The sequence below is a fragment of the Helianthus annuus genome, chromosome 16 (genome assembly GCF_002127325.2).
Source record: "Helianthus annuus cultivar XRQ/B chromosome 16, HanXRQr2.0-SUNRISE, whole genome shotgun sequence".
Lineage (NCBI taxonomy): Eukaryota > Viridiplantae > Streptophyta > Magnoliopsida > Asterales > Asteraceae > Helianthus > Helianthus annuus.
Window position 1 is genome coordinate 73,007,069 of NC_035448.2, and position 72,089 is coordinate 73,079,157.

General features: G+C 35.4%; 4 protein-coding genes across 4 annotated transcripts; all 4 read left to right on the forward strand.

Moving 5' to 3' along the window:
- Window positions 1-6,022: 6,022 nt before the first annotated feature.
- Window positions 6,023-7,504, forward strand: LOC118488373. Its single transcript, XM_035985843.1, has 2 exons — window positions 6,023-6,670; window positions 7,216-7,504. The coding sequence occupies exons 1-2, from the start codon at window positions 6,053-6,055 to the stop codon at window positions 7,276-7,278; spliced, it is 681 nt and encodes a 226-aa protein (XP_035841736.1). The 5' UTR covers window positions 6,023-6,052; the 3' UTR covers window positions 7,279-7,504.
- Window positions 7,505-11,287: 3,783 nt separating this feature from the next.
- LOC110883488 lies at window positions 11,288-22,209 on the forward strand. Its single transcript, XM_035985438.1, has 17 exons — window positions 11,288-11,362; window positions 11,406-11,638; window positions 13,443-13,722; window positions 13,834-14,094; window positions 14,284-14,421; window positions 14,963-15,076; window positions 15,189-15,284; window positions 15,375-15,492; window positions 16,530-16,595; window positions 17,002-17,253; window positions 17,350-17,586; window positions 17,707-17,827; window positions 17,910-18,131; window positions 18,226-19,169; window positions 19,243-19,907; window positions 20,066-20,462; window positions 20,549-22,209. Exons 1-17 carry the CDS (start codon window positions 11,288-11,290, stop codon window positions 22,207-22,209), a joined length of 5,880 nt encoding a protein of 1,959 aa, XP_035841331.1.
- An 8,978-nt stretch (window positions 22,210-31,187) lies between these two features.
- LOC110886790 (protein trichome birefringence-like 35) lies at window positions 31,188-34,739 on the forward strand. Its single transcript, XM_022134636.2, has 6 exons — window positions 31,188-31,472; window positions 31,626-31,902; window positions 32,266-32,437; window positions 32,511-32,707; window positions 32,800-32,952; window positions 34,180-34,739. Exons 1-6 carry the CDS (start codon window positions 31,262-31,264, stop codon window positions 34,508-34,510), a joined length of 1,341 nt encoding a protein of 446 aa, XP_021990328.1. The 5' UTR covers window positions 31,188-31,261; the 3' UTR covers window positions 34,511-34,739.
- Window positions 34,740-36,862: 2,123 nt separating this feature from the next.
- On the forward strand, window positions 36,863-39,153 carry LOC110883489 (protein FAR1-RELATED SEQUENCE 5-like). Its single transcript, XM_022131220.1, has 7 exons — window positions 36,863-36,968; window positions 37,087-37,221; window positions 37,310-37,405; window positions 37,514-38,303; window positions 38,413-38,671; window positions 38,784-38,957; window positions 39,103-39,153. The coding sequence occupies exons 1-7, from the start codon at window positions 36,863-36,865 to the stop codon at window positions 39,151-39,153; spliced, it is 1,611 nt and encodes a 536-aa protein (XP_021986912.1).
- The last annotated feature ends 32,936 nt before the right edge of the window (window positions 39,154-72,089 follow it).

A 72,089-nucleotide genomic window follows, 5' to 3' on the forward strand; every position in this document is an offset into this window, starting at 1 on the left:
TTTGTTCATCATCAGACATCCAAATACAAGCATCGGTAAGTATATTGCACCTCTGTTTGACATTTGTATTTTTTATTATATATAACCACAATTATAGTTATTTGGTTTTTATGTTCTATTTAACTGTGTAATTGATATTTCAAGTGGTATCGATATCATAAACAATAATCACTATTTAGAATTTTCATTATATATAACCACAATTATAGTTATTTGGTTTTATGTTCTATTTAACTGTGTAATTAATATTTCAAGTGGTATCGATATCATAAACCCTAATCACTATTTAGAATTTTGCTAAATACATGTGTTATACAAATACTGATTCAACTGATTGAAACGAAAATATATTATCTATTGTTATGAGATTTATATTTTATTAATTAACTATTTAGACAATTTTTTAATTTTCTTATTATGGTTATTTTGATGTTATACAACTCATTCTTCAACTTATTCATTAATCCTTTGTTTGTTAATTATTTTTATTGAAATATATTAGATCTGATGTCTTTTTTTTTTTGTATCCTGTTTTTTGCAGGTATTTAGTATGGGTGAACGTTCATCAAGGTATTATGTGTATATTTTTTATAGTTTCTAACAATCCCCTTATCGTGTTATATTTTCTTAACATTCTATTATGTAATTCACTTACAGAGGACCCTGGTTCTGTAGGGTAATGAATCGAGCAGACCAACTTATTCTGGTATAGGAAAAAATATTACTTTAGTTATTTGTGTTATCTGTTTTTTCTTTTTTAAAAACATAATATTATTATTCTATTGTTTAAATCAATTGAAAATATTTATAATTCATTTTCCATTTCATTATATTATTAGTCCATTCCGGATGATGCGGCCTCCAAACTATGGGGTGTTGACAAAGGCCCTACTAATGTTATGATACACATTGAAGATGGTCGTGACTTTAATGTTTTTTTAAGCGCGTCTAAAGGGAAATTATTTTTTTTTTCATGGATGGTCCAATGTTGTTGAACACTTGGGTCTATCTCAGGGATGTTTGGTAGTATTTAATCCTTTAGATCATGCTACCTTTAAGTTAACAACTTATCAGAATGGTGTTAGTCGTGGGTCTTTCTGGACATATATGCTACCTCCATCATGCAATTTTTATGTAAGACAAATGTGATTTTATTTTTCCTAATGTATTTAATTATAATTTATAAATTTATAGATACTAACCTTTTTTTTTTTCATCCTACAGCTCATCCCTGAATGTATTTTGCCCAAAATTTACGATTTTTCGTCAAATGATGTAACCTCTACTGTGATGATCGACAACCAAACGTTTAACGTTTCCATTGTAACTAATGACGGCAAAGTCGGTTTTTCCGCTGGTATGGATGTAATTATTAGTATGTTTCAGTTGGAGGTTGGTTGTTATTTCTTATTCACCAAAGGTTTTGGACATTTTTTCTATTTGAAAGTCTTTGGAAAAAACGGTGTTGAAATCACATATCCTAACTTAGATTTTCATGAGGTAAATTAAATATATGTACTTACTTCTATGTATTATACATATCAGAATGTAATTCATTTTTTATATATTAATTTGCAGATTGAGGTTGCACATATAGATGTTGATAATGAAGTTGAAGAACAAATACATGGTGGTGTTACTCGGTTTGTTCGTACGGCTGGTGAAGATTATTTTGTAAGTTTTGATATCATCTTCAAAACTGATAAAACACATAAGTTTTATGTTTTTTATTTTATTTAATGAGTATTAATATTTTTTATTAATTTTATTTAAATACAGAGAATTCCTGATCATGTTTCACGCATGGCTAAGCTTCATGAAGGGTTAAAAGATTTGACCATAAAATTTTTGCATCTGGACCCGCCACTGCAGATTACTAACGGTACCAGACGTGAAAGAAGAACCAATGGTCGTGGTTATCGATACGCTTTAACCTCTTGGAAGAAGTTCATGAAAGCCGCTCAAATTAAGGTCCGTGACCAGGTTCACTTTTCTTTTGATGAAAATGAGCAGGTCCTGACTATTGAGAGGGTTGTACCTTACGTTAACCGTAGTAATTAGATATATGACAATTATGGCATGTTTTTGGCCTTTCAAGTTTTTTGGTTATACATTGGTTTTGGACTTTAATTTCAAGTTTTTATATATCTTTCAATCTATTTCTTATATATTCAGTATAACATTGCTGATTATTGTTTACAACTAAATATGAAAAACAATATATAAACTAACTTTGCATATATGAAAAAGTATTATGAACTTAGTATTATATTTTCAGCATATTACACTAATTTGTTACATTATAAACATTTTATAAACCTTCCAGAATAGTTTTTTATTTATATAATAATTGCAGAAAGTCAGGTACGACATAGTAGGTTGCATATTATAAATGTTTTCATTATTTTCGAAATTTACTAATCATCAAAATTCCCTCGTTCCTTGCAATTTCAAATTAATAACTATTGAAATTGTTAATATGCCCCATGTGTTTTTTATCCAGTGTAATCGTTTACAAATCTATAATAAGCCAAAAAAATATACAAATTTAGTATACGTAGTTATGGCCATTATATGGATATGTTCGTCAATGTGTGATATGTCATAGTTCAATGCTGAGTTTAAAACTGCTAAAGTTGTAGAATGTTCCATAGTTTCAAATTCAATTAAGGTTATGAAGGAATTTAATATTGACAATCCGTATACTAAGTTGGTTAGTTACATTTCATTTTCTAATTTTTTTATGACATATACCATTTTTTGGACATTTAGATTGATTGACTATATTTTTAGAAAATACCTTCATATTACATATTTCCATTTTCATCGTATATTATAATTGATTGTGTTCGATATTTTAAATTTTTATACTATACAATGTTTACTTAATTAACTTTGCCTACCTATTATAATATTCTTTAAACTTTCACATTTTAATCAGTCTTATCTACTCAGCATTTTCTCTATCATTTTTCATAATCTTTGGTAAGAATACCATTGACAGTTCTATACGATATTGATTTATAATTTATTACAATGTGTTAGTATATAGTGTTTTTTTTCTAATCTTTACTTTGAATTTTATGCAGAAATGGAAGGTGCAATCACATTGTTGAATAATTTGGACCTCAATGTTGATAACTATACCATAAGAATACGCATTGTTCGTTTGTGGACAAGAGCTGATTTCAATAACGCTAGAAAAGTGTATTGTTATGATATGATAGTCATGGACAGTGAGGTAAGTGTTCATTACGTATGTTATAATTTAAGTTTATATACTGTTAATTGTCAAAGTACGTATTATTTGTCTAACATAATGTTGTTGTTTGTCAGGGAACAAAAATGCAAGCTTTTGTCTTGGCTAAAAACGCATCTGGATATCAACATCTTTTGGAAGAAAAGCGTTGTTTGACGATTAGAAATCCTTCATTGGGTGAGAATCGTCAGAAGGTCAAGTACGCTAAAGGTGGTTTGAAGATTAACCTTAATAACAACACCGTTGTTGAGGAATGCCACGAGGCTATTGGTTCTGAATGGGGTTTTGATTTTACTCCGTTTGATTCAGTTGTGGAGGATCCAACAGTTGACCAAGTTTTTTAAAAGTCCAATTGGTATGATATACAATTAAAAATATAACTAAACATAACACATTTTTTATTTTGTTGACACTATTTTTTTTATCCACAGATGTAATTGGTTTTGTGGTCAAAGTTTTCCCTTCGAGATAGACACGGAAACTAATAATGGACAAAACCAGAAGAAAGTCACCTTTATGCTTGAAGACTTGAAGTATTTATTTATTTTTCTTCACTTTTATTCTTTAATATATTTTTTATATTATGTATTCTGAACTGCTACTTTGTTTGTATTGATTTCAATAATGTTCAGCAATAAGCAGATCTTTGTGACACTTTGGGACGGTTATGCGGATCAAATAATGGAGTATGATGTTAGAGCATGTGAGATCGTTGGTACTTGTACTGGATTAGTTTAGTTGTAGTTGTATGCCTTTTGAATGTTTAGGGGTTGTTTTGTAATTATCTAGAAGTAATATTCCTGACCTAGTGTAGTTAAGATTCCAGCAAATTTATAAATTTGCTGGTTAGTCAGGATGCTAGTATAAATACCCCAAGCATTGTAACACATTCAAGCTTTTGGCTCTTGGTGGAATCAAGTGTTGTTTACATTCTTATTGAGCTTTGATCTGATTTCCAAGGTTGTTTATTGTTATATCATTCTGTTTGATTCAATACAACACTAGTTGTATTCCTCAATCCATTAGCTTCACCTTCATCTTCATTCTTGATATTTTTGACTAGTCATAGTTCAAAACACTTAATCAATAGGTGTTTTGGACTAAAAACCAACCACTGTGATCCGGATACGTTTTGGGATCTACAATTTGGTATCAGAGCCTTTGTGCTCTTGGTTGTTGTGTTCTTGTTAAGATTTTCATTGTTTTGAAGGTTTTTCAAAGTTTCAAGGTTTTTCAAATTTTTGGGCTTAAATGGATTGATTTGGTGTGTTTAATTGATAGGTTGTTGTTAATACTTGGTTAAGGAGTCATTTTGGTCATTTTGGTGCATCAAAACATGGTTTTTGGGCTGTTTTTGAATGATTAGAGGGTTTTAGTTCGTGATAAACCTCTGGTTAGCGAAGATAACTTGAATGCAGCGATGAGTTTTTGAATACAGCGAAGATAATTTTGAATAACGAAGATAATTTTGAATACAGCGAATATATATTTGACGTAGCGAACATAGCGAAGATTGTCTGAATCGCTGAGTGTTCCGTCGCATAATCAGCAAATTAGCCGACTAACGTTCGAGCAAATTTGCTGATCATCAGCGAAACAGTATCATTTGACCCATTAGCGAATTTATCGAAGGCGACTTCGAGAACCGTGCTAGCGAATCACAGCGTTCCTATCACGGTTTCCGGCAATTATAACCTAACTTCGTTTGGTGTTTGATTTGTCAGCGAAGATAAATTGTGTTCGTGCAGGATCCAACATCGTGTCAGCGAAGATAGCGAACAAGTTAGCGGAGATCATCAGTCAACATCGTTCGCCGGCGAATTAAAGATTTGTCAGCGAATTTAAGCCTGTTTCAGCACACGTTTGTCAAAAACAAAGAAAATGTCGCTAAATCAACTAAGTCCAATCGCTCAAGCGGAACTTGAAACTGGAACCAAACTCGCCCACCAAAGTTGAAAGGAGCGGAAGATTTTAGCACTTGGAAAACTCGCATTCAATCGTTCTTCGAGTACACGGATTACAATCTGTGGCTCTCTGTTACGGCCGGACCTCACGTTCCTACGGTAGTTAGAGGAGATACGGTGGTTCCTAACAACGATGCTACCCTTCACTGACGAAGACAAGGCCCTCATTCAACGTGATCGTCGTGCACACGCCGCTCTAACCATGGCTTTATCAAACGACTGCAACATGTTTGAAGAACACCGAACTGCTAATGCACTCTGGAATGCATTGATCGAGTACTATGAGGGAATGAAAACTGATCGAAAGCAGAGATATGTGCAAAGCAATACGACATGTTTTGCGGAGTCCGTGGAGAGAGCCTGTCTGATCACATTAGCCTTCCTAAACATGATGACCAAAATGAAGAAAGCTGGAAATCCTGTAACCAATCGTGCTGCAATAAAGAAATTGCTTGACTCGCTCCCAAGGAATGGAGCCTGCAGTGTATTGATCAGAAGGAATTCCTCAACAATCCTAATCCTGTTACTCTGTCAGATCTGATCAACACTCTAAGGGCATTTGAAATGGACGTAAACAAGAGAGAGATGAACACTGCTGGATATCAACCTAAAGCAACTCAACCTTCAGCAGGACTGAAGAATGTAGCGTTTCTCGCTTCAGGGGGCATTACTCCACAAGCTTCTGATCTAATTTATGCAAATGCTTCCGCAAGCGCATCTAAAGCCCCACAACTTGTTGAGAAAACGATCACTGTCGATACTCAAGCACTGAAAGTTTACCGAGAATGTGGCACTCTTCAACACTTTCCTAAGCAGCTATGAAGCCCTAATGTCTGGGGAATTGAAGAAGGAGATGTTTACTGCCGAAGACATGTATCAGGTTGATCCAGATGATATGGAAGAAATGGATCTGAAATGGCAAATGGCCATGATCACTCTGAGATTGAAGAAGTTTCAAGACAAGACAGGCAAGCGATTAGGTCTTGGAAAAGCTGGTTTTGACAAGTCTAAGCTGAGGTGCTACAACTGTAAGAATCTTGGACACTTCAAGCGTGACTGTCCGATGTTGAAAGAGGGAAACAGTGAAGCTACTCCTGCTGCTAAACAGATCACTGCCGAAGAGAACAAAAGCAACGCTTCTCCCAGCACGCCAAAGGCTTTGGTTGTTGAAGACTATGACTGGAGCGAAGAGATCACTGAAGCTAAGGAACAAGTCAACAAAGCACTGATGGCCAAAATCTCTAGTGAATCATCTGCAAAGCACTTTGAGAAGCAGACAACGGGAATCCCAACTGGAAACAATGATGCTGACCAGGGATTGAAAGGTATTCTGCCTTCAGTGGAGTCTGGTGATAAAGCTGAAAAAGATGCTGAGAAAGGAAAGGATAAAGTTCAAGCTACAGCCATGAAAGCAGATGCATCAAAAGAGAAGGCTGACAAAGACTTGGTAAATAGTATTCCACTTAGTTTCAAGGAGAAGTTATGCTCCGAAGCATGCGTTGATGTCGTGGCACATTATAAATTCCTAAATCTGGAGTTTGAAAGGCAAAAGGACAAAGCTTTAAAAATTAATAATGAGCTTAAACAAAATAAAGCTGCATATCAGAGAAAGTTGAACTCAACTTTGGCTGAAATGCAAACTCTTAAAGAATTTGTGTTTAGAAAAGATTTTATCATAAATGATCTTACTGAAAGGTTAGAAAAAGCGTTAAATGAAAAGAACAAACTCCAGATTATAATAGATAAATGGAATGTCAGTCAAAAGGCCTTTACTGACATCAAAAATTGCCAACGACCAACGTTTGTGAAAGACGGGATTGGTTATAAGGATAGGCACGGAAATGAAAAACTTTTCTTTCCGCCTCACAGCAAAAACTACGTGCCTATGCCTACTCCTCATCCCGAAAATGATCTCATAAATGAAAAGGCCTCAGTTGAACAAAATGAATTTTATGAAATGGACAACTGCTAACTGTTCTAAAAGCAATGCAGATTCCATTGAGTGTAAAGAAGATGTGTGCGATGATGATGGAGACTGCGGAGGGTCAAAAATAGGAATTGGTTATTCAGGCGACAGTTTATTCCACCGTTAACTGGTTCGTCTGGAATTGTTCTAAAAACAATGTTAAGGATGAATGTAATAGTTTAAGTAGGATGGATGACTGTAATGGCCAAGTGCCTAAAACTAAATCTGTGGATGACTGTAAGGGCCATGTGCCTACATTTGAGACCGTGATCATGAACCTTATGTGTCTGAATGTCATGGTTTGAATTATGCGTGTCGTGATGATAATGTTGCTTGTGAATCTCCTGTATTTGTGCCAGAATTAAAAAGAAATAGCTTTGGAAAATTCCTTACAAAGGAAATTCCCGAATTTATTCCTTCCAGAACAGGTATGACAGAATCAGAAAAGAAAGCTACTGAAGATCAAGATAATGTAGAATCAAGCGCCATTACCACAGAAGACGAACAGACATCAGAAAGTTCGCATTCAGAAATCTCAACTGAAGATCAAGCAACAAGTGATGAAAGCTTCGAATGTTCAAGTTGTGAAGCAAGTGAAGAACAAAATTCAAGCAAGGACAACACGTCTGAAAGCTCACTCGATTCAGACAGTGATGAAGAATTTCCCGAAGATGAAAGCAGAGTGGACAAGAAAATGAAGAAAGCAAAAAGCTCAAGATTCTCATCACATACATCATCTTCTCACACCAAAAGACCCAGACATAAAAGATGTTTTCGCTGTGGTCATTTAGGACATACAGCGAAACATTGTAAAACCAAAAAGTTTCCTAAACCAGAACATGATTTTATTACAAACGTCACGCAGCAACTAAATTATCTTAAGAAATCTGTTAAAAATCTGGTTGATTCAACTGCGTATCTTTGGAAACAAAAAGAGGTCAAAGTGGGTCAAAACCACGATAGATTTGAAATGAAACAGATTTGGGTTCCTAAATCAAACTAATCTGTATATTTGTATATTTGTATATATCAGAATAAGCTCCAGAAATGGCTTCGAATGCTCATGGAATACATCTGGCACGTCGACAGCGGATGCTCAAGACACATGACGGGGTTAAAAGAACTATTAAAGAACTTCCGCTTTATTGGGGGCTAGAAATCATGCCACCAACCTTTGTTGAGTGGGGCTAGAAGACGAGGTCTTATATGAGCAAGAAGACGGCAAGACATTTGCTCCTGAACATCCCGAGTGGTTCAGAAAAGAACGAGAAAAGCTTCCTGATCTTCATCAAGTGATAAAGGTCGTTAAATCTGAGGAAACTGAGAAAATAATTAGCTGGATGTATGATAACCTCAGGGGCATGTTTGTAGTAAAGAGACGGGGTGGTGTGATACAATATTTCGCAACAGGATTTGATCTTTTCTCGCTCCCAAGGTGGGATTTAAGAGAGCTTGGGCGTCTGAATTTGCTCAACCATGGTGACAGAGGCATCGGAAGAGACTTTGAACGTCTAATTACAAGCGAATGCGACAAGAACTTCCCGAATCATGCCCCACAGCGCCCAAGACGCCGAGTGTCCAAAACTTCTTTCGATCCAGTAACAGGCAAGGGAAAGGTGACGTGGGTTATTAACCCTGCTAAAGTAGTCACCAGAGTCAAGCTTCCGGAAGAAATCCCTGTGGCACTTAAGGATTTCAAGAAATGGTTCTACGATAGTCAAACCGGTGAAGCTGTAATAAGGTCGAACGACAATGTTGATATTCGAATACTGGATCCTATGGACGTGTTTCAGTTCGGGCTGTCTGATCTCACCATGCTGAATGCGAGTCGTATCAATGTCGGAGCTGGAAATGCAAATCTTGAAGAGGCAGCACTGTTTCAGCGAGCAGTTGAACGTGCCTGGAGATTAAAAAGGGAGATGCTCGACATGGTAGACAAAATAGAGAAGCGAAAAGAGAAAGAGCAGAAAAAGAGAGAAGCTCGAAAGAAAAAGAAACATGAGACAACAGTGGAAGGAAGTGCTACTGCAACTGCAGATCCAACCACACCGACTCTCAAGCCACACCAACACCTCCGGCCTCATCCACATATGAGGCCACTAAGGAGGACCTAAAATCAAGTGAAGCCGTTATTAATCAGGAACCTCCGGTAGCACCAACGGAGATTGTCGCACCACCAGAAACGATCGTTGTAGAAGAAAATCCAATCGAGCCAGAAAAACAAACTACAGAAGATCCAGTGGTTACAACAGAAGATCCAGTGGTCACCACGGAAGAATGAGAAGACAAGCACGCAACGATCTAGGGGGGATATTGTTAGAGCATGTGAGATCGTTGGTACTTGTACTGGATTAGTTTAGTTGTAGTTTGTATGCCTTTTGAATGTTTAGGGGTTGTTTTGTAATTATCTAGAAGTAATATTCCTGACCTAGTGTAGTTAAGATTCCAGCAAATTTATAAATTTGCTGGTTAGTCAGGATGCTAGTATAAATACCCCAAGCATTGTAACACATTCAAGCTTTTGGCTCTTGGTGGAATCAAGTGTTGTTTACATTCTTATTGAGCTTTGATCTGATTTCCAAGGTTGTTTATTGTTATATCATTCTGTTTGGATTCAATACAACACTAGTTGTATTCCTCAATCCATTAGCTTCACCTTCATCTTCATTCTTGATATTTCTTGACTAGTCATAGTTCAAACACTTAATCAATAGGTGTTTTGGACTAAAACAACCAACCACTGTGATCCGGATACGTTTTGGGATCTACATATGAGAGCAGCAATCGAGGTGAAAAAAATGTCGTCGTGATCATTCAGTTTGGGGATTCTGGGGAGGTATCGTATTATTTCAAATATATTGTGTTTTTTCTTTATGGTTACATTTTGAATAATTGTTTACATTAATTAAAATAAATGTATACATCTGTTCAGGGCATTTGTCTGTTTCAAATTTGTATACTGTCACCCGAGTCTTAATTAACAGTGATATTGATGAGGTTGCTGAGTTTAAACAAAGGTTCACTATCCTATAAGTTTTTTAAATTTCCTATGCATTTCTGTGATCTAAATTATTAAATTTTATTTTTTTACTAGATTTATCGAGAAACTTTCTCCCGAAATGTCTCCAGTTATTCTGGCCTAAGTTCTTCTGTTGTGAAGTCTGCCACTGAAGAGTTCCTTTCTGACCTCACTTTTTCCATTGGGTCGTTAAGCTCAATAGATACGTAAACGGATAACAGGATATTTTTTATATGTTTACACCATCCATTTTGTATACTTTATATATATCTTAAACACAGACGAGGTTTGTTGTCATTGTTGGCACTATCAAGAGTTTTGCACGAACAATGAGTGGTTTTACAACGCGTGCACAAACTGCAACAAAAAGGTTTCAACGTTACTGTTGTTAAAGAAAGCATGATGGTACTGATGGTTTTGAAGAGGTTCTGTCTTGGAATGCAAGACTGATATTGTAATACAAGACCGTTTCATCAATTCCACGGTAATATTATCCATGTTAAGTTTTGTTTGTCAAATAAGTAAATCTCATTTATATTTGTTTGCAGAATTAGGCTTTATATACGTGTCCAAGGTTGCACTGGTATTGTGAGTCTAACATTGTTTGAGCGTGAGGTGACAAAGCTTTTGAAGGTTAATGCTAATCAGCTTTTAGACAACAACATTGAAGTATGTAGTAAATAATTCATTTTATCATAATTGTGTTTATTTTAAAAATATTAATTATATTTTATTTTTCAACAGTTAGCAAACGAAGGAAGCTTTCCAAAGGAGCTAATTCATTACTCAATATGAAGTTTGCCTTCAAGATTGCTGTTTCTTCTTTTAACATCACCAAGAAGTCTGATGGATACTCAGTCTCCAAGATGACTGATAACCCGGTTGTTTTGTCCGAGCTTGATAAACATTTTGACACTATTCAGGTAAATTTATTCCAATTCACCTTTATACTATTATTACAATTTTCCAACAATGTTTACTACTAATTAATATCATATATGTTTTTAACTTAAAAAATTTAAAAAATCAGCCTATTGATGAGGAAGCCGTCAATGTCGAACCGTCCGATTCAAATCGTAATGGTGATTTGCCTGTTAAGGTTTAGTATCCTTTACCTTATCTATGATTCAACTTTAACTCATTATATGTTAAATGTATGTTTATAACTCATACCTATTTATTATTTTATTTTACTAGGATTCTATATCCCAAACGGGAGACGATGTAACCCCTTGCTCAAATGTGTTTAAAGTTGGCTTTACAACATCGTTTGATCAGAAGGATGCTGACTTTGATACGAGCAGCGAGCGTGACTTGAAGCGCAATTTGGATACCCTGTATGACGTGGATGATGTATCTTCGCAGTCTTCGTCGAAGTCGCGTAAAGATGGTGGTGTGGATGCAGTTCTTCTAATTCCAAAGAAAGAAAAGTAGTCACCTATAATTCGAACATTTGATTTCATCGGCTGTTTTTTCTTAAGTATTTTGCTATTTTTGTTTATTTTGACAATGGTTTTAACTGTGTGGTTGATTTTTATGAACATGGTTGTCTTATTGTTTAGGGGTTGTTTGTTTTGAATATCAATTGTTATTTTGCTAATTTATTTTTCTAATCCCACTTTTTGTTTCTTATACATATGACATCATTATTCTTTTTGGTAACTAACATTTTAATATTATATTGTTTGAGTATTGATATTTTTATTTTAAATATAAGAGCTAATATCATTTGGGTAACATAACTCATTTTAAGAACGTATCATTTAATATTTACGTATTTATTAATCAGTATTTAGAAAAATTACACAGTAATAAGATAACAACTTTTTACGTTATTTAAATAATAAAAAAAAAATAATTCGTGCTTTAAATAATGAATCTTACTTAAAATTTAGTTCCGAATATGATAATTCGTTAATATGGGACACTTAGATATCCATATTTTTTTATTATATAAAATTTTAATATTATTTGTTATTTTATGTAAATAAAACGTAAAATTTAATTATTGGTTGATATTTGAATTCAATTTAATTATACATGTAATGTAATGTATTTAAGGAATGTAGTTAATACATTATCCATTTTTAATATACAGTTACCATAAATTATTTCTAAATATATATATTAATTAGAATAAAATATATATTGTTTATACTATTATTTTTATATACATATTTTACCAACGAATTACCACAATTACTTAGCTGATTTCAACTGACCCTCTTCATTGTATGGTTAACAAATACATGGTAATAGTATTTTAACCCTTAGTGGAACATAAAAGGTTGTTGTGGTAATTTATGTTTAAATCCATTTTATTTTTGTCAGAAATCAAACTATAGGGGATGTATATGTAAATTTCATTATGGCGGTTCTAAATAAGGACTTTGTCCTTACCATACTCTACCATCAAATCATCCTTCTTATCATTCTTATCATCCCTAGGAGAACGCAAATCGCGACCGGAACGTATCATCGGATTATCGCCGGAATCATCCATCTTTTAGGTTTCCTGCAACCGAAACTAGGGCTTCTAATCTTCAGTTAAAGGTAACAACATTTATGCTCATGTGATCAGTCATAAACTTTACTTTTAATCGTTTATATATTTGATTTTAGACCACTACATTGATGTACTTCTAAAGTTAACCATTAATATTGTTGATTTTTGTAAGATTTGAGTCTTTAATTGTTTGAAAAATAGTGTTGTAGTTTAGTTTTGTTATGCTATGTTGAAAAGTTGTTTATATACCGATCCTAATTTTTTCATAAACGTTTGTTGATGAATCTGTATTTAATAATTTACTTAAAATTTGATAGATACTGGTATTAAAACTTTAAATTGCTGATGCATTAAATTTATTTATAATATTGTATGTATATTCATATAAAATTTTAAATTGTTAAGCATATAACTTTGGGTTTTTCATTATTTTAGTCGTCATTTTTTTTAGTCCAATCAGTGGTATGTATATATTTGTTAAGATAGATATATTAGTGTTTGGTAAAGTACTAGAATTTGAAAATAATTTATTGTTGCAGGTTTCAAAATGTATACTTCATTTGTAAAGTATCTTCTAAACCCATCCTCATTGAGTATAGTAAGTATTCTTTATGTAATCTATAATTCCTCTTTTAGAGTAATATAATTTATAATTTTGTTCTTTGAAACTTATAATACTAAATATAGTTAATATTAATATTAATTTATATACAAGATGTACCTATCAGCTTTGTTACTCAATTCTACGGAGAGGATTGGGCCGATAGGAAGATGCGTATATATCACTCAAGTGGGAAAATTTGGGTCGTAATGTTGAAACGATTAAAACGTATGCCAGTCTTAACTGACGGCTGGGAAACAATTGTTTCAGATCTCAAACTTCAGAAGGATTGTCTCCTGACATTTCGTCCCATGAACCATTTTGGTCTCTATCTTTCATCTTTTGTTAATGGCGTCTGTGAGCAATCTTATTTCACGATTAATCGTCATCTAAGATTGGGTTTTACGGTACGTAATCTCAATTAATTTTCCTTAAACTTTATATTTAACATGTATTTCACTTTTTATAATCTACCGTACATAGTCAACATTCAATTTGTTATGTTTCATATTATGTAGATCATTGAAGATTCATTTGTTCAACAATGTTTTGGAGACGATGTAATGGCTGGCTCATATGAAGTTAATTATAAGGGTTCTCCGTGGACGGTGTCAACAAGTAAGGTTAATTCAAACTATGTATTCTCACAAGGTTGGACTCAACTTTGCAACGATCTTGGCGTTCAGGAAGATGATTTATTGGTTTTTGAAAAACTTAATGATGTTATGTTTGATTTAACGGTGTATCGAGACGAGGTTGAGATAAGGTTGAGCAAGAAGGTTGAATCTGGTGATGATGATGATGATGATGATGATGATGATGATGATGATGATGATGATGATGATGTAATTCAGATCTCTAGGGCCGATTACGATAAAGCGCTTTTTAAGGTTCGAATCTATTAGGTATTATATTTTGTATCCATTTTTATTCTTCTTTCAATCTTTTTTTTAATATGATTTTTTCAGGACATAGAGGTAGATGATAACCAGCCCACATCTGTTAAAAGTCCATCAGGAACAGTCCCGACAAGTACACCAAAGAATGTTCATGTTAAAGAGACGTTGAAAGTAGGTGATGGTTTATATTTCACGACAACACAAGATGTAAGTTTACACTCTCTATTATATTGTTATATTAATTTATTTATTATGACAATTGCCTATTATAACTAAATTTTTTGAATTCAACCTACAATTAACCCATACGAACATTAGTACTGATAATAAACCAATGGTTGCATCTATATTATTACTTTTATAGTTTTTTTGTTTGTTTGTTTGTACAAACACATAGTTTAATCAATTTGCCTTATTAGTAATACCATGGGATAGTTTCAATCATCATAATAGTTGTATTCGAGTTGTTGGAACTTCATTATTTATTTCTTTGGGTTACAATTGAAGTATTAATTAAATAAACATGACAATGTACAATTAATTTAACAACTTTATTATGTCTGAAAAATAACCTCCAACTTGATTAGATCAATTAGAAGGTGAGTCTTGGATGTATTTTTTCCTTTTTTTTCTTAAAAATTAGTACATTTTGTATATGTAATTTGTTGCTGACAAATTTTTGCTTTAAATTTAAAAAACATATAAGATGTAAAATATTTCATGTGCTAACTCTATTATTTCACAACAGCTCAAAGGAAAGGGAAAAGGTAAACTTTCTGTCGACCGATCCGTCACAGTTGAGAATTTCAACAAACAATGCAAAGGCCGAAAACGTTATACAACATCTGATCAAACTGTCAAGGTATTAAATAATTTATGTATTTTATTTTAAGTGTACTAATATCCGTTTGTATTGTACATTATTTTCCTTATCAAAGGCAAATAAATGCTTAACTGTTGTTAAAAATGGGTAGCATCCAAAGAAGGTTTCAAGGAATGCAAACAAAGTTTCCCGTATCTGCATTGATCCAGAATATTTCGACTTTAGCCGTAAAGCTGAATATAGGCTGGTACTTTTTCTTTTATATCTGATCAACAATTAAAAATTTTATAATTGTTTATATTTGCTTATAGTTTTTTGTTATTTTCAACGCATTTAGCGGCTTCCGGTTGAGGTTGTTAATAGAGCCGGCCTGTCTGAAAGATTGCAACCTATATCTGTCCAGAACTTGAATGGTGATCTTGAAGTTTATGACACAAAGACAGAGTTAAACAGTGGTACGTTACGTTACGCTGTGGATGGATGGAGGAAATTTATGGATGATAACCAGTTGCAGTTTGGACACATGTTGCACTTCACATATGTAACTTCACAGAGGAAGATTGTGTTGAACGGTGTAACTTCAATCTAATGAAGACTGCTATAAAGTGTGTTTAAAACAGCTATGGTTTGGTTAGTTGTTTGTTAGTCTTTTGAATAGATTAACTTTTTTGGTTGTGTTTATGAACATGAAAAATTTGCGTCCTTTCCCATGGTTGACTTTATTTAGATCTTTTGTAATGATACTAATGTGACTTATTTTGTAATAGTTTTTAGATTTTGTTAGTGTTTTATATGTCTATTATAGTAAGTAGTTACAATCTTCATATTTACACAGTTCATATCTTTTATTTATTTGTAAAGATGTTATAAATCTCAATTTCCTAAAAAAAATTTTAATATAAGGTAAGCAAATTCATTTATGGAAACATATATAACAATTTAAAAACTTCTAAAATTAACGTATTACATAAATATATTTCCATATTTTTTATATTCTATCTCTATATATTATTATAGACTTCTTCCAATTTGTGATTTCTATATCCCCCTTTCATTTCTTATTGGATGATTCAATAAGAATTGATCAAAACACTCATTTTCCCTTGATTATTTCATCCTCGGTATTCAACCTTTCAACTCGGTTAGTTTGTTCAGTTTGTATTTTTATCTAATGTTATTTAATCATTTAGCATTTTATTTGAATCTGTATGTATTTTTTTTTCACAATATTTGTTTTCGCACAGTATAATTCATTTAAGTTGTGCGCTGTCATTATAATGTATCTTTATATTTATATATTTATACATATATAATACATAAATTTTATGATTTAACACTCCGTATAAAATATAGACCATTGTACACAATTAACATCTTATTGTTTTGTTAAATTGTTTATATGAATCTTTATTGATTATTGATTAAATATTACTTAACATGTGTTCCAACATACCAACTATGTAATTTAACAATTCTTTTTCTAAATTCATAGCAATGCCTAAACGACCAAAAATTGTCTCCGTATACAATGACATTGATAAAGAAAACACTCAGCATGGTAAGTTATTTAAAGTTTTACGGTTTTTTTACCTTCTTAGTTATTTGATTATATAGATAGAGATGTATATTTTTTTTATCCGCAGTTCACCGGAATGAAAACACATCCTCCGACATTGTTAACGGTATAGCACTAATTATTTCATTGTCCATTTATATTATTTTAGACCTACTTACTTAGCTCACTATTACGCTAGAATTTTTTATTAATTCTTCCATTTTTTTTGTGTCTTTTTAAAGTTCGACGAGGCAGAAGACCTTTATCAAGCATAACGAATGGTATTATTTTAAGTATATATTTTTTTAACAAAATGATAATTATTTTTTCCTTATCTACAACTAACTATTTTGATTTGTTATTGTTTGTTCATTATAATTTTTTCAATTTGTCTACGATTTTATAATAGCTGTCCTCCCAATTGTTACTCGAGACGAGGCATCTCATAGAAGAAAATTAAGAAAATTATACTTGGATAATAAGAAATCAAATGTGGGAACTACATCGTCATCCCTCAATATTGATTCCACTAATATTAATTCCACTTTCACTCCGTGTGTTACATCTGATAACATAGTCAACAGAATTGGTTTTCACAATTTTGAATCCACTCCTGAGGTGACTAATAATGTTAATCCAAGTCCTTCAAGTATTGTAACAAGTAAGTATTTCTTTATTTTAATGTTTATATATATGGGAATATGTTCTTATTGTTTTGCATCTATATTTTTAATATGCTTTTTGTCAATTGTAGCAGGTAACATTATTTGTAGTACCAGCAATCGTACAACGAGAAAAAACGATATTGGGAATAATATTTCAACTGGCATCACATCAACCACCTGCACATCATCATTGAACCGTAATTTGCAAAGGCTATCATCTGGGAAACGTAAGTTGGTATCCAAAGCACGTATTTCGTCTCCTATACCAATGATCGACTTGACCACAGATGAAACCGTAGAACGAGATCCTTATAAAGGTGTTTCTACAGGTTAGGTTTGTTAATAAGTAGTGCTACATATTGTAAAAATACTAAGTCTTAAATACGTATATCTTATTATTGTAATGAATGTTGTATATATAACTATAATAATGTTGTATGTTTGAACAGATTATTTGGATCACGGTGATCAAGTTATTACTTGTGAAGTTTGTTATGCAAAGTTATGGGACGCAGAGAAAGGAAGCGGAAGAAAAGAGGGTGGCAAAATTATGTCATATGTTATGTTGTGGTTATGCCAAAGTTGTCTTACCAGATTACAAAACCGCGACACCTTATTATAAAAGTTTATTCATGTCCAATGACAATGAAAGCAAGCACTTTTTGAAGAACATTCGACGTTACAATTCTATGTTCGCGTTTACCTCAATGGGTGGTAAGGTTGACCAAACCGTGAATACTGGTAATGCTCCTTTTTGCTATAGAATTAGTGGTGAAAATTACCATTCTATTGGTAGTCTTGTGCCACCAAACGGAGGGAAGCCTAAATTTTGTCAGTTATACATATACGATACTGAAAATGAGTTGGCAAACAGGCAATCAGTTTTTAGGTACCATTCATGAACTAATTTTATTAATAACATTTATTTTAAGTATATATTTACTTAATATTTCAATTTGATGAAACAGGTCTTCAGACAATGTTTCCTCATCATCCACTTCAGATGAAACTGATAATAAGCTGATACAACAAATCAAAGCAATGTTTGATGCCGAAAATGTGCTTGTGAAAATTTATAGGATGGTTAGAGATTGCTTCCAACAAAATCCAAATACCACTTTAAAGCTTCGCCTAATTGGCAAAAGAGAACAAGATGGTCGGACTTATAACTTACCTACTTCCTCAGAGGTTGCTGCTCTTATTGTTGGAGATATCGATAACGCACTTGAGAAAAGAGATATCGTTGTCGAGACACAAACAGGTTCATTAAAAAGAATAAGTGAATTGCATCCTTCCTATCTTGCACTTCAGTATCCTATTTTGTTCCCATATGGAGACGACGGTTACAGAATTGACATACCACATAGGGGTGTCATTGATGTTACTAACAAGAAACGTCCGAATTGTACAATGAGAGAGTTTTTTGCGTATCGTGTACAAGATCGTAGTAACCAGTTTTCATTGATTCTAAATTCCCGACGGTTATTCCAACAGTTTTTGGTTGATGCTTATACGATGATTGAGAGCGAGCGACTTAACTTTATAAGATTTCAGCAACAAGATCTCAGGTCTGATACATATGAGAATATCCGGAAACTAAGATATAACGGCATACAAGATTTGTCTAAGGTTGGAAAACGTATTTTCCTTCCATCTTCCTTTACAGGCGGGTCACGATATATGATGCAAAACTATCTTGACGCAATGGCAATTTGTAAATGGTATGGTTATCCAGACTTTTTTATAACCATTACCTGCAATACCAAATGGCCGGAGGTTCAAAGTTTTCTTAAGGACACAAATCTTAATCCGGAGGATAGGCCTGATATTTTATCTCGAATTTTTAAAATAAAGCTGGATTCAATTTGTAAAGATTTGAAAGACCGTGATTTGTTTGGAAAAGCTTCTGCTGGTATGTTTATAAATTTACTTTTTAAAAATAACCTTAATTATAATTACAAGGTTTTTTTTTTTTTTTTTTGTAGTTGTTTACACTATTGAGTTTCAGAAGCGAGGATTGCCTCATGCGCATATGTGCTTATTCATGGAGAATGATTACAAACTTCCAACTGTAGACTATGTTGATCAGTTTATTTCTGCAAAAATCCCTGATTTAAACCAAGACCCGGAACTATATACGCTTGTGAAAGACCATATGATTCACGGTCCATGTGGTAATGCTAGAATGAGCTCTCCATGTATGGTTGATAGAAAATGTTCAAAAGGTTTTCCCAAGAAATTTCAAGATCACTCAACCTTGGATTCTAACGGATTTCCCTTATACAGAAGAAGAGATGACGGTTCCTTCGTTTTAAAAAATAAAATTCAGTTAGACAACAGAAGTGTTGTACCTTATAACAAAAAGCTTTTGAAAAGATATCAGGCGCATATAAACGTTGAATGGTGCAACCAAGCGGCGTCAATAAAGTATTTGTTCAAGTATATTAATAAAGGTCCTGATAGAGCAACAGTTGCTGTGGTTCCGAGCAATAATGAAAACGAGCAAGCAGAAAATGATGAAATTAAAGAGTATTATGACTGTAGGTATATATCTGCGTGTGAAGCCTCTTGGAGGATTTTTTCTAATGAAGTTAATTATAGGAGTCCTTCTGTTATGCGTCTTCCTTTCCATCTTCCTGGACAACAAACAGTTTGTTTCGGTCCTGATAAGATATTAATCAAGTGCTAAACAAACCATCTGTGAACTCATCAATGTTTTTAGCTTGGATGCAACGTAATCAAGATCCTAACGACCATGTTGCACGTACACTAACATATGTACAGTTTCCGCGTTTTTATGTGTGGAAGCTTGACAAGCGTATATGGGTTCCGAGAATAAAAGGAAAAACAATTGGAAGAATTCATTCCGTTTCTCCTTCTACCGGTGAAGCGTACTATTTAAGAATTCTTCTTAACAAAGTTAAAGGACCAACATCGTTTGATGATATTAAAACAGTTAATGGTCGAGTGTACGATACTTTTAGAGATGTTTGCTATGCGCTTGGTTTGTTGGATGATGACTCGGAGTACATTGAGGCCATCAAAGAAGCAAATATATCAGGTAGTGCAGGTTATATTCGCAATTTATTCGCCACCATGTTACTGTCAAGCACATTATCTAGACCTGAAGTTGTCTGGGAAAGCACATGGAAGTATATGACAGATGATTTTCTGTACAGATTCTCAAAGTATCATCGTGTTTCAGGTAAAATTATAAATTTCATATTATGTTTTTGTGACAGTTACAAAAAAATTACCATTAAATTTATATGTGGTTTTGATTTATCACAGGTTTATCAATTCCTGATGAGCAACTAAAGAACTATGTTTTATGCGAAATCGAGAAGTTTTTAACTCGGAATAATTCATCGCTTCGGAGATTTTTATCAATGCCTTACCCGGATACTTCATCTTTAGATAACTTTCGCTGCCGATTGATTAACGAAGAGCTTGCTTATGACAGATCAGAGTTACAAAATGTTTATCAAGGTCAGGTGAATTTGTTAACGGATGAACAACGTGCAGTATATGAAGAAATTATGAACGCAGTTCATGGAGACAATGGAGGAGTATTTTTTGTTTACGGTTATGGCGGGACCGGTAAAACATTTTTATGGAAAACATTGTCTGCTGCAATTAGGTCAAAAGGTGAGATTGTATTAAACGTTGCATCTAGCGGAATTGCATCATTGCTGTTGGAGGGAGGAAGAACGGCTCATTCTAGGTTTCATATACCTTTGAATCTTAATGAGGATTCCGTTTGTCATATAAAACCAGACGATGATGTAGCTAAATTACTACAGCAGACCAAACTCATTATATGGGATGAAGCTCCTATGGTTCATAAACATGCATTTGAGGCTTTGGATAGAACTATGCATGACATTTTCAATATATCTAATCCATCCAGGTCTGATGTTTTATTTGGAGGAAAGGTAATTGTATTTGGTGGTGATTTTAGGCAAATACTACCTGTTGTTCCAAACGGTGGACGTCAAGAAATTGTGAATGCCTCATTATGTTCTTCTTATTTGTGGAGTAAGTGTAAGTTGTTGACGTTATCTAGAAACATGAGGTTAACTGTTGGAAGACCATCATCTGAAGTTGAAGAGATCAGTAATTTTGCAAAATGGTTGTTGGACGTTGGTGAGGGAAATATTGGTGGTTCCAATGATGGAGAAGCAATAATTGAAATACCACCTGAGCTTTTAATTGATAGCATATCTGATCCAATTTCTAGCCTGATTGATTTTGTTTATCCGTCAATTTTGGAGAATTACAATGATCGTAATTACTTTAGTACAAAAGCTATACTTGCGCCTAAGAATGAGGTTATTCACGAGATTAACGACAGATTGTTGGCAGTATTCCCTGGTGAAGAAAAAGAGTATCTTAGTTCTGACAGTCTATGCCCTACTGAAGATGGCAATGTTGATCAGCAAAAAATATACTCCCCCGACGTGCTCAATGGTCTCAAAGTGTCTGGCTTACCAAATCATAGGTTAGTGCTTAAAGTTGGTGTTCCAGTAATGTTGTTGCGAAATATTGACCAACGAAATGGTTTGTGTAACGGTACAAGGTTAAAGGTCACAAAACTTTACAGTCGTGTTATTGAAGCTGAGATAATTTCTGGTGGTAATATTGGTTCTCGGACATTCATACCTAGAATGAATTTGGTACCTTCGGACCGAAAGATTCCTTTTGCATTTCAAAGGAGGCAATTTCCAATAACTGTATGTTTTGCAATGACGATTAACAAAAGCCAGGGACAATCGCTATCTAAGGTTGGGTTGTACCTAAGACAACCAGTTTTCACACATGGTCAATTGTACGTAGCTTTATCCAGGGTTACAAGACGAGATGGAATCAAGTTACTAATACTTGACAATGATGGCAGGCCTACAAATAAAACAACCAATGTTGTATATAAAGAGATATTCAATGGATTGTGACTTTTTTATTTTTGTCATTTTTTGTTCTTCACGTTATTTGTATCATTTTTTATTATATGCGAAGAAACTTATAACGAAGTATTTACGCATTAAAGTATATTCACATTCTTATGTATTATTGAATCAATAGTTATTTCTGGTAATAATATTGGGACATGAACTTTTATTCCAAGGATCCATATTTCTCCGTCCGACAAACTAATTACTTTCAAATTATATAAAGTAACCGATTCACATATAAACAACAATAACTTATTATGTTAATATATATACATACACATATTAATCAACAACCTTTTATAGATGATACCAACATTACTTACATTCCAAAATATGGTTTTTTTTCATGATATATAACTAAATGTCTTTAAGGTTAACAACTTACTACATTTCCATAACAAAAGTAAACATAACATCATAACCACTGATTACATGTCCAAAACAAAAGTAAACATAACATAACTTGCATAATATAGTCCTCATTTCGAGTACACAAAAAACCTTCTTCATTAGCTTAAACATTTACCTTTCAACCTGCATTAACTTGATCCACGTCTGTTAAGATCAGCAGATTTCCTTTGCTTATGAATTTGAAATGCATTTTGTCACCCAGACGAAGCCCATTCTCTTTCATGAACATTGGACATCCTTCGATTGCATACCTCACATCATCTCCATTCTTTTGGCGCCTAACATTCATATCGACTGTTTTTCCCTTCATGCTCCTCACTTTTAACACATGCACTTTGTTTTTTAATCCGCCAATTCTTACAACATTAGCAGGCAATCTCTGCATGAATATGATAATTAACAATTAAACCAGCCTTATGAATGTTATAGTCTTACCGTTTATCAATTAGTGTTGAAAAAACATACCATTCTGTTACCTCCCTTTTGTGTAAATTCACAGCAACCATCTTTATCTACAGAATTCTTCCTTGCAACACGTTTTGGTGCAACATCTGATATCTTCAATTTACTGCCCGATATCTTTTTAATGTCTTTTTCCTAATTATTACAGAAACACATAATGTTTATAATAAAATATGTATTATATATTTTAATCTCTTTGAGTTAATCATAAGTAAATGTTGTTATACGTACCAACCGACTGCGTGTTCTTTTTCCAACTGTTGAAACGGTTTGCATTTCCACTTCTGTTCCGCATATCAGCACCTTACCTTCGTCTGCCTTACAATATCCCTCAATATGTTTTCCTTTTTTCTTAACCTGTTTACACAATTTCTTATTTTAGACATCAATGACCAAGAAGTAAAAAATAAATATGGCTATACATATTAAAAGTACTACTCATGTATTATTATGATTAAAATTCTTACATCTTCTTTTGGCAGTTGGTTTATCTCTTCTCTCATCACACTCTTTGTTTCCACGTTCGAGGCTTCTTCTCCACCAACGTTCTTACTCCCCTCATCTTTGTAACCACTTTCATTCTTCTATTTATCATACATTTATACTTAGTAAAATCCCAAAAGCTAATTCTAATTTATATTTATCTACATAAATGGATGCTTATTACCTCACACATAAACAGATCAACTGAATCATCGTCTTCACATAAAGTCTGTCATACAATAACATACGTAAGTAAGTCCGATTTTTTACTAAAGTCTTATAATTTAGTATAAAATACTTACAAAGTCAACGTTTTTGTAGTATGTGTGTTTAGGTATTTCCAGCACAGATTCATCATCACTTTCTTCTTTGATGTTCACATCTAACTCAACTCCTCTACGATATATCTTTATCTCAAATGTTGCGTTGTCAGTTTTCATCAACAACAGTAAATCATCCTCTTCTATTCCAAGATCATGAAATAACTTCGGACAACCTTTTGTAAAAACATAGTTATCATTTATTTTTTCCGTCTCAACTTTCCAACTATGACCTGCTGCATTTATGTTGTAACAGTCGTTCACTGGGACGTACGAGTAACATTTTGTGACATAAGCTTCTGGAAACACCTGAAAAGTAATGTAACATTTTATTGATATATATTTATGTAAATCATCTATATTTCAAGTATGACAAAATAAAAAATCATTAAGAAATAATAGTATACTTACTATTATCTTTAAAACGTTGTAACGATTGAATGTTACAAAAGATTCACCACTTATGTTTTCAACGAAGCAACTGATTTCCATACTTTTGTCCTCCATTATCCTTAATCGCAATATCGTCCTCTTTGTCAATTCAAGATCCTTTACTAAATTACTCCATCCGTCGGTTATAACAGATTCCCCACTTACACTTCTTAAAGAAACTGGCCAACTTCTACGACTTTCATGATTTATGATTATTTTTTTCCTTTGCCAATATTCTCCGTATACATTCTTAACAAAATCAATTGGCAGCACCTGCGGTTAAAGTTAGTCGTTACATAATTTGTAATACAGGTTATATATATTATTTTTTATCCTTTATACATACAAGTTTTAACGACGATGGCTCTTCTAAGATTGCAATGCATGAGGGACTCATTTTTTAAACCTGCATTATACCAACATATGGTATAAACATTTAGTGTTGAACTTCAATGGATACATATATGTTCATATCAATAAGAAAATAATATTTTAAACAGATGTTCACACACATTTTGCTGATACAATTAATATCTACAATATACATATAAACAAGACTAAAGCAACGTTTCCTGATCATTACATTTATATAGAGTATTAGAAATAAATAAACGAGTCAATTATTTTTTACCAAAAATTATCATTTTATAGTGTTCAAGATGATTTAAATATAATCTTACTTTGAATACAAATCAACAAAAAAAATTCTGGATCATAAATTTAAGATGATAATCATATCTATTCAATCATCCAAATCACACTATTAAGTAACATTTTTTCTTCATAACAATATCATCAAATCTATCAACCAAATCAAAGTAATAACCGAAATTATATACACTCAAACACATGCAATACATATACTCCTTCTTAAACACAGATAACATACAGAACTTTCGAATTAATGAAAACCTAACTCTGATTTCACGTCTAATTCTTCAATAATCGATGGAAATAAACACAATTCTTGAGTTGTTTGTAATACCGTTGATAATTTTAGTTGGTAAATGAAAGTAACCATGTTCTTACAAGTGATCGGAGTTGAAGTCGGAACTTACCTTTACCAATTTTTAGAACCGCCGGTGAACCTTTTCTTGAAGCATGTGAAGAAGGTAAGCTTATTTTCAAGAAGTTGATTTGATATATTTGCAATGATAATGATGATTGTTTTGTTAAAAGATATTATCATACATTCTTGCCGAAAATATTTATTAAAATAAAAGTAATTGGACGGTAAGTTTGGTAAGAATTTTTTACTTTTATATATTTTACTCAAAAAATTTTAATACCTATTGTCTTGTTTATTTTAGGATATAAAATTCTTATTAGATTATTAGATGTTCAATTTTTTTACAACTAATTATAAATATATTTACAACTTTAGTAATGTACAACTGATTGTTTTTTCAATTGGTCTAAACCGAATTTGAAGTTATTTGTTACGAAACTCCATGAACCATAAGTTTTAGAGTAACAAATTTTAAATATATATTGACATCCGAGAATCATATTTCTTACATACACATCATCTATCCACTTTTTTTACATTTGTAGTACGATGAATATTTTTTTTTTATATTATAACTTAAAATTGATATGATAACAACGTATTCTGTTTTCACAAAGTAAGAAACATATCATTGTTCAACACTCCAATATTCGCGGGTATTATCAATAGGCATCATTGATCATAATGTTCTGAGGTACTAACTTTACATTTATGTAGATTAAAATACATCATAATATTAGAACGAAACTGTAATAAAGAATTTACGTTTCAAAGTATAATTTATTTGTTCTTTAGCCACCCGTGTATTACACGGGTACTTAGACTAGTTAATAATATAAAAGAAATTATATTGGGTATACAATCGGGTAAACGGGCACACTTTATCGGGTAATTGGGTCGGGTAAACGGGTATATTACTAAATCCCAAACCCGTCCCAAACCCGCGAAAAAAATAAAAACTATTCCCAAACCCAATTAACCGACCCCAAACCCGTCCCAAATGTGTCGGGTTTCGGGTTTACCCATCGGGTTCGGGTTTGATTGCCATCCCTAGTTATTTTGGATGGTGGATTAGAGGTGGGTGACATGACACTGACGTGAAGGGTCATGGTAGTCATGAGGGTCAGGGGCGGACCTATTGGTGTCCGTGGGTGGGCAGGCGCACCCCTTGAAAAAAAATATTAGTGTTATATATGCATGAAATTCTCGAGCGCACCCCATGAAATTTTGCAATCGCACCCCTTGACTTTCGAAACCAACCCATAAGAAGATACCTAATTTTGATAAACTATCAAAAATCCGAAAATTTTCCGACTGGTACGTATAGACATGGTTGCAAGCATTTGGAGAAGATGATGACCTTCTATTGTAATAAACTTTTTTTTAACTAAAAGGTGTTTTTGTAATTTACCAATACATTAAAAACATAGTTTCCAAAGCAAAAAAAACTTTGGGTGTTGTGCACCGTCACTTTTCCTTTTATAAAATTGTAAAACTAATTAGTTTCTTCCTTAGATGAAAAATAAGAAGGTTTTTGTTTTCTAATTTCTTATTTAAGTTCATTTTCTTTATGATCAGAATACTTATTTTGTGACGATGTTTATTTATTTATGCTTGATTGTTAGATATAATTATTATACCCTAGTGAATTTAATAATCTATGAATTTGTAAAAAATTTATTGTAATCACTGACTTTTTAAAAAAAATACAATCTAATTAACTTTCCACTTAACTAATTAAGTTTCACTTAACCCAATTAACTATCTAACTATCTGTTAACCTTTAACCCAATAAACATACCATAACTCAAGCCTAGCCCAATCTAATAATCTAATTTGAACTAAAATATAATAACCCAACCCACCGCAATTTCGGCCACCAAACTCACGAAAACAACATCTCATCACTATTTTCGGGTGTGGTTCGATTATTTTTTTTAGTTTTCTTGTTTTATTTGGATTTTTAGGATAAATACAATTGTTAAAAAAGTTTGAAATTTTTGTTGTTTTTTTTTTTTTTTTGTTTTTTGAAACTTTAGTTGGTTGATTTTGTTGTTTTAGTTAAAGTTTAGTGTGTTTAAATGGTTAGTTAGAAGGAACCAACAATCAAAACTATGGTTTGATTTTAAAGTTGAAAAGTATGAAGTATGGCGATAATTGTTTAAGTGTTTAGTGTTGAAACTTAGTTGTATATGTTATATAGAAAAAAACTTGGTTAGAAAAGTAGTTCTAGATGTTTTGTATAGATTTTAAAAAAATGAAACCCGTAGAGCGATATTTTAAATATGTTTGTAACGGCATTTGATATGTTTTTGATAATTATATAAATTTTAGCTTGATATTCTTTTGTTTTACATGACCCGACCCGAACCTACCCGATACGACCCGATATGAACCAGATTTTATTTATATACCTAGGGGCCTAAAATCTTAAAAAATATTCCGCACCTCCATGAAAAAATTTCCGGGTCTGCCACTGATGAGAGTCATGACCACACCCAATTCCTTTAGAAACATTGGCGTACTTAGACCATGCGTAGTGGTATAACACTATAATGCCCCCACCATGGGGCGTTTTGCGCCATGTGGCGTCCTAGTCAGCAAGGGGGCATTATAGCAAAAGTGGTGTAGTGGTATAATGCCCCATAATGCCCCATTCAATCATTTTACAATCATTTCACAATTATTTTTTTTTAAATTTAAAACATAAAATAACATTCATTAATTTAAAAAAAAATTACATTACTTGAAAAAAAAAAACTAAAGAAAAAACCGAAAGTAAAAAAAAAAAGCTGAAAATAAAAAAAAAACAGAAAAATAACTGAAAAAAATAAAAAAAAACATAAAAAAAATAATATGATCTAGAGTCCATATTTTTCTTTAATTTTTTGGCGACGCATTTGCGCAAGGATCAACGCATCGCCTTGTAGATGGTCGATAGGTTTGGACAAAAACTCGATGTCCTTTTCCATTTGCCTCGCCTCTTGCATCTCGTTAAATTTTTTTGTTTCGGCCATTCGTTCCTTCATAATTTCATAACGTTGGTGGCCGAGATCTCGAATGTCTTGGAGACGACGGTTCATCTCCTCGAAATCATCCTTTAACTCGAGATCGGAAGACGACTCGAGCGTTTTTTTCCCGGCTCCCTTTCTTCTACCGGCGGGTCGGGCCAACTCTTCTTGAATGCCCTCGTCCACCGCCTCGTTTAAATCAACATTGCGGGCATCCGATGTCGGAGTTGACGGGTCAACGGAGGATGATGTTTTTGACCTTTTAGCCCGACGTCTACTACTAGACGTCATTGGGTTAACTACCGCCCACTTTGGACTTTTTCGAAGTAGCTCCCAACACTTGTAGTACGTGAAAGGGCCTTTTGTCCTCTCGAACTCCTCCAAACTCTTCGTTAAAACCCCCACGTCACCTTCACCACTCGGGCGATTATCGTAGTTACGTTGGAAGACTTCTTGAAACGCATGACACTTGTTGTTTATGTCGGTCCATTTGCTAGAAATCGAGTCTTTGTCCCGATGTTCGCCTTGACCCCACGTGCTAAAGAAGAGTGCACGAACCCTATCCCAAAAAACCGGACCCGTTTGAAAGTTTGCTACAAAAAAAAAATAATAAGTTGTTTGTTAAAAAATAAAATAACAAAGTAAGTAAAATAATATTTATATAAAATATTTACCCGTCTCTTCGTCCTCCAAAATGTCGACATACGCCCGAGTCAACGCGTATTCCTCTTCCTTCGTCCATTTGATTATATTTTTTGTACGCCTCGGTGCGTCCTTATCCTTCTTCTTATGCGACCTTTTGCCGCGTTTCGATGTTTCTTGCACCGGTTCGGGTTGCGTCTCCGGTACGACTTCCACATCGGGTTCGGCTTCGGGTTGTGACGGTTGAGACCCGCCGGCTTGACCATAGCCAAAAGTTGGAGGAACAAACGGAGGGGCGCCACTTAAGTAAGCCGCGTAACTTAAAAAGCTAGGGTCCATGTCTTGAAGGTTGAATGGGGTTTGCGGTTGGGTTGTGTTCGGGTTTGCGGGTCTAGCGGGGACACCAAAAGGAGGGCGGAAAGGATGCATGGTTGTATAAAAATAAGAAGAAAGTGGGTTTTTTTTTATAAAAGTTGGAAGAAAGTGGGAGAGTTTGTGAAGTTTTGTATAAAAAATGGTGTGAATGTGAGTTAAATATATATAGTGGGAATTATTTAAAATAAAAAAAAAATAAATAAAGAAAGTTACCGTTTGAAGCAACGGTCGAAAGATGGTGGCCCCCACAATTTTAAGCGTTATTTTTAAAACGCCGGAGCCTTTTTTTTTCGAAAATCACGCCTGATAACGCCCCCTGTAATGGGGGGTGGGGCGTTATAGGGCGTTTTCGGGCAAAAATTTTTAAAAAAAACGCCCCATTACGCATGGTCTTATGATGGGCTGCTCGTTTAGGTTTTAAATGTAAAATAAAAATCAAGTGTAAAAAGAAAGTTAATAGCGATCTCAACTCAACTAAAAAATAACATATTTTTTTATAAGAGCTAGTGCAGTTGCTTCGAAGATACTCGCTAACTCTCTCAAGACAAGAATAAGCTCTTAAACTTTACCCCAAGTTCGAATCCTCCCTAACAGTGCTTTTTCCTATTATATACAAATTGATCTTAAATACCTTTATAGGAAAACCCCCGACCACCCATCAAAGTGGTGATGGTGCTAAAACATAATACATGTTGGTTTTGAACGAGTTTTCTAGACGACTATTTTTTTTCTTTTCCCTATAATATAACAAGTGTAAGTATCACGACCTAAACACAACCAAACCCCATAACAAATTTCTTTGGGGGCTACTAAACGTACCCCCTCTTGTTACTTTTCATACCCCCTTTTCATAAAATTACATTTAAACTTATCATATTTACCCCCTATACATGTTATCATTTTTTAAAAGTATTCTTTTTGTTACAAAACAAATTCAAAAGTGTAAAAAAATTATTGTAGACGTTTTTTTTTTTCAATTTTTTTTTGTTTTTTTATATTAATTAAAAAAACATATTTTTTAAAGTGTTCACTTCGATCGAAAGTCTTAAACTGGTTTTAACTTGGTTATAACATACTCCTTACACTAATTAAATTTGAACTTATATAGATTGTTAATTTATAGTTTGATAAAATTATTTTAGTACCTATTGTATATTTGTTCACTTACATAGATGGTTTGAATGATTAATATGTGCTAGGGCTATAAACATTATTTTAAAAGAAAAACTTTATTACTCTTTAATAAATAAAAATTGTTAAATATATTATAAACACATTTAAAGTATTAAAAACTATAAAAGTAAGACCTTTAACCTTTTTTTTTAAAACGAGAGTTCAAAACTTTTTTTTATAAAAAAATGTTATTATTTAATTGTAAAGATGTTCGATAAAAAATCATAATCGAAATACTATTTGAGAAAGTGTCTTTGAAAATAATATCCAAGAACTTTTAAAAAAATATGTTTTTTTAATAAAAATTAAAAGACAATATTTTTTTTTGAAAAAAAAAATGTCTGTAATCTTTTTTTACACTTTTGAATTTGTTTTATAACAAAAAGAATATTTTTTAGAATGATAATTTGTATAGGGGTAAATATTACAAGTTTTAATGTGATTTTATGAAATGGGGGTATAAAAAGTAACAAGAGGGGGTACATTTAGCCTACCCCATTTCTTTTCCCTATAGTATAACAAGTGTAAGTAAATGAGGTTTTAAAACATTGGTTGTTACATTAAATTAAAGATCTATAATCTAAGAATAACCAGCGTCTTAAGCGTTAATTGCTGGCGAATAGTGTCGGGAATATTTGATTGAAATGGTCCAAATTTCTTTCCAAAGTCAAAATCAAAATCAAAATCAAAATAGTGAGCGGCCACAAATTACATCGCTGCTTTCTCTCTCTAGAATGATTCAGAGATGGCACAAGAAGAAGACCCAACTTCCACTCATAGCAATCGTCTTCTTCCTCTTCGTCCTCTGCACCATCTTCTACAACGAACACCGCTTTCAAGAAATCCACCGGAACGAAAACCGGAAACCAAATGATATCGCTACTCGGAATGATGTCAAGAAGACATTTTCTTCCCTCAGTCGAAGCAGTTCGAAAGCTTCTGCAGGTTTGTAATGCGTTTGTGTTCATTTTTTGTTTATAATTGCTCCCTAGGGTTTATGTTCATATCCCTTCGGTTTTAAACCGTTGTGTTAAATTAATCAGCAAGTATTTGTCTTATTGTGAGTTAGATAATAGTTTTCATCTCTAAAAATGGCAGGGACTTTGGATAGATTCAGCATCTGTAACTCTACAGTAAAGTACAATGGAAGATCTAATTTGAACACACCTTTGCTTCAATCTGATGAGCAAGAAAACACGAAAGATTCGTGCAATGTGTTTTCGGGCAGATGGGTATTTGACAACATTTCGGTTCCGCTTTATAATGAATCTGATTGTCCATACATGTCTGACCAATTGGCTTGTCACAAACATGGAAGACCTGATTTGATGTACCAAAACTGGAGATGGCAACCTCATGGCTGTGATTTAAAGAGGTAATGTTTGTTTCAAGTTTATCGATATTCATAACTCAATCAGATATATAGATCATAAGTGTCACTTGATTACGATTTAGAATCAGGCATTATAAATAAGCTAGTTTGGGTTCTATATTATGATTTAATCTCAAACGGGTCAAATAAGAAAATGTAATTGAGGAAATGAATCAAATGGGCCGACGAGGTCAAACAGATCTAAACATTACATGCATTTGTTACTTCAACATTATGCGTAAAGTTGGATGGAAAAATGTTTGTCGGTCACCCGTTGACCAGTGCGTAATATGACCCGTTTTGACCACACGGGTGTGCTATTTCACATGAAATTGAGTTTCTTAATCATGTTTGAATGAATTATAGATGGAATGCAACTGAGATGTGGGATAAATTGAGGGGAAAGAGATTGATGTTTGTAGGTGACTCGCTAAACAGAGGCCAATGGATATCAATGTTATGCTTATTAGAGTCCGTAATCCCTGCCAATAAGAAGTCAATCACACCAAATGCCCCGCTTACCATATTCCGAGCAGAGGTATTTTGATTCTTTGACTTTAAGATGGAATTCATAGTTCCAATTATCCAATGCCTGTATGTTTTCTACATAGGAATACAATGCAACAGTGGAATTTCAGTGGGCCCCACTTATAGTCGAGTCAAACTCAGATGATCCAGTCAATCACAGATTGGATGAGAGAATAATCCGTCCAGATTCTGTTCTTAGGCATGCATCTGAATGGGATCATGTTGATATATTGGTTTTTAACTCGTACTTGTGGTGGAGACAAGGCCCTGTAAAGTTGTCGTGAGTGATTCATATCCGTTATATGTATAAATTTGATATTGGTATTTCAACATATATTATGATCTATAATATCGTTTTCGTCTTTATTTTAGATGGAGTAACGAGGAAAATGGAGTATGTGAAGAAGCGGAGAGCTTAGACGCCATGGAGTTGGCCATGAATGAATGGGCAAAGTGGATAGAATCTAATGTCGATCCATTGAAGAAGAAAGTGTTTTTCGTTACAATGTCCCCTACTCATCTATGGTAAATCCATTCTTTCGTCATTGGCGATTATTCAAAAAGTATTGTAGGATGCGTAGTGGTGTTAGTTTCTAACACAACGCAAACATATAACGAAATTCGTGGGTTTGGGTTCATTCTAAACGGGTTCCGGTTAACTTTTAGGTAAATCTACGAACACGTTTGGATAATGAGTTGTTTAAGGTTAAACTGATGGGTTCATGGTTGACCCGTTTAACAAGTTAATTTCTATTATTTTTTATAGAAATATTATTAAGTCATAATTTGAACTGATTGGGCATTTTGTGACAAAATTTAAAAGACAAGAAGAGAAATTAACATGAGGTTTATAGCTTAAAATTAATTATTTAACATAAATTTGTATTTTTGGTTGTAAATTTGTCATTTTAGAGCATTAATAAGCAAAGAAATCATAAAATAAAGAGTAAACTGCTAAAATGGTCCCTCATGTTTGGTCAGTTTTGCCACTTTAGTCCAAAACTCAAACCTTTTAAATTTGGGTCCCTATTGTTTCAATTTTGTTGCCATTTTCATCCAAAATCAAAATCTGGTCAGGTTTTTCAGTTAACATCCAGTTTTTTTGTCTTTTTCCTCCCTTTTAATGAAGGGCAAAATGGTCAGATTTTTTTAATTTTTTACAATAAAACGTTAAAAGACCATTTTGCCCTTCAATAAAAGGGAGGAAAAAGACAAAAAAATTGAATGTTAACTGAAAAATCTAACCAGATTTTGATTTTGGATGAAAAAGGCAACAAAATTGAAAACATAGGGACCCAAATTTAAAAGGTTTGAGTTTTGGATTAAAGTGACAAAAGTGACCAAACCTCAGGGACCATTTTAGCAGTTTACTCTAAAATAAAATTTTCAAGTTGAACGGTTGTGTTTGTGTCAACCTTCGAAAGCTTGTGTCGTGTCCGGGTTCATGTGTCTGGAACGATTTTTGGGCTCATGTCACTGGCAGACATGACCCATTTAGGGTGACGGTTTCGACCCATTTACTTATAAGTTTGTCAATTTTCACTGTGGTTTATATGAAACATGTTGAACAAAAAATGTAGCTAGAATGCAAAGTTATTATATTGAGAAAGTTGTACGAAGTCTATTTGCAATGCATGTGTCCCGATAAACCATTGTCTTTAATCACGGCTGCCGCATTAGTTTATATACAAACCATTGTTACTGAAGATGTTCTAAAACAGTATTTAACTATTTAATTAATTTGTTTGGTAGGAGTCGGGAGTGGGAACCGGAAACGGAAGGGAACTGTTATAATGAAAAAGCTCCTATCGAAGATGAAAGATATCGGGGAAGTGGTTCGGATCTTCCTACAATGAGGATGGTGGGGAATATTGTAAATAAGTTGAAGTCTAAGGTTAGTGTTATAAACATTACTCAGATGTCTGAATACCGAAAAGACGGTCACCCGTCAATCTATAGGAAATTTTGGGAAAGTCGATCGGCTGAGCAGTTGGCAAACCCGGCGAGTTATTCCGATTGCATACATTGGTGCTTGCCTGGTGTCCCTGATGTTTGGAATCAACTGTTGTTCCATTTTCTATGAATACAAAGTTTTGTGCTTCATGGCATATTGCAGTGGGTTTTTTTTTTATTAAAACAAGATTTTGAATCCTGTGCTGAATCAAAGATGGCGATTTGGCTGCGGTCAGGTCTTCGGGTGATTGATGACTGAAATGTTGTTCACAAAAGAGTAAACTGTATGAAAATGTAATGAACTTCAATTGTAACCATGTCTGGTAAATATGATCTTATATTTTATTTATTTTTGTTCACATGACAATGGTTCTTGCAATGTTAACCTTGGTTCCGGCTGGACAGGGGTGTGAATTTTGGACACTACACGAACCTAACACGTATTTTATGGGTTGGGGTTTAGTCTAAAGGGGATAAGCGGGTTGTGTTTGTGTCAACCCAGCGGGTTCGTAGGTTGACCCATTTATTTAGTGTTTTAGTTTTTTAAAATTTTTTATGTAATAACCTAAGTTATTTGGGTGAGTTCGTCGATATCTGGAATTTTAAAAATAAGTTGACATGTTATAAACATAATAACTTAAAAAAATAAATAAAATAGAGTAAATTACTGTTTTGGCCCCTATGGTTTAGTCTATTTAACGATTTAAGCTAAAAAATGAATCTTTTAACATATCGGACCCTGATGTTGCATTTTGTATCGGTTTTGGCCCCTGACACTAACTTTGTTACTTTTTTGCAGTTAAGTGTAAGGATAATTAGGTCATTATATACCTTAGGGATTGTTTTTGATAATTACAAAGTTATTTTAATATTGAGTAAATTGCCAAAATGGTCCATGAGGTTTGGTCATTTTTGCAACTTTAATCCAAAATTCAAACCTTTTGAATCTGGGTTCCCGTGGTTTCAGTTTTGTTGTCATTTTCACCAAAAGCAAATTCTGGTCATATTTTTCAGTTAACATTCATTTTTTTTGTCTTTTTCCTTCGTTGTTATAAAGGGCGAAATAGTCAGATTTTTAAAAATTTTTTTATAATAAAACGTTAAAAGACCATTTTGCCTTTTATTAAAAAGGAGAAAAAAGACCAAAAAGCTGGATGTTAACTGAAAAATCTGACCAGATTTTGATTTTGGATGAAAATGTCAACAAAATTGAAACCACATGGACCCAGATTCAAAATGTTTGAGTTTTGTACTAAAGTGACTAAATCTTAGGGACCATTTTGGCAGTTTACTCTTTAATATTTAAGAGATTATCAATGCAGTTACTCAAGTTTTTTTTTATTATTTTGTTATTTTCACGATTATTATTTAACAAAATACGTTTAAATATATAAATAAATATGTATTTTCATTAACCGTTGTTTTTATAAAAGTTCTTTTAAAAAATAATTGTTTTTTTTACATTTTGTTTAAACCATTTATCGATTTTAACATTGTTTCTTTTTAAACCATTTGCTTTTCAAAATCGTTCTTTTTAAAGTCGTTTATCTTTTAAAGTTGGGTAAATTACACTTTTCGTTCTTTATGTTTGTACCGGATTGCAATTGATAGCATTTAACTTTAATAATTACAGTCACAATCCTTTATTTGCAAAACTAATTACACATTTCGTCCTTTTACACTAACCGGTAAGGAAGATTCCATTATCGGCGCAGATTAAGGATGATCCGGTAAGAGTTAGTTCCTCTAATCTCACCTAATACACACACGCTTTTGTCCTCAAAACAAGTTCTTACTCTCACACCGGTGGGTGGTTACAAGAAGAACCCCCCCCCCCAATATTCCTCCTTGTAACGAGTTTCACGGTGTTGTGGTTGGTTTGAATGATCATCGCAGTAATCAACGAGGACGGAAGAAATTAACCTTATTTAGACGAGACACTAACCACAAGTTAACCCTCGCATTAAATTGATGTTTGTTCATTATCCCTTTATTATTTTTACTAGTTTGTCTGATAAAACTAACTGGATGTCCGCGCGATGCGGCGGGAGCGACATGTCGCATTACGATACTCGTTTTTATTGTTTTCTTATTCATATAATATTTATTGTTGCATCTTTGTGATATATATATATATATATATATATATATATATATATATATATATATATGATAATGCTTAGTAAGAAACCCTATATTCTTAGAAAACTTAGCAAACTATAATAGTGGCCATCATTTAGCCACGTAGCCCTCCCACAGTTATTGTTACTTTTTGCTTCAAGGTTATATATGTAATTTCGTTAGGCAAGATATTATAACCCATTTGAATTGACATCAGCATTTAATGCACATCAGCCCCCATCAACTCATTTGTACCATGCACCCACCCCCATATTTCTTTTACAATTTCTCATTTTATATATTCTTCAACAGAACTACATAGTCATCTTCTACTCCCCTGTTCATTTCTCCATTAATATCCATGGAGACAAATCCACCAACCTCAGAATTAATGTCGCCGGTCCATAGTTTCCCCAACCGGTTCTTTTGCAGCGACTTCCAAAATGATGATGAATTTAATGCTCCAGGTTTGTCCATATATGTAATTTAACTGTTCTCGAAGTTCTTTTTTTTTGTCTTTTACAACTTTTTAATCTAATAATCCAAACTATACTGCATGGCCATGTTCACTTTTTCCATTCGAAGCTTCTGTATACACTTATATGCATGTTGATTGTTCTCAGTCATCTGAAGCCCCTGTTAGATCCCCGGATGTTGTGATATCCAACAATTTCATGAACAACGCGTTTAATAATGATCAGGTTATGGATAATGTAGAAGGTTTGTTTTTTCTATACACTCGGTTTGTTTTTTTCTTCCCCAGATATGGCATTGTTCAAACATATTCCATAATGTTCACATGTAGCAGGGGAAGATTCGCATATGCAGGCCATGACTGTTGCTGTTTCTGGATCATCTCATGGTCCTTCTATGTTTGCTGAATCGTCACGCGGCCAGTTAGACGGTTGTACAATGCACAATGGGAGCCCACTTTATTCTCATATCACAGATTTCTAACCTTTTGTCATGCCATGTATAGCAGATTCCTAACCTTTTTCGTTTTATGATGCAGGGCCATCGAATCCATACTTTGTTTTTGATACCCCTCAGGGGGCCCGTTACTGGATTCCTAACGTCGCTGATAAGTTCATACCAGTGTGTGGGAAATCTTATCCAACTTTTGCGGATGTTCTTTCCATGTATGAACTTTATGCGTTTGAAGCAGGTTTTTTTGTAAAAAAAGGGCAAACTAAAGTCTGGAATGGAATTCCCACACACAAGTATCTTCGATGCTCAAAATATGGAAAACCACAACCAAAGAGGACTTTTGACACCCTAGATGAATCTTCTGTTAAGCACCGGAGGACCAACTTCACATGGTGTGACTGTAAGGCAAGCATACTAGTCTCGATCTCGAACGATTCATACACAGTTCTGAGTTTCAATGATATTCATAATCATGAACTTGTTGAGAGTTACAACCGTGATCTTAGCAAGATATCACGGAAGCTGTCATTCTCCACGAAACAATTTATTCACAATATGAGTCTAAACCGCATCGGACCAATGAGAGCTTATAGATGTCTTGTAGCTTTAAAAGGAGGGCATCACAATGTCAATGGGACTCCGGTGGATTTTAAAAACTTTAGCCACCAGTTGCGAATTTTTATTGGTGAACGCGACGCACAAGTTTTCCTTGAACGCCTGCGTGAGCGTTTTGACAACCTACCCAACTTCTATTTTGATTACACTGTATCAAATGGAAAGTTGTCTTCTGTATTCTGGGCTGATGAGATTTCAAAGCTAAACTACAAAGCTTTTGGCAATGTCCTCGCGTTTGACGCAACTTACAGCACAAACAGGTTAGTCCCCCCCCCCATTAACATATGTTAGGCCTGATCCCCAAGTATACAACCTTAACCCCAAAAAGTTTTACATATTGTTAACATCAAAACAATTTTTTGTTCATAGGTACAAGATGGTTTTTGTTCCATTCACGGGTGTGGATCATCATTTCCAATGTGTTACATTTGGAGCGGGTTTGATATCAACCGAGTCCATTGAATCTTATGTGTGGTTGCTTAAGGCTTTCTTGAAGGCACACGGTACTCAACCAACTCTCGTGCTGAGTGATCAAGACCCATCCATGCTACAAGCTGTTCCTATGGTCTTTACCGAATCACGACACCGTCTATGCATGTGGCATATAATGAAAAAACTACCCTCCAAGGTTAGCTTGATTTGTTAGCCCTTAACATGTGTTATTCAACATGACACAAATTTTATATGTCTTCTCACACTGTTTTAATCTAACTCGTGTTAGTAACTATTAACTTTTTCAGATCTCTGCCGACGTGCTCGATAACACTGATCTTCGGTCCTGCATTCACCGGTTGGTTTGGAATGTTTATATCAAACCTGAAACGTTTGAGTCCCGCTGGAATGACCTCCTACAAACATTTGGGCTTCAAGACCACAGCTGGTTGAACGACATGTACAACATCAAACATCTCTGGGTACCAGCCTACTTCAGGGAACTGCCCATGTGTTGCTTAATGAAGACCACCTCCCGCTGCGAAAGCTCTAACGCTGCCTTCAAGGTCAACTCAACAAGCGCAAACACCCTTGTACAATTTATGATGTGCTTTGAAAATAGGGTAGACAGCCAACGATATCGTCAACGTGTATCGGAGTACAAAACCTCATCCATAATGTTCACTGGCAATACTGATTTAGCGATAGAACAGCACGCGTTCGCCATTTACACAAACGCTGTTTTCGCGCAAGTTCAAAAAGAGATAATTAAAGGGAAGTTTTTATGCTACATCACAAACCAAACCGAGCCCAGCAATTCCAGTCTTCTGATAGACGTCACTCATTTGGATAAAAGGAACAACATCACAAACGTCTATCAGGTAACACATGTTAGGCAATTTCATTATTACCAATCCTCTAACATATGTTTGATCTAAAGGGCTTTTCTTTTTTGCTGTCTATGTTCAAAACAGGTTACGTATAACACTGTAGACCAATCCGCCAGTTGCTCATGCAGGAATTTCACACGTATCGGATATCTGTGTCGCCATGTCTTTTGCGTCTATCGATTGAAAAATGTTGAAAGGATTCCACCACAATACATAAACGATAGGTAGCGTCGAGATGCCCTCCCCAAACAGGTTTTTTCAATTTCCAGTCGATACGGAGTCAACCCACACGCACCGTCCGTTATGCGGAATGAAATCCTCGACCTCGTTACTGAATGCGTTGATGTGGCCAGAACCGATGAGGATGCGTTGGCAAAATTGGTTGACCAACTCAGGGATTTCAAGATCAATGTGCTTTCCAAGCAACCATTGTCTACAACTCAAAATGAATCAAACGAGTGTCAAATGGAAGAAATAGTTGGACAGCCAATCAACATTCCAGTCGAAGTTGCTAATCCAGAAGTTGCACGCAATAAAGGATGTGGTACTCATACTCGCATTTCTAGGCCCGGTGAGAAGGCAAAGGCAAAACCACTAAAACGTCCAAAGCAGCTTCGTTTATGCAAGCGTTGTGGTCTGTATGTCGACGACCACGACTCACGCAACTACCTTAAGGTGGCTGCAATGAAAGCAGCAAAGGCAGCTGTTGAACAACAAAGGCAGACCGCCACTGGCGACTCACCCTCTGATTAAAATCTCTATTGTCGTTTTCTAGTACTATGTAATGGGAGACTCTCTTCATTTTGGCCTTCTTACACACATGTAACAGTCTTTTGACATCATCCTGCTCTTCTCTGTTACGTGTGTAAGAAGGTGGAACTATTTGGATCCCATTAACCATAAATAGGATTGTAAGAAACTCTATGGCCTTGGCCACTTTTGTGTTTGTAGGACCGAAGATCTTTGGGGACCTCTGTTTGCTATTAATGGGCTTATGTTAATATTATCTGCATTTTGATAACTGTGTTTTTGTGTTTTATTTTTTTACAATGGCATAAAAACAGCTACTTAACACATGTTAGTCCCCATAATGCTTGGGTCTTTTCACTTGAAAGGATCAAAACATTCTGTGTTAACCACACAAAAACAGCATATATATTAAACCACGTGAGGTTATAGAATTAGCCTTCACCTCTAGCCAACTTAAACACACATTCTACTAATAGGTTACACAAAAATAAAACAGCTGCTTAACACATGTTAGTCCCCATAATGCGTGGGTCTTTTCACTTGAAAGGATCAAAACAATATGTGTTAAGCACACAAAAACAACATATATATTAAACCACGTCAGGTTATAGAATTAGCCTTCACCTCTAGCCAACTTAAACACACATTCTACTAATAGGTTACATAAAAAAAAACACATAATAAAATACCAACAAAACGACATTGGTATGTCGTTTTGTTACAACATAGGGTCATCAGGTTAACACATCTTCAACCATTTTCAACATACTAACTACCCATTGTTATCCTCCATTTATAACAAGCTTTTCATCATGGTGTGGGAAATTCCTCATCATGAAAGTACAGAGGAGAGGGGCAGCGCTCACTCTCCCATGGGTCATGGTAACACCAGGACTGGATTGTTTCGGGTGAGTTTGGACACAACGGGCAACCACATAATTCATGGTCTGGATCCGTCAGCAACCTAACCAACTCATCTGGTAGCCCCTTCAACTTTTCAGCTTCTGGAACAACGTGTTGCCTACAGCGTGACGTTTCTTGCGACACACCAGCTACATCAGTTACATTTTTGGTTCCGCTTTCTGAGGCATCGTCACCAGAAGCTACTCCATTTTTCCCGTCTTCTCGATTCTTGTGAGACACTTTTCTTTCGTAGCACACCCCGTACCGGCCCTCACATGCTTCCTTCCCCTTTTGCATCCGCTTCTCCATGCCTGGTTGGGTATCCGTAACCTTACCTTTACACGGGTCCATCACGTTACAAGACTTTGGAACCGTTAACAGTTTATGGTTAAGTGAAGTGGTGAAGTATTACAGAATATGACTTTGGTTCTTCACTACAATACTTATAGAGGTTTTCCCTTGGTACATTTAATATAGGTTTTTGTGACTTGACTTTGATGTGACCATAAGGTGCCAAAAAGCAATGGTTCCTTTTCCCAATAAAGTTGTTTTATAGACACCAACCCCTATGTTTGTAGTCTTCTGCCACCAACTTTCCCCAATTTCCAATATTTGTACTACATTTTTAGAAAGAGTGTTCCCCTTGGAAGTAGCATTTTCTCATTTTCTATAATGTTACACGTACCTTTATATAATTTCAAACAACCTCTAATAAAATATTATCAACTACGTCAATCAACTAGATTAATAATATTCTAACACATCCAACAACACATCAATATTCTTTAGAGTATAGAATTACCAACTAACTAAACATCAGATTGTATATAGAGGGCATCCTGTATATAGATAGTCTATCCCCCAAAAAGACATCGTGACCATGCCATACCCAACAAAACACCCACCCCGCAATAAGTTTAAAGCAACATCCCCAAATCCATCAAAGTACATTACATGTCTCCAAAAACAAAGCTGGCGCAATTAATGCACAATGTTGCTACAATAACTTCCATTTCACCCCCTAACACGTGTTACTCTATTCGGCAATCCTGCTTGATTTTTGGCAGCAGCACATTCACCTCCGAACATAAGATGTGCGCAGCATACCTCTTTCTCAACTTTCGCACCTCCGCCATCTTCCTCGCCCCACTCATGCTGAACCCACAGTTAAAACTTTTGTTTTTCCCCATGTAGCACTCCATGTGCCGCATCAAGAAGACCCCACAATCAGTTGTGTTTGCGGTGGTCGCCCAAGGAACCGGCATACGCTGGATGTTGCAGTACTCTATGTCATCGGCTCGCGGATTCCCAACCTCCCGAAGATATTGCACAAACATATCTTTCTGCATACACATATACAAGCCATGGTCAATAAAAAAGCAGATCCTCAATATTATCACACTGATTTGTTCAACAATTGTCAGTTTAGTAACTTACGATTTTATACGCTGTGTCCTTGTGTAGGTAGTAGACACTATCTTCTATCAACTGACCTTGTCGGGCTTTGTCATTATCAACGACATAAATCCCGGGGTCGCGTAACTCAAACACTAGCAAGTAAAAGTGTTTGTGCTCCAATATCGGGAAGAAAACAATGTCTTGATTTCGAAAGTCGGGAATATTTTCACCGCTGTTAACCGCACCTTTTATTCCAAGCCGAAACTTGTGCATCCGCGCCTCGACTCCGCCTTCCTCAGATGTTAGCATCCACGGAAACTTTAAGCACAACAGAGAAATTAATAAGGTCAAAAAGTCGCCACACTGTAATCTCTATATACATGACACTCACCACAACTTTAGTACCAAAGAATTGCCTACTGTAAGCCTCCCGTGATTTCCGTTTCTCTTGGAAGTTTAGCACCTCCGCCCAACAGTCGATAATACCATCTGAGACCTCATTACCAACGTTTAAACTCTTGAACATAGCCCGAGACGCTTCTACATGGGTAGGGCTTCTAAACAGCAACTCTCTGGTGTCAGATGTACAAATTATAAATTAAATTGCATACTTTAACACATGTTATTTATTATTTTACTAAATTTTGGTACGGTGACCCCCCTACTTACACAGCCATGTGTATCGGACTATCTACATCAACCACCGACGACGAACCCTGTTCCCTTCTGCGGAAAAAATCAAAATATAACGAATTATCTAGTGTGGAACTTGGTTGATGGTTTACCCTATTATTACAAAACAATAAACCACGTTGCAGTTATACTTACACGTTTGCCTCCATTGCCCGCTTCCTACGAGAATGCCCATTTAAAAGGTGCAATGGGCTTTCATCAGCGTATATGTACTCCCACAGATTTACCTCCTTCTTAGTTATTGGCTGACCCATGTCAACAGACCTTATATAGTAAGGTGATCTGTTTGGTTCCGCTGCCACTTTCTCTCTGAAAGGGAGCTTCCTTTTTTGGGCCCCCACTCAGCCAACATACGCACACGGGTTGCAAGCGGAATATTGTCCTCCACCTCATTCATATCACCCCCACAAAATTCCAGACCAGTTTGCCCTTTGTGGATTGCAATTTCCGGGTCATAGGAGATAACTGGTTCTACCATTATAACCATACTCAAGTCTGTGGTAGCCTCCATATCGCCTAACACATATAAAATAAATAACTCACGTAACGCAGTAAAGAATACAACACTTTTCACAGTAAATAAATGTGTTTCAGCTCACCGGAACGCTCCAGCACTGTTTCTGTCCGAGCAATATCATCCATCTTCCCACTTGTGCAACCTGCACGTTTAATGCAAATAAGTATATTATATATGACTCCTACTAACCCATCAATACTAAGTTTGTTTAATGCTCTATCGTACCGAGGTCCTGTGACACGTCCAATTCACCCCCAATTTGTGTCATTCCAAGACTCCAATTGGGGCCATCTAAATTCCGTTCATCAAAAACCGTATCACCTTCGCACACTGTGTATATGATTAACACATGTTAACTCACTATATGATACAGGTAGGGAAGCAGTCAACACATGTTAGAGCATGAAAGTCTTTACCGTTCTTTTCCGCAGGCCACACCTCTTCAGCCGCTTTCCCTTTTCCCTCGACATCCTGGGCCTTATCGAAACCTGCGCCTGTGACAGAGTCTGCCACCGCGCTACTGCACCCTTGCATATTTACATCAGTTGCATGCATCCCATCATGCTCAAACTTACCTTCTTCAGCTGCATAAAACAATCTTATCACATCTCATGCACAACTTAGTACCAGAAGCTGCATAAATAATTACCGTTAAAATCACAGTCACACTCATCAACAGCCCCCTTGCCTTTGCCATCCAGAACCACATGTTCGTCCTTATTATTAACAGCACCTTCCACAGATGCAAACATGACGCCACCACTCTCTTCTTTTCTTCCATCAGATGCAGCCCTAACTTCATTCTCAATCTTACTATCTGTAGTTGCATAAACATTTTTCGAATAAATTAGACATGGCTAAACATGGCTAAGCAAATAAAACGGTTTTCGAAGATTACCTTCATTCTCATTCCCTTCAACCTTTTTGCTATCCTTAACCTCCATCTCGACCATTTTGGCCACCTCTTGATCACAAACAAACCGTGCTTCGTAAATCTCATCCTTTTTGGCGTCATTCGCTTCTAGATCTGTGTTCTGGTGATCATTGTCATTCGCAGGCACTTTATTGTCTGTATCCACTCTATGTTCATCTTTACTAACAAACTGCATGTCCGAACCACGGTAATCTGTCAAAACAAGATGCCCCATGTTAAAACAAATAAAGTAATACAGCACACTTTTAAAGTCAGACATTCTGAAAGGGTACAGGAACTACCACGTGCACCATGCACTTCTGCTGCTTTAATACGCAGTATTGCACGCATTAAACCCAGCGGCTTATGCACTTCTTCAGCATCACTTTTATCCACGCTTCCTGCTCCTTTATTTTCTTCGGCACCACCAATACTACGGTCACCTCCACTTGAATTACCAGCATCATGAACACTCTTATCACCTTCGACGACTTCATTTGTTTTTTGCCCAAATTCACTAAACCCCAGTTCTCTCTCTTCCAGTTGCTTCTTAGTCTTGTTGAACCCTATAACATCACAGAAATATTAAATGGGTTTCAGACACGTACGCATATTAGAGGGTAATAAATTTTAACGAGCAACAAACTACGCGTTTACTTCTAAATCTAAATGTATGATTAAACTGCTAACACATGTTACAGCTTACCTGATTCGTTGCCATCATCCGTTTTTTCCCGATCAATCTTTATATTTGTCTTCGGGCAACTCGGAACCACATAGCATGCTTTCATTTCAGGAGCATCCTTTAACTTATTCAGACGGGGAGATCTCCTTACCCGCAACGACATACCACCTTCTTCCAGCTCTCCGGTACACTCAGTTCCATCAGCAACTACGCTTGATTCCCCCGCACCATCTGGTGCAACCACAACAGACGGATATTCTATACGATAATTATCACTTTAACATGTGTTAGACTAAACATTTCATTCCATAACATATAGTAAAGGTACATAAACTCTTTTCGCGCTATAAACGTACTCTTAAAATGGGAATACATGTAACAATTTACCTTTTTCTTTGCCACCATACGTGTATTGTCCACCAAACTTCATACTTGTCTTTCTTCTTTTTGCGGTCACAAACCCTTCTTCTGTCTCACTAACATGCTTTAACTTCCCGAGTCTTGCAGATCTCCTCACTTGACCCGAGTTTCCACCATCTTCCATCTTTTCAGCATAGTCTTCTCCACCATCATCTATGATTGATTGGCCCGCAACATCAGCTGCAACCCCAAAAAAATATGTCAATCAATACAGGTTGCCACACCGTCAAATGTGTTACAGTGATCACTTTAAGAATGATAACCAACACAACAGGTATAACATTTAACACGTGGTTTCGTGTTCATTTCATAAACATTGTCAGCACACCTTCTTGGGCATCAAAGTCTATTGCTGAAGATCCTACTGCTTTCAATCTACTTTTACTGATTTTCTTGTTTTGCCGGATAAGCGACTTCCTGTACAAGCTCGCTATTGGTGACCCATCTGAAAAATCGTCGTCCATGCCATCCCCTACGAAATCGTTTGCACAACGATAAATGGATTCCAAATTATTAAACTAAATAACACAAAGAATAACAGTTACTAACCAGCGTTCTCTCCTTCGTTGATGTGAAACCTTTCATTATTTCTCAAATCTCCCAAGACCGAATTGATCTTGTGTGACGCTAAATCTACTGCGTCATCGTGATCCTCACTTTCACTAACTTTCTTCTCAAACATACTTTCAAACGTTGCCTTCAACGTTTGTACTTCTTCGTCTTCATGGCTCTCCACCAATAGCGATTCTAACATACCCTCAATTTTGACTTTGTTCTTCTTTGTCACATTTATTAACTGTCGTACTATCGTCAACCTCTCCTGTTGAAAATAGTTTTCCAACATTTTCATAATAAGAATATATACTAATTGTAAAAAACACATGTTAGAGCATATAACTTTACCTCTTTACTTGCCCAGTGTTCCACGTTATAGTTTCTGGGACGCGTTAATCCTTTAAACCGTCCTAGTCCAAACCCACCAGCAAGGATTTCAAGCCTTTCTCTCTCTCTCAGTCTTTTCAAGTTCCAAAAAGCTAAAGGACACACCGCACTGTCTACCTCCATCCCCGTGCACTCAATGCTATCAACGTACAACAACTACTAGAAACAACTATCCGTTCAGCCCGGAAATAATCAACTATTCTAACACATGTTAATTATCTAAAATAATTAAAAGTACACTTACCATGAAAATCGTTAGAGGACCGACGAAGAAACTTTGTGGGTCAAGCCGATTCCAGGTATCTTTGCAAGTTCTCAGCTTTTCTACAACAAGGTCACACCAGTCTATTGTTGCAAAGTCCATTTCTTCATCCAGATACTCTAAGATTTCTTCCCGTAAACAACTTTGTTTATGACAATCAACCAGCACTGCCACAAAACACATTACAAAATCCATCCTGAAATCAAAACTGTCTTCGCCATCAGACTCATCTATCATTTTCACCATCTTTGTTGGAGGCACCATTACCCCCGGGTATCTCGACCTCCAATCCGCAATGGCATCAGTCAGCATCGGCAGCTTACCAATCGAACTAAACTTTTGTCCACCAGTCGGAATCCCTAATAACTTATGTATCACTTTCCTGATCACCTTGATATCACCGGCAGGCGTACATATCACCATCTTATCGGGATTAAAATTGTCCACAACAAAATAACCTAACTTAGCCGGCAAACCATCAACGCTGAAAGTTAGCAAACGACCAAAGCCCATTTGCCTGACTGCGTCACGTTGTTGTTCTGTCAATGCCCGTACACACTTATAAAACTGCAGTGGTGCAGATCTTGTCCTTATGCCTGGAAATTCATCCTTTTTTGCTCGCTTACGGGCTTTCTGAACCTTTTCCGGTTTGAAACCAACTACCTTTGGTTTCCCTGCTTTTCCTTTCCCATTGTCCTCTGAACCCTTCTTCTTTTTGGTCCTTAACGTCCCACCCTTCGATGTATCCGTCACTTCTGCCCTACGTACTGAAATAACATTTTATACGAAACAACAGCAACCCAAACAATTAGTCTACTTTACAACCACCGATGACAACATGTAACAATTTTTCATTCGTAACATCCAAATTTTTGAAGGGCTTAAAAAATAACTAACCACGGTTTTTTCGCATTACATTGCCAGAATTATCATCGGCGCTGTTTCTTTCCCCTGCTGATTATCACATGTTAGTGAATTTTCAAGGTCATGCCCAATTAACACATGTTAATCAAAGCCATCAATATTTAACTAACCACGTTTTCTTTTGCTTCCACACCCAGAACTATCCCCGACAATGCTGATCTTCCCTACAGTTTCAAACATGTTTACTCAGATTTAACTGGATACGCAATTAGCCACTATTATAACAAAAGGAACTTACCACTGTGCTTTTTGTTATGTCCCCGTTTGCTTTCCACATTACCTTCATTTAGCACCGATAGATTCGTAACGGAAACGATTAGCCCAACAAGACATTATACAAATTATAAACAATATTACTGGTTAACCGTTACCTGTTTTCCGTCTTTTCCCATGGCTTGGTGACACACTATCGGTATCATCATACACTGCAAGGCATCCAACAAAATTCTATTATGCACAATTTCTTATCCAACACACTATCCATATACAGATCACCTTGAACTATGTTAAGTGTTCAGAGACATAAAAATTCTAACCTAACTCCCGTTGGGTCGGACCAAAGTCAGATTGTTGTTTGGAAGGTCCTCGCTTGGGTTCGTCGGATATAATCACAACGCTAGGGCTCTCAGACCTTTTTTGCCCTAACCTGTGTTTCGAAGTCCTACATATATAAAAGAAAACAAACTCAGTTGCCATTTTCCGATAAATCGGTTGAACAAAACCACCTTTTACATGACCGATTACAACAAACTAACCTTTTAATTGAAATCTGAATCTTCCTTAATCGTTTCAGCTTCACCGACGACGACAAGATTATGAACGACTTCCTCATTCTCCAAGCTGGACACTATCGGCTTCTGTGTTAGGGTTCCGGAAGTAGCTTCTCAATGTTTCTTTTTGGACGAGAGAGAAACATGAACATATGATAAATGAGTATAATGGTCAAGAAGAAAAATTTTTGAATTGTGTTTGGAGTTGTTGATTAGACGGCTACTGCATGGCAGTGCTTTTTGTTTTCCAATGTGTATGTTGACTTCCGAAAATGCCCTTCGATGGTACTAAATGGCAGTACTTTTTATTTCTTTTTAATTTTATTCATACCAAAATAATCATAGCCATTGATCAAGTTTGTTGTAAGCTAATCAATGGTTCACAATGGGTTTCCTTAGTTTTCTTAAAAAGATAGGGTTTCTTATATAACCAAGCCCTATATATATATATATATATATATATATATATATATAGGGCTGGGTTCATTTCAGAACTCTAAATAATTGCAGAATTTTCAGAACTCCTAATAAACAATCATTTTATATATATATTTTTGTATTTAGGATCTTTGTATCATCTATTATATGTATTTTTATGATTACATACATGTTAAAAGTAGTTTACATATGTCTAATAGCCAAATTATATATGTGTGTAATAACTAATTACATATATGTAAAAAAACTAGTTTACATATGTGTAATTATAAATTTACATATAAAAAGTATAAAATTACTCTTAACATGTAGGTAATCATAAAAATACACATAATAATGATAAAATTATCCTAAACATAAAAATATATAAATAAAAAGATTGTTTATTAGGAGTTCTACGAGTTCTGTAAATATTTATTCTGCGAGTTCTGTAAATATTTATGGTTCTGAAATGATCCTTACCCTATATATATATATATATATATATATATATATATATATATATATAGGGGGCCGCTAGAATGAGAACCACCTCGAGTTGTAAGAACCGCGAGAACTACTTGATCCGGGGCGAGGTGGACCAATTTTTTTTTCAAAAACGTAGATGCATGTATTATAAACACATTCGTAAAAAAAAATTTTTAAAAAAATTACGGAACTCGTAAACCACAAACTTGTGGTGTAAAAAACTACACGCATGACACTTTTTTTAAATTTTTTTTTTACGAATGTGTTTATAGTACATGTATCTACGTTTTTGAAAAAAAAATTTGGTCCACCTCGCCCCGTACGGTGTGGTTCTCGCGGTTCTTTCAACTCGAGGTGGTTCTCATTCTAGCGGTCCCCTAATTATATATATATATATATATAGGGAGGGGCTCATGCGAGAACCACCCTTATTGTGAGAACCTTGAGAACCAATGTGAACACAACCTAAAATAGCTAAAAAAATCTAAAAAACTAACCCCCCCCCCCCCAAAAAAAAATAAAAAACCTAAACCCCCCCACCCCCCCCCCCAAAAAAAAAAAAAAAAACCTAACCCTCCCCCCCCCCCCCCCAAAAAACCTAAACCCCCCTCCCCCCAAGCTAAAATGCTAAAAACTAAACCCTCAAAAAACCTAAAAAAATCTAAATTTTTTTTTTTGAATTTTTTAATATTTTTCATGTTAAAATCGCTACTTTTAGAAGTTAATTTTTTTTTAAATTAAAAAAAAATTTTTTTGGCTTCGAAAAGTAGCGATTTTTTTATAAAAAATATTAAAAAATTCAAAAAAAAATTTTTTGTGTGATTTTTAGCTATTTTTAGGCATTTTTGGTGTGTTCACATTGGTTCTCGCGGTTCTCACAATAAGAGGTGGTTCTCGCATGATCTTCTCCCTATATATATATATATATATCAAAAGCGAAGTAATCGGGTAATCAATTTCATTGTGATGTGCATGTTTCGGTTGGTTCGGTTATTATCCTCAACTGAAGCCGAAACCAAAGTTATCGGTTAGTCTATTTTATTAATCAAGCGGTTTTCGGTTAATCACTTCGATTTATTTGGTTAGATTGACGGTTTTTAGTTTGGTTCATTTAATTTCAGTTAATAGCAAAAACCAAACTTGGGCTAAAACGTTTGCTTTGAAATATATGAAAGTGAGGTATAAATATATGAAATACAGATATTAAATATGAAATTTATGATTTGGAGGTATAAAAGCTAAAAATATATGTAAATATGAATGATTCTGTTCGGTTTAACTAATTTTAATTAAACACGAGTACAAAAAAATTGATAACCGGTTTTTGGTTAATTGGGTTTTCAATTAATTTAGCTTTTGGTTGATTTCGGTTCGGTTTCGTCTGTTTTCGGTTCGGTTTAGGTTAACGATTTAGTTATTGCTCACCGATAACCGGTTTTGGTAAATAACTAATAGATGTGCACGTGATGCGGCGGGAAACACATACATTGCCATGGTGTGCATTGTTCGGTTGGTTAGATTATTATCTTCAACTGAAACTGAGGTCATCGATTAGTCTATTTCATTAACCAATCCGTTTTCAGTTAATCGGTTTGGTTGATTCAGTTAGATTGATGGTTTTTTGTTTAATTCATTGAATTTCGGTTAATAGCCAATACCAAACTTGGGCAAAAACTTTTGATTAGAAATACATGAAATGGATGTATAGGAACTTGAAATGGATGTATAAATACATAAAATGGGGGTATATATATGAAATACATGAACTAAATGTATAAAATTTAGACTTATATGAAATATGGTGTGATTATGTTAATTTTGGTTAAACGCGGGTACACAAAAATCAATAATTGTTTTTGGTTAATTCGGGTCTTGGTTAATCAATTTTCAGTTGATTTCGGTTCGGTTTCATTTAACGATTAAGATATTACTCACCCTTAGATACTGTTAATCACGTAACATATCAAATTTTCAGTTAAAAAACTAGAGCAATACTAGTCTCAAATTAAAGAGAATAAAATACCCGTTTATATGGTGTAACTTAAAAAAAAAATATGTTAACGTACCAAAAAAATTATGATCATTTAAAAATCATGGGGGGGGGCGGGGGGAGTTAGTTTTTTATAACGGGATAAAGGGTAACTACTAACTAATTATCTATAATTTTGTTAAAAATGAGAGATTAAAGTGTAATCTAGATGAAAGGATTAAATTTACGGTATTTAATCACTTGATATTCTATAGCTATTAAACATTCTGGGATAATAATTAAGTACGTGGCCTTTAATTACCTGTAGACTAAGGCATAATCTACTGGTACTTTTTAATCCACATATCAATACTGACCAAGACAACTATCGAAACGTCCGACAAAAATGAGTAGGTCGTCATGGTACTTTCGATTTTTTTAAAACATATATTTTATAAGATATGACAAGTATACGTAAAAGAATTATAACTCTGTTGTGGAAAGGGGGGGGGGGATATAACTAATTACCCATATTGTGATAAAAAACCAAGTATTTAAGTATAATAAGATTGGGTTTTAAAATATAATTATTGTTTAAAATATCAATTTACCCTCATTTTAAGGGTATATTTATAAATTAAGAGGGAAAAAATCTTATTTTTTAGGTATTTTAAAATGGTCATCCCTAATACATTATATTATAATATATACTAAAGATTACTACACAAGATTTATCGATAATGAATATCTCACGGATGAACCTTGCACAAGTCATTGACAACCACGAATATAGTTTCTATCACGTGTAGTTGTCCTACCACCAGGATGGGTAAAAATGAAGTTCGGAACCCACATGTTTATAAAAATCAATAAGGAGCATGGTTTATATAAATAAATATTAACGTGACAGTGGGGTGATAATAATACATGGATAAATGCATTTAAGATGTTTGTCCACAAAAACAAAAAATAGTAATATTTAATACCTAAAATGTATCGTGTTATTACAACTACTAACAATTAGAATTATGATGGTTTTACTTTTCAAACAAATAGTATCATTGAGGGATTTCATGTGCGACATTTTTTCTTCAGTAATTTAAAATCTAGAATTTTTAAGATACATAACGATTAGCGAATATGTTTCTTATGGAATAGTCAATCTTTTGACACATTTTACATGTTATGCACTCAACCCAATGATTATGGTTTCATGACAACGATATTATCTGGTTCAAGTAACTTTCTTTCCATCATAGTCCACATTCACCTTTTGAACTCCCTTTCTTTTATCACACCAAATTGGGTTAGAATATGATGGTGTCCGGAGTGGTGCGGCAAAGGGTTTTGCCGCACGGCAACACCGCCGACCCCTTTGCCGCTGCGGTTTCAATCTTAATCGGTGAAAGGATGCCGCTGCGGTGAAGGGAGGAAGGAGAGAGAGAGAGAGGGCTCCGGTGAAGGGAGGAAGGAGAGAGAGGTATGTGTGTGGTGGGGTTCATGTCATCTCTCAATCAATCACACCCTTTTACTTTTTCAAAAAAAAAAAGGTTTACCACTTCACCAAGTATCTAACCACTGTCAACACTTTTCAGCATAGTTTAAACACTTTTCACTGATTGACGTGACACACTCTGATTGGTTGATTTTTTAGTTTGTCACTCTCAAGTGTCTAAGGCTATAGGGTGTGGTTGGAGCCCCATGGGGCTTTATCAAGTCCACGTAGGATCCATGTAGATCCATGTCAGCCATGGAGCACCCCTTTAATTTGTAGGGTGTGGATGGAGCCCCCTATTAAACAAAATTAAAAAAAAAATGATTGGTTTACAAGTTGTGGGCCCCACCTGATAAAGCCCTTCCAGCTCGTTACCACGGTGGCGGACGTTCAATGGCGCCCCGGCATAGCGCCAGGGGTGTGGACAATGGCGAGGGCGGGGCGCTATAGAGTGCCAGCTGGGTTGGGCGGCGCCCCCACACCCTCCAGCCTAACCATTCCTTATACCCTGATGTATATATCAAGAACAAGACACTGGCTTATTAGATGGTTTGCTTCAACACTGGCGCATTTTACATGGTTTGCTTCGTAAAAATACTTATAAAAAGATTAACTTTTGTTATATAGTTACTTTTTATCTATTATTTCCTCTTTATTATTTATCAAAACCTTCTCTAATTAAAAAAGAAATAAGAATTCTTCAAAGAGGGTTTCGAAAAAAAAAAATGCTTAGACAGACCAAAACTCACGTACCATAACATCAAATATCTATTGGAGGAGGATGCAAATTTTCTGACTGTTCCTTTTAATAAAGAAGAAATCAAGTATGCACTCTTTTGAGTGTGGGGCAGACAAAGCGCCTGTGGCAGACGGTCTCAATTTCAAATTTATTAAAAGGTATTGAAATTTATTTGAAGCTGATTTCTATAACTTGCTTGCTTCGTTTCACTGCAAAGGTTAAATTGGGGGTGGGGGGTGTAGCTCTTCTTTAATCACTCTTATTCCGCAAATCAATGACCTAGTGGGATTGAAAGATTATAGGCCGATAAATCTAATTGGGGTGATTAGTAAAACTATTTCTAAGATCCTCGCAAATCGGCTTAAAAAGGTGATAGCACCATCATCTCGGAAAACCAGACGACGTTTCTTAAGGGTAGGTACATTCTAGATAGCTCGTTAATTCTAAATAAGATCATAGCTTAGATTAAAAAAGAAAATAATAAGGCTTTCCTATTAAAATTTGATTTTGAAAAGGCTTACGATAACGTGAGTTGAAATTTTCTTATGGATATCATGGGTCAGATGTGTTTTCCTAACTTATGGTGTAAATGGGTGGGAGGGGTTTTGTTTTCGGCTAGATCATCGGTTTTAGTGAATGGGTCCCCACTTATGAATTTAATTGTTATAAAGGGGTAAGACAAGGGGACCCGTTATCTCCGTTTTTATTCATTCTGGTTATGGAAGCTCTGTCTAGCATCTTTTGCAAAGCAGGGTTGGAAGGTTTTTTTCAAAGGGATTAAAACCCCAAATAATGGGCCGATCATTTCGCACCTCTTTTATGCCGATGATGCTCTGTTAATGGGGGAATGGGACAGGGTAAATGTGTTGAATGTGGCGAGATGCCTCGGAATTTTTATATATGTTCGGGATTAAAAATAAATCTTCACAAATCCAACCTTTATAGGATGGGGGTAAATGAGGTAGATATAAAAAATATGGCCAACGTTATTGGGTGTAACACGGATAATATTCCGCTGTCCTACCTTGGGATTACGGTGGGGGCTAATATGAATAGAATCAGTAACTAGGACCCTATAGTTAAGGTGTTCAACTAAAGATTATCGGTCTGGAAAGCTAAAAGTATTTCTATGGGCGGAGGCTTACTCTGATTAACTCTGTTTTGGAGAGTTTACCTATCTATTACTTTGCATTATATAAGCTCTCGGTTGGAATTATTAAAACTCTTGAGAAACAAATGAGAAGGTTCCTATAGGAGGGTTCAAATGATGTTAATAGAATGAACTGGGTGGCTTGGAAGTGTGTTACTTGGCCCAAGAATAGGGGGTTTGGGTATTAGTAGACTTAAAGATGTTAACGAGGCTCTCCTTTACAAATGGGGATGGAGGTACAAGGTCGAAAATCAAAATTTATAGAGGAAAGTGATGGAGGCATACCATAGTAAAGATAATCAAAGAAGTTTTTTGCCGCTTAATGGTAACATCGCTGGATGTTGGATTAACATTGTAAAAAACTATATCCAAAATAAAACTTAACGAGAAGAGTTTAAACATGATGATTTTGGGTAAAATGGGGAACGGTAACGTTTTGCGGTTTTGGTTAGACACCTCGATTAGCGATTTTCCTTTTTTGGAAAGATTACCACATTTGTTTGTTTTGGAAAGGTTTAAATCTTGCAGGGTAGCGGAAATATTGAATGTGGTTCAAGATAGCGACGACTACTCGTGGAATTGGATTAGGCAACCAGAGACGGACGTCGAGCTTAAGGAATGGAAGGAAAGTAAAGAAGTTATCAACAAGGTGAGACTGCCCAACGAAATAGATTCGTGGTATTGGAACATGGAAAATCAAAAGGGGTTCTCGGTGGGGTCGGTGAAAAAGATTATCATAGTGGAGAGGGGGAATAGTTGTCTTCCTAACTTTGAATGGTGTAAATGGATTCCACTAAAATGTAACATAATGGCTTGGAGAGACAATTTAGACAGGCTTGCGACAAGAGTTAACCTGAAAAGAAGAAACGTTGATTTATCGTCGGTTATGTGTCCTTTCTGCGACGAGTACGAGGAATCGGCGGATTATCTTTTTACGGCATGCTCGATAGCTTCATGGGTTTGGGCGGCAATTAGTGCTTGGTGCAAAATTCCCCTGATCTTCGCCTTCAACTTCAAAGATTTATTAGAAATCGATAATACCTACCTTTTGGGGAAAAGAGCTAAAAAGATCATGCTTGGTTCGATTATCACTTCAGTGTGGTGTATCTGGAAAGGCAGAAACGAGGTAGTTTTCAAAGAGAATAAGAGAAGGCCGCAAGAGATTCTTGCAGAAATAAAGTGAAGGGGTTATGTTTGGATAAAAAATAGGTCTTCTTGTAAATACATTAGCTGGAAGGAATGGTGTAAATACCCTATGTATATGTTGTAAGTGTGTTTCCCTTTGCTTGTTTAGGTCGGGGGAGCTGTTTGTATTTGGCCTTTTTCCCGTTTGGTTCGGAGGTTGTTCTTAAAGAAGTTTACTTTCCAAAAAAAAAAAAAAATCAAATATTCTATTTAAGGAGGTTTCACCAGTTAATTTTTGAGTGTTTTGATTGTTTGATGGAATTTGTAGGCCAATGAATTATGCCATTTGGCATCTACTAATTTGATTTTTTTTTTATGTTTTTAATTATATATATACAAGTTTTAAAGCTATGTGTTTAAACCTCTATTGCATATAAACAGTTATGTTTTCTTCCCTTGTATTATTCTAAAAGTAAAAATCTTTTCTTAGAGTATTAGTATAAGTACCGTATGACCCTTATGGTTTGCTTTTAATTTAATAAACCTTATACTTTATAAATTTATTTAACTATTATTATTATTAGGGGGTGGGGGTGGTCATCACTCATCACTCACAACACCCAATCAAGTTCCGTCATGTCATCAACCATTTTTCCATCACTCACATCCTTTTTTAGTGGCAATGGTTATCACTCACAACACCCAACAATAAACCCTCACACTCCTCACATGTTCCATCACTCAAACCTTTATCACGTGTTAACATTATCACGAAATCTATCCATAACTCGTTAAGGTTGCATGGTGGAGGTGGAATAATTGACATATCACGCGTTGAACTTTCACCCATCACGGAGCAAAAGTCACCGCCCCCACTCCCCTTAGTACTATTATTTTATAAATCCAAATCTGATTGACTTGCGAGTTAACACGCCGCAAAGCGCATGCGTTGTTCAACGTTTCTATATCTACTTTTTGTCCGTACCGCCACAATGTGCTTTACTTTTTTACATAAGATTTCAAGTAGTGTCAACGCCTTTGCTAAACGCGTAGAATTTCTTTTTCATTTTATGTTTTGGTATAAATTTTATGGTTCAATGTTTTTCCGTCTATTTTTTTATCCAGTATAACGGTTTTGCCACAACACATGAGTCCTGAGTTCTAAGTACTAGTATAATTTTGAATACTTAATATTTATGTATTGTGTACGTATCCCAAACTCCATCAAGTGACACACATTAATCAAACATCTTTGAGCTCTACTATAAAAATAACTTTACTGTAACATAGTTGTTGCAATTAGACTTCTATTTGGACTACATAAAAATCATAATATACTTAGACGATTATTTTCATATTATAAATTAACAACATGTGTGAGCTTCATGTTGTTGTACCTCATGTTTAGAGGATCTTTTAAAAAAGTTTTTAATATTTTTCACTTCTAACCCAAAACATCTTTTCTTTTCAATTTAACCCCTTTGGTTTTTTACTTTTAACACAAAGCTTTTCATATTTTGCAATTTAACCCTAATACTTTTTTTCTTTCAACTTTGGCCCCCATAGTTTCCATCTTTCGCAAGTTTTTTTTGTTTTACGTTTCGTTCAAAATTTTGCGAGTTAACACGCCGCAACGTGCGTGTGGGGTTCAAAGTTTTTTCTTCTACTTTTTCCCATTTGAGAAGTTCGTCGCAACGTACGGGTCCTAGATCGACTTAGGTATTTTTCTATGTTTTACGTTTCAATCTAAATTTTTTGCATTAACACGCCGCAATGGGTGTGCGTGATTCAGTTATATATAATTTCTACTACTTAAAAGCTAGATTTCTTTCGGTTATCTTTCTCGATAACTTTGTGTCACACCCTTTGTTTCTTTCTACTTTCTTTGATGAAATACATTAACTCGATGTTATCCTCCTCTTTATTAAACCATCTCGGCTGAAACCTTCTTGTAAACGGTCCCATCTTGAAATAATATTTACTTTTCAAACCAATAGCATTATTGAAGGATTCATGTGTGACATTTTTTCTTCAGTATCTTACACTCTAGAATTTTTGAAGATAAATATCGAATATGTTTCTTACCGGATAGTCGATCTTTTGACATATTTAACATATAATGCACTTAACCCAAATATTATAATTTTTATGGCAACGACAGTATGTGGTTTAAATAACTTTCTATTCACCCAGTAGCGAAACTTGAGATTTCTGACCGAGGGGCGAAACTCACCAGACCTAAAAATTTCTATAAAACCGAGGAGTCGAAAACGTATATACCAAAAAATTTCTATACAAAAACTACATACTCTCCACTACTGAGCGAAAAGTTCGGGGGGTCGGCCGCCCTCTCCCGTCCCTTAAAAGCTTCGCCCATATATCCATCCATGGCATTATAGACTAGTGACATATTAAGGGTGGGATAAGGCTTAGGGACCATTAGGTCCTGAATTCAATTCCCATAAGGGAGTTTTTCACAAATTTATCGGGTTTCCTCCTGAATTGGTGTATAGCCATTATTGTTTATGTAAGTGCAGTTCCTGCCGGGTAACTGTCGCTTATCAGTTCTGGTCAACCAAAGCAGAAGTCTAAGTTAAAGTCAACGATAATGAAGAATTCTAGACTACATGAAGACCATGCACTGATCAAGGGGGAGTTTGTTAATGCACTTTGGGTGAAAAGTGCATGCCTTCCAATTGTTAGCGTCTTTATTGTACATATCTTGGAACTTAGTCCAAGGTTTATCCTTGGACAATTTGTCCAAGTTTTGGTTTAGAACTTTGGTCAGGGGTTTGGTTTTTGTCTGAGTTTTGTCCCTAGTCTATATATATGTGTTGTATAGGATTAGGGCAGCAGGAGAGACAACACGAAGAACCTTTGAGTGCTTGGTGCACCTCTCACAAGATCCCATCCATTCTCCTGGTGTAAATTCTAGAGAGAGAGAGACTATGTGTAAGTGAGAGAAAGCTAGGGTTTAGATCTTTGTGATCTAAACCAGCTTGTAGAAGATGATGTATACTCGTTTGGTATGTAATCTGTGATGATTGTATTGAAATGAATGAGTTTGTCTTGCATCTTCTTCTTCATCTACCTTATTTTGTTCTTCATGTCTTGAATCAAGTGCAATGTTTGATGTTCGTCATCGATCCGGTGTTGACAGGAAATAAGAGTTGTTGAACAATTTTAAACAAATTCGTGGTGGTTATGTGAACTTTGCCGGTGAAAAGGGTGGATACATCACCGGTGAAGGCTCTGTGTCAAATGGAAAAATCACGCTGCATAAAGTGAACTATGTTGAAGAATTGAAGCATAACTTGATGTCGGTTTCTCAAATCTATGATAACAAGTACACGATGCTGTTCACTGATAAAGCTTGCTTCGTCTTGCGTCCGGGATTTGTTGTTCCTGAAGATTGGATCGTTATGAGGGCTCCAAGGGTGAATAACACATATGTCATGGATATGCGCCCGTTGGTTAACTCGTCTGTTCCAGTGACTTGTCTACTTTCAAAGGCGACTGAAGATCAATCGTATCTCTGGCATAGGAGAATGGGCCACGTGCATCTGCGAAAGATGAACCACTTAGTGAAAAACAACTTAGTGTTGGGGGTTCCTTTACGTAGTTTCAATATGCACAACAAATGTGAATCATGTGAAAAAGGAAAAATCAAACGAAAGCCTCATAAACCGAAAACAGTTAACTCAATCCAAAAACCACTTGAATTGCTTCACATGGATCTTTTCGGCCCAATCCCTGTTGCTAGCATTGGTGGGATGTCTTATTGCTTAGTTGTCACTGACGATTTCTCACGTTACTCATGGGTATTTTTCTTAAAAACTAAGGATCAAACTGCTGGTATTTTAAGAGATTTATTCAAACAACTTGAGAAAAATTATTCACTTCCTATTAAGAAAATCCGAAGTGACAACGGCACTGAGTTTAAAAATCATTATCTGGATGAGTTATGTCGGGAAATGGGAATAGTTCATCAGTTCAGAGCTCCATATGTTCCTCAACAGAACGGAGTTGCAGAACGGAAGAATCGTACCCTGATTGAGGCGGCCCGCACTATGCTTTCTGAATCAAAATTGCCGATTTTCTTCTGGGCCGAGGCGGTAAACACTGCATGTTATGTGTTAAACCATGTGCTTACTGTCAAAAGAGAAGATAAAACGTGTTATGAATTGCTTGAAAACAGGAAACCGAACTTATCTGGTTTTCAACCTTTTGGGATTAAGTGTGTTATCAAACGCACCAAAGATACTCCTAAAATGGGAGAAGTTGGTGAAGTGGGGTTCTTTTTGGGATATGCCAATGGAACTCCAAACAAACACGTTTATAACATCAAGAAGCGAACAGTGGAGATCGTATTTGATATAACTCCTTTGAGTTTCGATCCTCCACCTTCCGAATTCGGTCCCAAAAGCGGTTATGATTATGATAAATTATTTGATTCATTTGATTTTCCTGATGTTTCAGAAGAAGATTCGGAGGTTGTATACACACATCTTGTGAACAAAGATGAAGTGGATGTGAGCTGGAGAGCAAGTATTCCTACTAATGTGTCTTCGAATGTTCCAGTCGTTGATTCTTCGACCGTAAATGATGTTGTTACTGAGCAGATCCCCAATGCAGCTGCTCAAACTACAAGTGGAGATCTATACGTTGACTTTTCAGCATATCCAAATGTTAATGCGTCTTCTGGTAATGATCAAGCTTCTAGTAGTAATGCAAATGCTGAGGGGGAGATTCAATCGAATTTGGGAAACAATCTTCAAGCTCCGGCAATCCCAGTTCCAAGAACAAATGTTCATCATCCTGTTGATAATATTATTGGGAATCCAAATGCAGGAGTGCAAACGCGAAGAAGTATTTTAGAGATGCAATGTCTGTTCTCTGCTATCAAGAAAGAAGAGATCTACAATCTTAGCCTGCATGAATGTTTTATCTCTCAAATAGAGCCGAAGAACTATCAAATGGCTCTGAAGGATAATTCTTGGTGTGAGGCGATGCAAGAAGAGTTAGCTTAGTTCGACAAGTTAAAGGTGTGGAATTTGGTCGATCTTCCAAAGGGCCAACATGCAATCAACATGAAATGGGTTTTCAAGTGCAAGAAAGACGATAAGGGTGTCGTTGTCAGAAACAAAGCACGGTTGGTTGTTCAAGGCTTCAATCAAGAGGAAGGGATTGATTATACCGAAGTTTATGCACCGTTGGCAAGACTGGAAGCTATTCATTTGTTTCTAGCCTTCGCTGCACACATGCGTATCAAAGTCTATCAGTTGGATGTGAAAAGCGTCTTCCTTAACGGGAAATTGCATGAAACTGTGTATGTGTCCCAACCACCGGGTTTCGAAGCTCCAGGGTTAGACAACAAGGTCTATCTGTTGGAAAAGGCTCTCTACGGTCTCCATCAGGCCCCTTGAGCATGGTACGAGACGTTGTCAAAGCATCTATTGGAGCATGGGTTCTCGCGCGGTGCGATTGACTCCACACTGTTCATTTTGAAGAAAGGGGGAGATTTTCTGATTGTGCAAATTTACGTTGATGACATAATTTTTGGTTCTTCAAATGAAGAATTGTGTCGTGAGTTCGAAGTGGTGATGAAGTCTAAATTTGAAATGAGCGCGATGGGCGAGTTATCCTTCTTTTTAGGTCTTCAAGTGAGTCAAGGAAAAACCGGGACGTACGTGCATCAGACAAAGTATGTCCACGAGATTCTCAAAAGATTTGGATTAGAAGATAGCTTACCCTATGACACGCCTCTCCCCGCAAATCTCAAGCTTTCACCCGATAAGGAGAAAGATCCTGAAGTGGATCCGACTCTATATCGAGCAATGATAGGTTCACTGATGTATCTTACTGCTTCACGACCAGATATTATGTTCTCTGTTTGTTTGTGTGCTAGGTACCAATCAACTCCGAAGGAGTCTCACTTGAAAGCTGTCAAGCGAATTTTCAGATATCTGAAAGGGACGCCCAAGCTTGGATTGTGGTATCCAGCTGAAGATGGTTTGGATTTGATGGCGTATGCTGACGCAGATTTCAGAGGGTGCCCGATGAATAGAAAGTCAACCTCTGGCGGCGCACAACTTCTTGGAAATCGTCTTGTCTCTTGGCAATGCAAAAAGCAAGTTGCCGTTTCTCTATCCACGTGCGAGGCCGAGTATATTGCTGCTTCAAGCTGTTGTGCTCAGGTTTTGTGGATTCAGCAACAAATGAGGGACTACGGTTTGAATTTTACTCGAACTCCTATCCTTGTCGATAACAACTCTGCCATTTCCATAACAAACAATCCAGTTAATCACTCACGCACTAAGCACATAGATGTTAGGCATCATTTTATTCGCGACTGTGCTGAGAAGGGTTTAATAGAAGTGGTTAGGGTAGACACCTTGGATAATCTCGCCGACCTGTTTACAAAAACATTCGATCGGGCTAGATTTGACAATCTGGTCCGAATGATTGGCATGATCAACCCAGAGTAAAATGCTTTCTAAACTCGCATAGAAACTTTATTTTATTTTTTCTGTGCAGTTCTTACAGCTTTCGAAAAATTGAAAAACTCCAAAAATATTTTACTTAGTTGTAGGATAAATTTCAGAAAAATACAAAAACATTTGAAAAATTTAAAATGAAGTCGTGTTGAGATATAAGGGAAATGATAGTACATCGGTTAGTCGTATCTAATGCAGGACTATGGTTATATAATCAATTAACCGTTAACTGTGACAGCTTCATTATACGTTGCATCGGTAGGTTTTACGCGTAAATAAGAACCTGTCTTTGGTATATAACATAATGAACTGCGTAACTTGTGTGGCACATCTCTCGGATATATGGTCTTGGTACCGTAATTTCGTTTGATAGATTGCCGAGGTTCTGAGATATGTGGTCTTTATGCTGTTTATCATCTGGGTTTCATGGTTGTTTCTTTTACCGGAAAATAACGGGGACGCAAGTCTAGATCTTCCATGATACCATACATACGTGTAAATATCCTTAATTCATGATGCATTCGACCCAAATAAGTGATAAACAATCACATGTCCCACAAAATTATGCGGGAGTCAAGTTCGTCTCTTTGTCTGTACGATGGTACTAACCTGTTCACGGACTTACTCCTGTGCCATTTGCATCTGAAATTCAAGTTCCTCCTCAATAAGTGATTCTATCACAAAGGACTTGTTTTCAATTCCAAATAAGTGAGTATCTCACATTAGCTTATACGTCAAAAACAGATGATAAATGGTATACTCACCAGTAAGATGATCTCTAGTGCATACCTTGATACGGGAGTATATTCTGAGGTGGGTATACATAGTTACTGTCAGCTATTAATACACTTAATTTCATATCTCGAAAACAGTGTTCGAAAGCGTGCTAAAACTTAAGTGGACCACAATACCGTTGAACGTCTTGAACTGTCAATATCATTCTAAAAGATTAAAGCTAAAATGCTATGGTTCTTGTGCTGGGTACTGACAGTAAAACCGATATGATTCCTTTGCTCCGATGTCGCAAAAAGATAATTAGTTTAAATATGTTCGTAGGTTTAATCTCCATTTCAAAAAAAAAAATTTGAAAAACGACAAAAAGATTTTGCTTTCTTGTTTCTATGTGCGAGTTATCATTCTGAAAAAATACTCTAAGGGTTGTGAACATTCTTTAATAAGGTGTTAAACATCAAATTCGGTAACTTAAAATAGGTCTTTCACATGAAATTCAGTCGTGCAAGATACATCTAAGTGTGTGTAGGTATTTTCGTCATTTTAAGGTGGAATCGATAAAATTTGTTCCAAGCAGTGATATTTTTCCATCTCGATATGTTTGTGTTTCTGAAGTAAAAAGAGTTGTTGTTGAAAGCTTCACAATTTTTTTATGAAAAGTTGAACAAGTTTAGGGGCTAAGTGCAAATTAAAGTTTCCATTGATCCGAATTTTTTAAAACATGGGTCGGTCCGAAGATTTCTTCCTTTAGGTCCGACTTTTACTCCGATAATCGGTAACCGACATTTAGGGTCCGATTTTTTTTAACCTTACTCCGGTCCGAGTTTTCAAAACATAAATTGTAGCCCGACTTTTTGCAGCTAAATTCCGAGTTTTTCAAACAAATGGTGAATCCGAATTTTAACCCAAACCGTGGACCGACCTAAATTCCCCTTCATGGTCCGATTTCTTTTTTCTTTCTTCTCTCTCATTCCTCTCTTATTCCTCTATTGTTCAAATCCTCTGAGCTTTCTCTTTTCTTTCTTCCAAACCGAGTTCACACCTTCTCTCTCACCTCCATACATTCTTCTTTCTTCTTGCAAGGTCTTGTTTGTTTGTTGTGTTTAAAACCCTAAGTCTTCTTCAAGGTATGTATCTCTACACTCTCTTCATCTCCATTGTTACAATCTTGGTAAGGATCTTAACTTAGGGCTTGGATATTCATCTTATTTGAACTTAGTGTTCATGATTCTTGTTAAATCTATGCTTGAAACTTTGTGCTTTCTTACTAATTGTTGAAGTTATTTGATGCTATTGAATTTCTTGAGGTTAGGTTTTGTAAGAAAATTTGGGGGTTTTGTGTTTGGCTTCAAGAACTTGGTGTTCTTGAGGTTGGGGTTCATGAGTCTTGAAGAATAATGAATGTTTGAGTTGTTTTGAGCTTTGATTCGTTGAAATTTTGTGAGAATGTGTTCTTGGATCTGTTGGTTAGATAAAGATTGTTGCTTGTTTTGTATGATGTTTGTAGAATCCTTGGTTGGTGGTTTGGCGCGAAACTTGGTTGTTCTTAGGAAGAAGATGAAAGAAATTTGAAAATTTCACTTTTTGATCCATCATGAAAGAAGGTTTCTTGTGTGTTGTGTTAAAATCTTTGAGATTCAACCTTTCTCTCTTCCGTAAGTTCGGAGGGTTCAAGGCCTTGAGTCCGTGACAAGATTCTAACTTAACTTCATTTCCGAGTTTTAAAACTCTCAAAGGTCCGTGTTTTACAAAACATCTCCTCTCAAGTGTTCCGAGTTTCTTTTTTAATCAAACCAGTGTCTCCGAGTTTTGTTTAAACTGCTCTTAACTCCGAGTTTCTTTTTGTTCAAACTCCTTTTCAAAGGTTCCGAGTTTTGGAATTTTTTGTTCAGTTCCGAGTTTTGCAAGTTTAATCAAAATTTCCGAATTTTACAGTGTCCGAGCTTTGATCTAAGAAACAGTTTTGCAGGTTTAATCAAAATTTCCGAGTTTTACAGAGTCCGGAGACTTGTTTCTAAGCTTTGTCCGAGTTTTAGAACCTTCAAAAGGTCAGTGTTTTAGAAACTTCATATGGTTAGAGTTTTGGAAACTCCAAAAGGTCAGAGTTTTGAAACCTGAAAGTGTCCGAGTTTTTGTTCCATGTATTACAGTTATCAGTTCCGAGTCTTCCTTAGATTCAATCAGAGTTTTGATTATCTCACTTTTTAGTTCCGAGTTTTAATTTTCATATCAGTTCTGAGTTTTTCAATGATTAATGATTCCGAGTTTTCCATAGTCCGAGTTTTAAACTATGTTATTTGTTCCAAGTTTTTAGTCAGTTCTAAGTCCGAGTTTTCTTTGAATCTGAGTTTTGGCCTCTGTTTACTTCGTTTCGAGGTTTAAATAGTTTCAGCTCCGAGTTTTGACCAGAGTCTTTTCAGCTACGAGATTTGTTCAAACAGTTTTTAGGCTCCGAGGTTTTGTTAAAGTTTCAAAGATTTCTATTCCGAGTTTGATAAATGTTGTTCAAAGTCTGAGTTTTTGGTCATAGATAGTTGTTCCGAGTTTTGGTCATAGATATTTACTTAGTTGATAAATATTTTCCAATTCCGAGTTTTAGAAGGGGTTCCGAGTTTTTTAAAAAGTCGGATAAGCGAATCTCTTAACATGTCTGAGTTTTGCATGTCTGAGTTTTGCAATGTTCCGAGTTTAATTCTCTTTAACATGTCTGAGTTTAATTCTCTTGTTTTGCATGTCTGACTGGTTACAAAGTTCTGAGTTTAATTCTCTTGTTCTGAGTTTTGCATGTCTGACTGGTTACAAATTTCCGAGTTTAATTCTCTTAACATGTCTGAGTTTTTCAACGTTCATGATTCCAACTCCATAGTCCGAGTTTTGCAAATCTGTGCATTGTTCATTGTTCTGAGTTTTTATCCGACTTTTAATGTTCTGAGGTTTTATCCGACCTTTAATGCCGTAAAATGTTCTGAGTTTTTATCAGTTCCGAGTTTTCAACATTCCGAGGATTGAACTCAGTGTGTGATGTCCGAGTTTTTGAACAGCATCAACAGTATTCTGTTCCGAGTTTTTAACACAGTCTGATTTCACAGTCAGCTTTTGAGGTCCGACCTTTAAATCTAGTTTCGTGCTTCCGGGTTCTTCAGAGTTTCCTTTATTTCTTTGCTTGTTTCGAATTCCTTTGTACTCTAAGTACTGCTCAATGATTTGATCCGAGTTTTCAAGAACTTCTGGGTTTTTCGGGTTCCAAATTTGCTAAGAATTTCGGGTTACCTGGGGTACCAGATTTTTTAGCTAAATTTAGAAGTCTGTGTTGTTCGGAAGTTTCGAGTTATGCATGTTCCGAGTTTTTCTAGTTATTCCGGGTTACCTGGGGTACCAGATAACTAACTAAGAGTCAGAATTATGCGTAGTTTGGAAACTTGAAGTCGGTTTCGGATTTTCGAAAAGTTTTATGGTACTTATGTTGTCCGGATCAAGTGAGGAGGTGAAGAGAACACGACTTGCTTGGATTTTTGTATTGTTTGCAAAGAAAAAGGGGGAGTAAAAATTTAGAAATTCCTATTTTCTTTGTAAACCAAAAGCTCGTGGTGCTACATCGAAACAAGTTCATGTTTACTATCTTTGAGATAAACTTAGTGTTAATCTTACCGGTGGCGAAGTGTTTAAAACATGAAGCAAGTTAGAGCTCGTGTATGATTGAGTTTTGTCAAGTTTGTTCGAGGTTCAATTAAGTGTTGACGTGATGAAGCAAATTGTTCGTTTGGCAAGTAGTTGAAGGTCATGCCTTTATCGTATGCCGGTTAGAGTAGAGAAGATTAGTCTTCTTGGTACCTCTTCCAAGTTGGTGACTGACCGGATTCTCGAAATAGGGATTCTTACATTGAGGGGGAGATCAGAGACGAAAGTCATCGGGTAATTGGTGGATTTGTGAAGATACGAGATTGGATCTTGAAGATTCGAGATGAAATGATCTCAGACACTCAGTTGAAGACCTTGATCAAGATGGTGGATGTACAGTTTCAAAGTCTGGTTTGTTATTAACTTATCGAACCAAACTTCATGTCTTTGCGGAATTTGAAGTTTTTGATGTTAGGCATTGGAAATCCGACGTTTCGTTCTTCTACCGGTTAAGTTTGAAGATTAATGTATCGAGCAATATTCTTACATGTGGTTGTAGGTCGGTTCGCATTAACTTGATTCGGGAGTAGTTTGAGGGGGAGGATCTGCAGTGTTTGATGTCAGATTCTTCGGGTTTCTCAAAGCGGCCATTTAAGTGATCGTCAGCAAGTCTTTAATTAGAAGAGTTGAAGATCGCTGTGCTCTACCTAAAAGATCAAGTCTCAGCTAAAGTTGAAAGCATGCATGATATCATCAGTCAAGGGGGAGTCTGTAAGCGCTGTATTCGGTGATTGAAGATTATCGATGCCACACAGAACTGATGCAACAGTTAAGGGGGAGACTGTAAGTGCAGTTCCTGCCGGGTAACTGTCGCTTATCAGTTCTGGTCAACCAAAGCAGAAGTCCAAGTTAAAGTCAATGATAATGAAGATTATCAGAATCGCTGAAGGCATTCCGGACGACTTTCTAGTGTTTCGGATTATTGTATTGTTTTGTATCCCGGACAATGTGTTATGTCCGGGATATGTGTGCATATTGTAGATTAGGGCAAGCTGTGTGCTTCTCTCCCAACTTTTGTTCCTCCTGGTGTGCACATTCTAGAGAGAGAGTAAGACTATTAGTGAGAGAAAGCTAGGGTTTAGATCTTTGTGATCTAAACCAGCTTGTAGATGATGTATACTCCTTTGGTATGTAATCTGTGATGACTGATTCGTTAATAAAGAGATTCATCTTCTACATATTTTTATCTTGTTCTCATTTTGTTCTTCATGTCTTGAATCAAGTGCAATGTTTGATGTTCGTCATCGATCCGGTGTTTTCACAGTTTAGTGGAGATGGATATGATCAGATGGTTCCGTTAATGACACAATGATACTACAATGGTCCGTCATCCAAAATTCTTCATTAAAAAGATAATAACTTTCTATCCATCCATAAACCACATTCACCTTTTGAACTTTCTTTCTTTTATCACATCAAATTGGGTAACAATATAATGTATGTATCAAGATTATCCCATCAAATTGGGTAAGAATATAATGTATGTATCAAGAACAACACACTGACTTTTTAGATAGTTTGCTTCTTAACACCGGCACATTTTATATGGTTTGCTTTCTACAGGGGGTTTTTCTCAAATTTATTGGGTTTACTCCTGAATTATTGTATAGACATTATCGTTTAGTGGAGATGGATATGATCGGATTGTTCCGTTGATGACACAATGATACTCCAATGGTCCGTCAGTGATCCAAAATTTACCATTAGAAAAATATTAACTTTCTATCCATCCATAAACCACATTCACCTTTTGAACTTTCTTTCTTTTATCACATCAAATTGGGTAAGAATATAATGTATGTATCAAGATTATCACATCAAATTGGGTAAGAATGTAATGTATGTATCAAGAACAAGACACTGACTTTTTAGATAGTTTGCTTCTTAACACTGGCACATTTTACATGGTTTGCTTTGATATTGATGCGGGTAAAAATATTTTAAAAAGGTTAAATTTTGTTATATAATTACTCTAAAGTTTCAAATACTAAATATAAATATTTATGTGTTCTATACTTATCCCAAACTCATGGACACGGATTAATCAAACATCTACTATAGATTAACTTTAGTATAACATAGCTGCAATTGGAATTCCCATTTGGACTACATAAAAGTCATACTATAAACCATAATCATATATAATTTCTACTACTTAAAAGCTAAATTTCTTTCTGTTACCTTTTTCTATAACTTTGTAGCATACCCTTTGTTTCTTTCTACTTTCTTTGATGAAATACATTAACTGGCCAACGACAGTGAAAGCTTCAAGTCGATGTTATCCTCTTTTTGAGCCATCTCGGACGAAACTTTCTTGTAAACGGTTCCATCTTGTTCAACATGCCAACCAGCTTCTTCACAAAGTGCTTTCAACAGATCAATGGTGTCAGCATTCTTAGAAAGCTTATAGTTCCCGTAGGCTCGCAACCCGGAAAATATTTTCCTGGCCATGGATCTCCGATTTCTTTCTCGTTCACAGTTTCTTTGTCGCTCCTGATCAGAGGGAAACCGGTGTCGGGTGACCACACGGCCATCTTTGTTGATCCGGTGAACCAACCATGGACCTCTTTTCGACTTGCCGCTACAGTTCACAACCTCTTTTTGCACCATCTCCATATGATCAACTAACACCCACTGTAATTGCTAATTAGCCTTTGTGTTGGACACATTGTTATTTATAGGCAAACAAGAACAGCATGAGACAAAAAAGAGAAACAACAACACTTAGGGTTTGTGATTTTATTCTTCTAGTACAGATATTATTCTTTGATGTGTACGGTTTTTTGGCTTTCATGATTTTCCAGAATTGGTTTGACTACAGTTAGGGTGATAGTGCTTTAGTTACATGTACTTTGTGGATCAAATATTGTATTTATGGCTTGTGATTGATTCTTTCAGATTTGGAAATGTGAAACCCATATTGCAAGAAAGGGGTAGGAAAGCATGCTTTGAAAAAGTTAGGCAGCCTTTTCTTTAAGGGTGTTTTTTTGACCTTTTTGACCATGGTTTATACCATGCAAAAAGTGTATATATATAGGATAATCAAGTAAGAATAACATATCAAAATTGATTACTTATCGAGGGTAAAATTACTAAAAAAATGATTGGTAAGGGTTTGAGGAATCTCTATAAGTGCTACGATCCTTACGAACAAAATTACGTTGTGATCATGGGAGTAACAATCTTGGCCTTGGTCTTAATCACGATCATTGTGATGATTTAACGTGTCTTATGTATACTTAATTGTAAAGGTTACATAAAGATTTATGATATGCATAAGACTAATTTCCACTATATTTGTACCCTTGGGTGAGTTATTGTTTATGAACACGTAACACACATCATAATGTGTTTTTTAAGATCATTTGTATTGTAACTTGGCAGTTTTCAAACAGTCTAACAAAGATAATGAAACATTCAAGATTAACATATATATAAATATAATTCATGTGAGTTGTAGCCTTATGATAATCTCACGTAGATATAATGAATAATATACCGATGTAAAATGTAAGAAACTTCTCTTAATTGCATGTATGGGCGAAGCTTTTAAGGGGCGGGAGGGGGCGGTCGACCCCCTGAACTTTTAGCTCAATAGTGGACAGTATGCAGTTTTCGTATAGAAAATTTTGGGTATATACGTTTTCGACCCCCGGTTTTATAGAAATTTTTAGGTCCCCGCGGTCGAAAATCTCAAGCTTCGCCACTGCTTGCATGGCATATGAATATGAGACAATATGATGAAACGATGATAAATTCTATGATATGGTGAACTACTTACACCCTTTCGATCACCTAGTCGATATGTTGAATCTACATGCGCAAGATGCAACATATATGGAGTAATTAACAAAGTTTTTATAACATATAATTTTATAGTGTACATGTATACCAAAAAGCATTTAAAATATTTGTATATATATATAGGTAAACAGCTTGATCAACATTATGTGTATAATGGTTTTGATGAACTAATTGATACGGATATATAATACAAATCTCATATAATAATTACTGTTATCTTTTCAGAAAAAAATAATATTTAAAGTCACTTAATTATGTTGTAAAGAAATATCATTTACGGTGTTGTAAATATATATCATTTACGGTATATTATGTGAAAATTTACATCCATATAGGGATGTTTATATCTTTGTGATGGATCATTACAAGAGATTACTTATGTTTTATGTAGAGAGAGTATATAAATAAAGCAATGCAACTAAAATTATGTATGAGTATGAGTGTCATAAATAGATAATAAGATGGGGGTGTGGTTTAACGTCCCCTATCACCTCACTTTCTTTGGCGCCCCTCCCCCATTTCATGGGAGCTATGGGGGCGCGTTATAGGCAATTTCGTTACCCCGACGGCGAGCGCTATAGGGGTGTACATGTGGGACCTATTCATTCCCACCACTTCCCCCTTTTGATTTCATTTTTCTTATTTTTCTGTTATTTAACATGCAAGTTAACGATAAAGACCCTCGCTTATATAGTGTATACGTAACGCTGATATGGCGTGATAAAACCCTTAGGGCTTTAAACCACACTCACCGGTCTAAGGAATGACAAAATCAATATTATTACAACCAACATAGCATGTTGATTTTTTTTTTTTTAAATCTTGATAATTGATTAAAAATTGCAAGTGTATGAAGAAAACTAAAAATTATAAAGCTTTTTAATGCTTAGATATAGTCAAACTATAGATATAATAATGAAAATCTTGATAATTGATTAAAAATTGCAAATGTATATTCAAACTATGGATTAACTCGATTTCAACCTGTTTTCTAAAATGGTTTAACCCCGACACGACACGACTCAAACCATTTATATTCTTAAACTAAACAATTTGAGGATTTATGAAAACAAGCAGCTATGTAACTCCTTTAACGTAGATGTGTAGTATACCAACCGAACTCATACGAAAAGATTAATGGTAATAGAGATGAGAAATTTATGCAGAATGCCTTCACCATACCGATATCGTATGCCAACCGAACTCATACGGTATGGCATTAGGTTTTGAGTTTAGCTTAATTTTGGTGTTGGTACCATGTGGTACGATACGGTACCGGTTCATGATTTTTAACAATATTGTACTATACCGGTACCGGTCAAACATATACGATACAATATTTGATTTTGGTTTTAGCAATATTTCGGTATAGGTACCATGCAGTAGGGTACTGATTTAGTACGATACAATACCAGTATCAGTCTCATCCTCAAATGGTAACCCCATAATTTA

Coding starts and splice junctions, on each gene's coding strand:
- LOC110886790 (XM_022134636.2), top strand. CDS start 31,262: ATGATTCAGAGATGGCACAAGAAGAAGACCCAACTTCCACTCATAGCA. Junction 32,438..32,510: donor TTACCATATTCCGAGCAGAG/GTATTTTGATTC, acceptor TTTTCTACATAG/GAATACAATGCAACAGTGGA. Junction 32,708..32,799: donor CAAGGCCCTGTAAAGTTGTC/GTGAGTGATTCA, acceptor TCTTTATTTTAG/ATGGAGTAACGAGGAAAATG.
- LOC110883489 (XM_022131220.1), top strand. CDS start 36,863: ATGGAGACAAATCCACCAACCTCAGAATTAATGTCGCCGGTCCATAGT. Junction 37,406..37,513: donor GTCACGCGGCCAGTTAGACG/GTTGTACAATGC, acceptor TTTATGATGCAG/GGCCATCGAATCCATACTTT. Junction 38,304..38,412: donor GCAACTTACAGCACAAACAG/GTTAGTCCCCCC, acceptor TTTTGTTCATAG/GTACAAGATGGTTTTTGTTC.
- LOC110883488 (XM_035985438.1), top strand. CDS start 11,288: ATGGTGATTTGCCTGTTAAGGTTTAGTATCCTTTACCTTATCTATGAT. Junction 11,363..11,405: donor TAACTCATTATATGTTAAAT/GTATGTTTATAA, acceptor TTATTTTACTAG/GATTCTATATCCCAAACGGG. Junction 15,077..15,188: donor CATCTGATCAAACTGTCAAG/GTATTAAATAAT, acceptor AAAAATGGGTAG/CATCCAAAGAAGGTTTCAAG.
- LOC118488373 (XM_035985843.1), top strand. CDS start 6,053: ATGTCTGGGGAATTGAAGAAGGAGATGTTTACTGCCGAAGACATGTAT. Junction 6,671..7,215: donor AGAAGGCTGACAAAGACTTG/GTAAATAGTATT, acceptor AAAGCAATGCAG/ATTCCATTGAGTGTAAAGAA.